We start from the raw sequence: 72,089 nt of genomic DNA on the forward strand, positions 1-72,089 counted from the left end.
GGACAGACTACTGTCCACCTGGGTCCCAAGGTCTCTTATCACACATTCGGTGTTAAGTAGACTGCTGTCTATGTAGTAGTTCATTGGTACAGAGTTTTTACCAAAGGGGATGACAATGCACTTTGTGGCATTGAGCTTGAGACCATGGCTCTGACACCAGGCATCTGTCTCAGTGAGGCCCTTCTGTAGGATTTCCAGATCATTTGGGGACTCAGCTATGGCTCCTAGTTTGCAGTCATCTGTGAACTTCATTAGCCAGAGGCCTTCTGTGTTAGCCTGTACTTCACAGAAGTAGATACCAAACAGGAGAGGTCCCAGGACTGAACCCTGTGGTACTCCACTTGTCACTGGTTTGAGGTCAAATTTGGAGTGTGCAACTTTTACAGTGTGGTTTCTGTCAGTGAGCCATTTGCAAATTATCTTGTGATGTAGGGATTTATACCTAGTTTAGTGAGTTTAGCTATAATTCCAGAATGGGGGATGGTGTTGAAAGCCTTGGCGAGGTCAAAATAGGCTGTGTGAACCACCTTACCATCATCTACAGCTTTGGTGACTGCCTCAAAGAAGTCAATCAGGTTCAGGAGGCATGATCTGCCTTTCACAAACCCGAACTGGGTGGGATACAGAGTTTGGAGGTTACCATTGTCTTTGTTTATGAGTTCCATGATGATACGTTCCATGGCCTTGCAGACCAGGCTCATCAGGCTAATAGGGCGATAGTTCCCAGGATCAGTGGTGGCTCTCCCTTTGTGGAGTGGGATAACTATTGCTGTATGCCATTCAGTGGGCACAAAGCCTGATATGAGGCTATGACTGAACATGGTGCTTAGGTGGGGAGCCAGTCCGTTCTGAAGTTCATGTAAAATGCAGCCTGGGATGTTGTCCGGTCCCATGGATGCTGTGTTTTTGGCTTTAGAGAGTGCAGCTTTTACCTGCATAGTTGTGATTACAGGGACTCTGCATTCTTCCTGTATAGATATGGGCCCTTTAGGGGGTAGTGACTCTATAATCAGGCACACTGATGTCCCACTCACCAAGCTGAACAAGGAGAAAATTACAGTCAGCTGCCTGTCGGGTGCCAGGATCCACCACATAACGCATGCACTCAAGTCACTCCACAACAAGTGCAAATATAACTCTGTTATTGTCCATGTTGGAGTGAATGACTTGAGACGTACCTCCCTGGACTACATGAAAAGAGACATGGAAGAGCTCTTGGATCATGTGGCCCAAGCAGGTATGACCCTAGCCCTGAGTAGCATCTTTCCTTCACCCAGAATGATACCACAATATAAGGACAAAATGATTGACTTCAACAATTGGCTAAGCTTCTGGTGTCATTCAAAGGGGATCCAGTATCTGTCTGCCTGGGATGACATGATCGACAGACCATGATGCTTTGCCAGAGATGGTCTGCACCTGTCGCCCTTGGGATTCAGGTTACTGGCTAAGGCTTTTGCCACCCCTATAGTGTCTTTTTAAGGCAAAGTTCAAAGGACAAAGCCACCACCGTAACAGGTACAAGCATGCAAAATCTGAAGGTAATGGTACTCAATGCTATAAGTCTAAACCTCAAAATACACTCTCTTGAGACACTTCTAAAAATGGAGAACATCTATATCTGTGCAGTAAATGAGACCTGGTTCAAGGCTCCAGAGAGCACCCCTGCAATACCAGGCTACAACTCTTACCACACTTTTCGGCCAGAAAACCAGGATCGATACACTAAAGGTGGAGGAGTGTCCATATTCACCAAGGATATTCACACCACCAGGCTAGTTGCCCAACACAATGCGTCTGAAATTCTCCAGGTGCAACTAACACTAGGTAAGACTGCAATCCAAACTGTAGCTTGCTAGAGATCCCCCACCATGCCCCAAGATTCTCACTACACCTTTCTAAACATACTGGAAAATATTAAGATACAACCAAACACCCTAATACTAAGTGATTTCAAATACCCTATCATTAACTGGGAAAACTACTCATGTACCAACACCTTTGCCCAACGGTTTTTGGAATTCATAAATTCCAAAGCCCTGGATCAACTAATCCATAGTCCCACCAGGTGCTCCAATATCCTAGACCTGGTCATTACCAACATGGGAAATCGATGCTACACACCTATGGTCACGCCCTCGTTGGTCAGGTCAGACCATAAGCTAATCACCCTTATCATCCACATCCCACTCCCACCTTGCAGTAAGGAAACCTCCATAAAAAATCTTCTCCAAAGCCAACTTCATGCTACTCAAGTCAGAAGTGACAAACTTCATGACACCCATGCAGAAGAGAACTGAAAGTTCAACTGCTGATACCTACACTAAGGCACTGTATGAGCACATCCATTCATGCATGAATCGTGCCATACCAAATAGAACCAAGATGCTCTCCTCCAAAAAAAGGAAGCCAATCTGGTGGTCCCCTGCCATAAACAAACTTTACAACAAAAGGAAGAAACTGTTGCAGAAAAGAGGAAAATCCCAGGAAGCAAAAAACTCCCTTACCAGCCTCGGTAAGAACCTGAGATCCCTCATAAAATCCTCCAAAGCTAGTTATGAAAATAAAATTGCCAAAGATTGCAAAGACAACCACAAGGCATTCTATAACTATGTCAAGAATCTAAACGGTAATGCTCAGATCTGCTCTGAGCTACAACAGAATGGCATTAAATATACTTATCCCAAGGATATTGCCAGTATCCTGGCAGATCGATTCAGTGCCAACTTCACCCCCCTCTCACCCCCTAAATGGCCTGTCTCAATACCGGAAGATTGCCAAATTCCTGTAATAACTGCCACACAGGTAAAAAACGCACTCTCCAAAGCTAAGAATACAGCATCCATTGGACCAGATGACCAACTACAAAATGAACTGGCACCTCACCTAAGTGTCTTGTTTAATCATACCCTCACCTCAGGCTTCATGCCCACTGAGTGGAGCACAGCTACAGTTATCCCACTCCACAATGGGGGATCCAACTTGGATCCCAAGAACTACTGCCCCATCAGTCTGACAAGCCTGCTCTGCAAGGCCATGGACCGTATTATCATGGAACTTATAAACAAAGACACTGGCAACCTTCAAACACTGGACCCCACCCAGTTTGGGTTTGTGAAGGGCCGACCTTGTCTCCTGAACCTGATTAACTTCTTCTAATCAGTCTCCAGAGCCGTGGACAAGGGTAAGATGGTCCACACAGCCTATCTGGACCTCACCAAGTCTTTTGACACCATCCCCCACTCTGGAATCATAGATAAACTTACTAAGTTGGGCATTAATCCCTACTTCACTCGATGGGTTGCCAACTGGCTTACTGACAGAACTCACACTGTAAAAGTAGCTGACTCCAAATCCAGCTCCAGACAAGTGACAAGTGGAGTACCTCAGGGTACAGTCCTGGGACCGCTCTTGTTTGGCATCTACTTCTCTGAAGTACAGGCCAACACTAAGGGACTCTGGCTAACAAAGTTCGCAGATGACTGCAAACTGGGAGCCATTATTGAATCCCAAAATTATGTGGATACTCTACAAAAGGGCCTTACAGAAACAGATGCTTGATGCCAAGCTCAATGCCAAGAAATGTATAATTATCCCCTTTGGGAAAAAACATGTACCCATGAATTGCCACATAGGTGGCAGTACACTAAACACCGAAAGTGTAATAAGAGACTTAGGGACACAGGTGGACAGTGGTCTCACCTTCAATAACCACATCACCACAACAGTCAGGAAATACTTCTATGTGGCACACCTCATGACTAAGGGCTTTTCATCCAGAAAAAAGGAGGTCATTGTCCCACTATACTCATCCCTCATTAGACCCATTATAGAATACAACACCCCATTTGATATATACCTCTCAAGATATCTGCAACAACTGGAAGGGCTGCAGAAATACCTCACTAAAAGAATCACAGGCCTAAAGCAGATGCCCTATGCTGACTGCCTTAAAAAACTCCTGCTATACTCTGTTGCATATCGTCTACTCAGAGGCAGTCTCTGCTTAACATATAAGGCCATGGCAAACCCAGAGCTGTTGGACATGTTACACTTAATGAAATCCCAATCCCTCGAGCCACACGCTCCAGGGATCTAAACCTTGTTGTCACAATAAACAAAACATGCTGGATGGATAGGTTCCTGACCCACAGACTCCCCAGACTCTAGAATACACTGCCCATACATGTCAAGCAGAGCACCTCTTTGGCCCTCTTCAAAAGGAACCTTGACGATTGGATGGGAGAAAGGAAATTCACTCCGGGGATCATGTCAGTCACCCTGCTAGACAGGGGTCCAGGGAAGTAAATAGTGTGGGAAGAAATAGCCAGGGGAATTGTTATGGCTAGGCTTGTATAGGCCCTAGGGCCGATAGCCTAGTACCAACCTATGAACCTATGAACCTATAAGTCTCAATTGCAAAGCCATGAAACATATTACAACTGACCTGATAAATTACAGTATCAAAAAATTCATCAGCTAGACCCACAGCAGTTTGTTTTTCTAAAGCTAGATCCTGTAAAATGAATTTAGTGAACTTCTTTGAAAGGGTAACACAGGCTGTTGACAGCACTCATGCTGTCCATATGACATACCTTGACCATGCCAAGGGATTTGTCACCATCCCCCATGCTATCATAGTTAGTAAACTAAGCAAATTAAAAACAGATTCCTATGTGGTAAGATAGCTAGCAAACTGTCTCAAAGATAAAACCCACACAATACAGGTAACTAGTGCCTCATCAGATTGAATGAAGGTAACTAGAGGTGTCCCATAGGGCTCAGTGATGGGATCCCTCCTGTTCAACATTTACTTTTCTTATTTCCAGAAAATGAATTAAGACCTCTGGCTAATAAAGTTTGTAAGAAGATTGAAAACTGGGTTTCATTGTCAAGTCCCCCTCTGATGCCCAAACACTTCATCAAGAATTTAATACCTAGTGCAATAAAATCTGTCTCAACTTAAATGCAAAAAAGTGCAATATTGTCAGATTTGGCAAATATCCTTTCTACCAGTGTACGGCGAACACAATATCCCACTGCAAAATGAGAATGTTGTTAGGGACCTTAGAACATGGGTTGATAATTTCCTCTTCTTTAATCATCATGTGATGACAGTAGTCAGGACGTCCTTCTATTTGATACAATTCATTGCCAAAGGAATATCATCCAGATCTAAAGATCTATTTGCCCCTATACTCAAGCATTGGTTAGACCAGTCAATGAGTACAATGGCCCCTTTTGGATGTGTATCACTGGATATATCAAACAACTAGAAAAACTCTAAAAGTTCTTAACTAAGAATATCACTGGCCTGAAAACTTTATACTACCAGGAAAGAGGGGAAGCACTGTCTGTTTATTCAGTATATTTTTATTTCCCTGAAAAGTTATTTCCCTGAAACACTAATTCCACCTAAAACGCGGCTTTTCAGTGCTTCTGTGGATCCCTAGTGATATCTGCATTGCTTACTATACTTATTTCCTTGTTTCGCTTGAAAGAAAGCTACTGTTTGTCATTTTTGCATTTAAGTTACCTGTAACACATTGCATTTAAGTTACCTGGCATTTGCTCACTAAAGCAATTATATAAGTCAGCACTAAAAAATTAAAAGCACTACACCCTCACAAACTCCCCTTGAGTACCTTGTTCCCCATTGGAATTCCCAATAGTATTTTAGCATGTCCAAAGGTCAGTTGTCAATCTCCTCTCCGGTCCAGCTGGTGAATCTGGGAATCTTGAGGCAATGTTACAACTACCTCATGTACACAGACAACCCTCTCCTCCTCCCAACAAATTCCAACACATGTGACAGATGCAACCATATAGCCAAACTGGAGGCTAAGCTCTCTCAAATCAGTACTGGCATAACCAGTCAGGAGGAGAAGGAAACCACACTCACTACAATTCCAGTCTCACATAGACGTACCACGACAGCAAACCAAACACATAAACACACAAAAACATATTCGGAGGCTCTAAATAAAAATCTGCCTAAGCAGCAGAGACCTCCAAAGCAGACACCCAAGCAACCGCTACCCCAAAACAAAACACGTGCAACACATAGCTCACAAAGCCAGTGTGCCAAACAGTCACAGCCCTTAAGGCTAAACAACACACCTGATACACTTGTAATAGGTGACTCTATCGTCAGGCACACTGACGTCCCGCTCACCAGGCTGAACAAGGAGAAGGTCACGGTGAGCTGCCTGTCGGGCACTAGGATCCGCCACATAACACAAACACTCAGGTCACTCCAAGGCAAGTACAAATATGACTCAGTCATTGTCCATGCTGGTGTGAATGACCTGAGACGTACCTCCCTGGACTACATGAAAAGAGACATAGAGGAGCTCTCTGAGCATGTAGCCCAGGCCGGTATGAACCTGACATTGAGTAGCATCTTACCCTCACCAAGAATGATGCCACAATACGAAGACAAGATGATCAATTTCAACAATTGGCTTAAGTATTGGTGTCATTCAAAGGGGATCCAATGCCTATCAGCCTGGGATGACATGCTCGACAAGCCACGATGCTTCGCTAGGGATGGCTTGTACCTGTCACCCCTGGGCTTTCGGATATTGGCAAAGGCTTTTGCTAGCCCCATAGTGCCTTTTTTAGGCAAGGCTCAAAAGACAAACCCACCTCCATAGGTATCACAAGGGATAAGAAACTAAGAGTAATGCTACTCAACACCAGATGTCTAAACCTCAGAATGCACGCACTCAAAACTCTCCTTAGCATGGAGAACATCGATATCTGTGCAGTAACAGAAACCTGGTTCAAGGCTCCCAAGAGCACCCCAGCACTACCAGGTTATACCTCATACCATGCTTTTCGGCCCCAAAACCTGGACCGAACCACAAAAGGAGAGGGAGTATCAATATTCGTCAAAGATACCCACACCTCCAGGTTGGTGGCACAGCACGAAGCATCACAGACTATCCATGTGCAACTAACAGTGGGTAAAACTGCCTTCCAGTTTATAGCCTGCTACAGATCACCCTCCCAAACCCAGGAACCCCACTCGGTCTTCCTGAGAACACTGGAAAATATGAAGGTCTCTCCAAACACCATTATATTGGGTCACTTCAACTACCCAAACATAGACTGGGAGCATTACTCTAGCTCCAGCACCCTAGCCCAAAGGTTCCTAGAATTTATAAACTCAAATGCTATGGAACAACTTGTTACCACTCCCACAAGAGGGGAAAACATACTGGACCTGATCATCACCAACATGGGGACTCTATGCTCCAGACCAGAAGTGTATCCCACACTGGTAAGATCAGACCATAAACTAATCTCACTGGATATTCACATCCCGACCCCACCCCCTGCCCAGAAAACCACAGTGAAAAACTTCTCTAAAGCAAATTTCACACTCCTCAAAACCGAGGTGGAATCCTTCAAAGCCCCCAGGCCTGTGGAAAATACGGCCCAGACCACAGAATCCTTTATAAACCCATTCTATGAACACCTTCAGGAATGCATGGATCATGCAATCCCAAATAAAACCAAGACCCAATCCTCCAAAGGCAGACGCCCTGTCTGGTGGACCCCAGCCATAAACAAACTATACAATAGAAGGAGGAAGCTACTACATGATAGAGCAAAATCCCAAAAAGGGAAGGCATCTCTGATCAGTATTAGCAAAAAACTATGGGCACTCATAAAATTGTCTAAGGCCAGCTTCGAGAGAAAAATTGCACAGGACACTAAGGATAATCACAAGGCTTTCTTTAGTTATGTTAGGAACCTGGGTGGGAATTCCCAGATATGCTAAGAATTAGTCCAAAATGACAAAAAATACACCGAACCCACAGACATTGCCAACATCCTAGCTGACAGGTTCAGCACAAACTCCCCCCCACCAAAAGGGCAAATATCTATCCCAGCAGAATGCTGCCCCCATGACATCTCAGATGCTCAGGTAAGAGCTGCCCTCTCCAAAGCAAAAAACACACCAGACGGTGTCCCAGGCTGCATCCTACATTAACTCCAAGAAGAGCTAAACCCAAACCTAAAACTACTGTTCAATCTCAGCCTTACTACAGGATATGTACCCAAAGAGTGGTGTACAGCAACAGTGGTCCCTCTCCACAAAGGTGGTGCTTCAACGGATCCTGGAAACTATCACCCGATAAGCCTGACTAGCTTGGTCTGCAAAGCTATGGAAAGGATCATCATGGACCTCATAAATAAAGATATTGGGGGACCTACAGACTCTGGATCCTACCCAGTCCGGCTTTGTTAAGGGCAGATCCTGCCTCTTAAACCTGGTCGATTTCATTGAAACAGTCCATTGACAAGGGGAAGGTGGTCCACACAGCCTACCTGGACCTCGCAAAAGCCTTCGATACAATACCCCACTTGGGCATTATAGATAAGGTCACCAACTTAAATATAAACCCCTATGTCACTAGATGGGTTGCAAACCTGGCTTAAGGACAGAACCCACATGGTTAGAATTGCTGGAGCCATGTCAGACTCCAAACCAGTTACAAGTGGCATCCCACAAGGCTCAGTCCTGGGACCTCTCTTGTTCGGTATATATTTCCCGGAGGTACAGGCCAACATGGAAGGACTGTGACTGACCAAGTTCACAGATGACTGAAAACTGGGCACCATAATAGACTCTCCAGCTGACACAAACATCTTCCAAAAGGGCCTCATAGAAACAGACAACTGGTGCCAGAGCCAATTGCGTCAAGCTAAATGCCAAAAAGTGTATAGTCATCCCCTTTGGCAAAAACAAAGTGCCCACAAATTACCACATAGGTGGTAATCCATTAAGTACAGAAGTAGTAATTAGGGACCTGGGGTCCCAAGTTGATAGCAATCTCTCATTTGACAACCATTTGGCCAAAGTGGTTAGAAAAACATTTTATATAGCCCACCTAATCATGAAGGGATTCACATCTAGATCAGGGGAGGTCATCGTGCCTCTTTACTCATCCCTCATCAGGCCCATAATTGAGTACAATGCCCCTTTTGGGATGTACCTTACCAGACACCTGCAGCAACTGGAAAGACCCCAAAAGTACCTCACCAAGAGGATCAAAGGGCTCAAACAGATGCCATATGCTGCCCAGTTAAAGAAACTCCAGCTCTACTCAGTGGCATACCGCCTGCTCAGAGGCGATCTGTGCCTGACGTATAAAGCCATATCCAACCCGGAATTAATGGACATGCTGCACCTCAGAAAATCTAAATCCCATCGAGCTACGTGCTCGAGAGACTTGAACCTCAGCACTGAAATAAATAGGACATGCTGGAGGGACAGATTCATAACCCAGAGGCTCCCTTCACTCTGGAATAAAATCCCAGTCCAGGTTAGGCAGAGTCCCTCATTGACTCTCTTCAAGAGGAATCTTGATGAGTGGATGGGAGATCATAGGTTTACCCCGGGTATCACTTCTGTGTCACTGTTAGACAGAGGCACAGTATACTAACCTCGAAAAAGGGTATAGCAAAATTAATTTAAAATGGGTGGCGAAAGTCAAACACACTCTGGCTAGGCTTATAAATGCCCTAGGGCAGATAGCCTGGTATGAACCTATGAACCAGTATCTTACACACCCCTGAGGAGTGATCTATGCTTTGCTTTCCATGTAATTAGGGACCCAGTGTTCTTAGATCTCTTGTACCACCTCATTTCAAATATGCCCATTAATGCCTGAGCCAGGTATCTAAATCTTTACCAGAAGATAAATAAAACATGATGGAGAGATAGGTTCATCAGACAGCACCTCCCACACCTCTGGAATAAACTCCAGCTGCAAATTAAGCAGTTTGATACACTATCTTCTTTTAAATAGAACATGGATGATTAGACAGGAACTCATAAATTCATCCCAAGCTTGACTAGCCCATCCCTCCGCAAGAGAGGGGGCTGTCTAAGGGTGGTACCGGCAAGGAATAAATGGTTGCATAACTCATTTGCCTTTTATTTCCTATGGTTCTATGATCCTATGAACAGGGCATTCTTAGAATTGGAGAAAGAATATTTCAAGGTCCAAAGAAAGCTGATTTGGGCAGTCCTGCAACGGTGCAAGGTGCTGGAAACATTGGTATGGTTAGTGCAGACTATGTAGAATGATCCAATGATACAATACAAAGAGTGATTGGCATACAGAGGGATTCCCAGTGGAAGTGGGTGTGCATCAGGGTCCTGTTCATACCAGTGAAGGACTACATTAGCAAGCAGGACACAGGGGACAGATCAACAAAGCTTGTAGAAGCAGATGATATGGCAATGAAAGCACTCTCTGAACAGGAATGTTTGCAAATAATAATAGTCTGGAATGCAAAACTGAAAGCAAATGGGATGAAACTGAATATAGCCAAGACTATGTTCATGGCAGCAGATGGGTGACTGAGAAGAAGACATTTGATAATATGGGAAAATAGTGGAAAAAGTTAACAGCTTCAGGTATCTGGAGGTGTGACTGAGGAGAAGGGAAGACTGAATGAGGAGATCAAAGCCAGAACCAGTGGGGCTACAGCCAGCTGGCACAAGATGTCAGGGATAGTGTGTGACCAAAGAATGCCAAAGAAGCTGAAAAGCAAGGTGAAGAAAACAGTGCAACCAGTGCTTCCCTTGGACACTGATGGCAAGGTAGCTGAGGAAGACTGAGGTGATGGAAATTACGTGCCTGAGAGGGGTGGTAGAATGCACACTGTGAGACAGAAGGTAACATGAAAACATCAGAGCAGAAGCCAAAGTAGCCCTAGCTATGGAGAAGGTCAAGGAGAACTGAAATATCTTCCCTAACTAAGGACAACCACAAGGCGTTCTTTAGTTACATCCATAACCTTAAAGGTAAGGCCCAGATTTGCACTGAACTCATAGTTAATGGTACTACATATACAGAACCTGTGGATATAGCAAACCTGCTTGCTGACAAGTTCAGTGAAAACTTCACTCTCCTGTCCCCACCACATACACACCAAAGCATCCCTAACACCTATCCCCCTCCTAGTATCTCTGAGGAGCAGGTTTTAAATGCTCTCTCCAAGGCCAGAAACACAGCCTCTGTGGGATCAGACAACATCCCGAGCTGTGTTCTACATGGATTAAAACAGGAATTAGCATCACTATTGAGCATGCTTTTCAATCACAGCCTAAGCACTGGCTTCATCCCAAAGGAATGGAAAACAGCTACCTTTATCCCTTTGTACAAAGGGGGTGCATCCACAGATGACAGGTACTATAGATCCATTAGCCTGACCAGCCTTGCCTGCAAGGTCATGGAACAAATCATCATCAATCTTATTAACAAATCACCCAATGCTTGACCCCACCCAGTTTGGCTTTGTCAAGAGGAGATCATGCCTATTAAACTTGGTAGACTTTTTCGAGACAGTCAACAAAGCCCTAGATGAGGGCAAATCTGTGCATACGGCCTACCTAGACTTAGCCAAGGTCTTTGACACAATCCCCCACTCAGGCATCATTGATAAACTCTCCCAGCTGGGTATCAACCCATATACTGTCAGGTGGGTTGCAAACTGGTTCACTTATAGAACTGGTAAAAATATTACTATTCTCGAAAGCTTACTTAATTACCTCTCTACCCAACTACCACAGGAGACCATTGTACTGGGTGACTTCAACATAGACTGGCTTACCTGCAATTCCCTGAACCCTACTAACCACTTAAATCTCTTTGGATTCACTCAACTTATAACCACTCCTACTAGAATCCACAAACATAACAGGAAAGAATCTACTCTTGACTGGATCCTTATTAATAACCACCCTAGCAATTATACTCCAGGAACCCTTCCCGACAATATCAGTGACCATATGCTCAATTACATAATCAGACAAAAACTTCATATCCCAACTACTCATAATCTCAAAACTTCCCGCTCAAAAAAATTCTTTAACCCAGATAGTTTCCTTAACGAATTGCAAGCATGTGACTGGTCACCACTGACCCATCTTGAACTTGATGAGGCTGTGACCTACTTCAACACTAACTTTCTTCAAATACTAGACTACCACGCACCTTACCACTCCACTAGAATAAAAAACAAATCTGCCCCATGGCTTACTAAACAAACGAAGCAAAAAATGCTCCTTAGAAACAAAATATTGGCTAAATGGAGGGCTACCAAATGCCCATCTGATCACCTCCTCTTTAAACAATTAAGAAATGCCACCAAGAAGGACACTCTTATAGACAAAAAAGACTTCTACCTTCACCTCCAACAATCCACTCAACAAACTCCACAAAAATGTTGGTCAGGGTTAAACAAACTTCTTCAGCCAGGTCACTCTACTACTCCTGCCCCATTAGGTTTCAACCATAATAATTCCAACCTGATCCCTGATGCCTTTAATAACTACTTTACAGAAGCCATTCAATCCCTAGCCAATTCTCTTCCTCCAACTACTGCCTTCCCACCTAATAACTCCAAGACTTCACCTCCTACCTTTCATATACACCCTGTTCCTACATCTCTTATCTACAAGCTACTTAAAAAACTGAAACCTTGCACCCCTTCTGCCGACCATCTCCCATCTGAATACCTACAAATTGACGAAAAAGCTATAGACTACCCCATATCTATCCTTATTAACAGAACTATCTCTGAAGGTAAAATCCCTACCATATGGAAAGTATCCCACATCATCCCTCTACATAAAGGTGGATCTTCTATAGAGCTTTCTAACTATAGACCTATTGCCTTACTCTCCCCATTAGCTAAGATAATGGAAAAATGTATTCACAAACAACTACTCAACCACCTACTACAAAATAATCTACTAGCCAACTGCCAACATGGCTTTAGACCATTCCACAGCACAACTGCCCTTCTATCCTTCACTGACTCTATAAATAAAAATCGTAACATTAACTCCTTTTCCTCTGCGCTATTTATAGACCTGTCAAAAGCCTTTGATATGGTTAACCATAACTTACTTCTACATAAACTAAAGTATCATTCTCTTGATCCACTAGCATTACAATGGTTTAGGTGTTATCTTCTAAACAGACAGCCAGCAGTACTTTGGGACAACAAACTGTCTTCATTACTTCCTGTAAATATTGGAGTCCCACAAGGCTCTATCTTAGGTCCCCTTCTTTTTTCCATATTTATCAACGACCTCCATATGAACATACCTCAAGCCACCTGCATCCAATATGCAGATGACTCAACCTTAATCTGTACTGCTAAGAACATAGCCTCCCTCCAGTCCCTAACCCAAACTGTTTTCCAAAATGTAGAAAACTGGTTTATGCAACATTGCCTCCTGCTTAATCCCAAAAAATCAAAACTACTGCTTTTTACTCCATCTCATAAATCAACCACTCCATTCTTCTCTATTACCTCCAACAATGCTACAAACATAACCCCTGATACTACGACCTGCCTACTAGGTGTTACAATTGATAACCGTCTTAACTATGATGACCATATTAACTCCACCATAAAGACTGTTAACAAAAAACTAGGAACCCTCTATAGAATTAAACCCTTCCTTATCCCCACAGCCAGGAAAACTATTGCCCAAACCCACCTCATTTCTATGCCTCGGCTATATATACAAACCTATCTAAAAATAATATCACAAAACTTTCTACCTGTTATAATAGCATAGCTAGATTTATCACAAGCTCTCCATTTCAAACTCACCATTGCCTTAACCTTAAACAACTAGGATGGCTAGAATTGCAGAACCATATACTCTGTCAACAGTTACTTATCACTCAAAAGATCCTACACCACCCCAATAACACCCCTATCCTCACTAATCTGATTACACCATATAAAAACCTAGCTACACTACGTTCTGCCAATAAACTCCTGGTCTCATCAGTTAAATCTAACAACAAAGCTGGTGACTCACTTTTCTCAAACACTATAGGTAAAAACTGGAATCAGCTCCCTCCTGAACTATCTACTCTAGCCTCAACTTCTCTATTCAAAAAGCATATTAAAGAACATCTTAAAACTCAGTGGCTTTGTCCTTGTGCTAACCCAGACTGAAACTTTTCCCCTCCTGCTCACACCCCTTCCCCTCTCCCCTAACCTATACCTCCAAATCTACTGATTTCTCTTTTTTTCTCATAGTAATAGGATAAATGTAAGGACCTGACTCTGTTTGCCCATACTCAGCTTGTGCTTAGTGTACTTGTTATTTTTTACTTAGTTTAATCTTTTAACATAATGTCTTTAGTCAATTGTACCTCTGTACTGTTATTATACATGTCTTTGTTATATATTGTTAATTTTGTTATTGTTCATGCTTGGAGCTTTTCTCCCAGGGCCTCTACTGAAAATGGACATTTATCCAGTTAGACTAGCCCAGTCAACAAATGTAAAATAAAATAAATAAATAAATAAAAATCATACAGTCAAAATAGGGGACTCCACCTCCTCCAGCAGACCTGTAACCAGTGGTGTTCCACAGGGATCGGTTCTGGGACCCCCTACTCTTTGGAATATACTTCTCCAAAGTACAAAAACTGTGTCTGTCTAAGTTTGCTGATGACTGCAAACTAGGAGTGATCATTGAAACCCCTAGCAATGTCAACATCTTGCAAGAAGGTCTTTCACAGACTAATGAGTGGTGCCAAAGTCATGGTCTTACACAATGCACAAAATGCAGTATCATCCCCTTCTGCAAGGGTGATGTTTCTTCCAACAATCACATCAATAGCAATAACCTAAGCACACAGTCAGTGGTGAGATATCTGGGCACAAAGGTTGACACCAACCTTAACTTCGATCACCATGTCTCCACAGTGGTAAGAAGTGCATTTTATATTGCTCATCTCATAAGTAAGGGCATTGCTTCCAGAAAAAAAGTGGTTATAACCCCCCTGTACTCTTCCTTTATGAGGCCAGTAATAGAGTACAATGCTCCCTTTGGTATGTTCCTTTCCAAACACCTGCAGCAATTGGAGAAACCACAAAGGTTCCTTACAAAGAACATTCAGGGTCTTCAAGACCTGTCTTATATGAATAGACTGAAATCATTGTCACTTTACTCTTTGTCATACAGACTGCTTAGAGGCAACCTGTGCCTTGCATATAAAGCAATCTTTGACCCAGCCTTAATGGAAATGCTGCACAATCACAAGTCAAATGGCACAAGGGTCACTCACTCTATGGACTTTAACCTGGTATGTGATATCAACAGAACTTGCTGGAGAGACAGATTTGTCTCACAGAGGTTGCCCCACCTTTGGAACAAGCTTCCTATTCATATTAAACAAACCCCTTCTTGGCCTTTTTAAGCGCAATTTGGATGATTGGATGGGTAACTGGGAATTCATTCCGGGGTTCCACCTGTGACCCTCTTGGACAGGAGCAATTAGGTGCTGATTTTAGTGTCTGCTTGAACCAGGCACCCTTGGGAACACTGGTTAAACTTGGCTAGGCTTGTAAGGGCCCTCAGGCCATTAGCCTAGTAACCTTTTATGATCCTATGATCCTGTGAAAATGGTGGCTTGGTTATAGGTGCAGAAAAGTTAAAGACAATTTGGTAAAGAAAGATTACTGTTCCTGAGAGATTCAATACAGAGTGCTGACATATTAAATGGCAACCAATAAGGGACTCTCCAAATATGGAACTTTATAAGGAAAAACAATCTGATATGGCTGACAGCCCCTAACGCTGTGAAGTAAGCCTCAGGTGGCTAAATGACCAAATGAATAAAAACAAGCTTGGACAAATAGAAAACTTTATTGAGCCACTTAAGTGAAAGATAAGTTATTTCATCTTATACACTATTATAAAGAGCTGTAGACTTCATCGTATCAATATTAATACCAGATTTACCTCTGGCTTTATAAGAAAAAAATCTAATACCTGTGTCAGTGATTGAAGCTTTATACAGAATACTCTGGAATAGGAATTCCTTGATGCTCTTTGGGCCTGAATACAGGGATTTTATACCCCTATACCTTTATATCTATATACCTTTTTGCTACTTGTCACTGGCAGAGAACCATTTGCAAGCTGCACAGTTGCAGGCAATACAGTTAAAGATGCCCTGCTCTTTTTCAAGAAAATAAGTCATTATATAGAATTCAGTTCAGTGCTAAATCATTTAGATTTTTTCTAATGTCATTATGTTTCTAGTTGGGTTTTTGCCAGGTACGGTGATTTCCTTCAAAATCCCACACATGCTCGTAGCTGACTTTGTGAGCCTGTAAATTGTCCATAGATGCAGTGCGTGTGTGTGTGTGCGTGTGTGTGCGCGTGCATGTGTGTGTGTGTGTGTGCGTGTGTGTGTGTGTGTGTGTGTGTGTGTATCCTGCAAATGACTGGTATCCGATCCAAAAGGGGTTCTCTGCCTTTTACCCAGTGGGTACTGGGAGAGGCTCCAACGTCTTATGACCCTAAATAGGATAAAGTGTATATTACAGAATTAATGAACAATTACTCCAGAATTTAGCAGCGTGGATGGCCATGGATTGCTATTTAATTTTAGGCATGCTGCCCATTTTAAGTGTTGTCTTGTATGCATGCACATGCAATACATTGTTTTTACCCCCTGGAGTCCTATGAAGAGTACAAGAAAGACCTTGGTCTGTTATCACTGATTTTACTTTACAGCTGACATCTCTTATAAGAAAGTTAGCTGACATGCCTTGACCACTGCAGTGATAAGAGTTCCAGCACTCCTACTGACGGCCTCATGAATAGTGTGCTCTGCAGTTATTGAAAGACCAAAACACTCTAGCAAGCCTATTAGCCGAAATTGCTATTGCTTTAATCCCAATACCCATTATGAAGGTGTGTGTGTGTCTGTGTGTGTGTGTGTGTTTTACTTTAAATAAATAACAAGCATTTGTTGATTACAAATATTGACTGCAATGGAGATTTCTTGCAACAATATAATAGGGAGAGAGCAGCCTGAAGTAATATAATGTGTACACAACAGATATAAACAAGGCTCAGTTAATATGGTAAGACAAAGACTGTTGTATTAGGAAGCAAAAAAAGCAAATATCAATACATGGAGAAACAAGTACAACTGGAGTTTCTATACCTACTGAGCTGGACAAATTATTATCCCTTAGAATTACATTTAAATCATTGCTTGAGCAGTATATTGGTATGTCAGTAGTATCTCTCTTTCTCTCTTTCCCTTTTTCCTCCCACATTCATATTGTATAGTACCATATATGGTATAAACACTTACCAATAGTACCCTCTATGGTATAAAAACTTAGCATGTTCCTCATCTTTGATGCTTGAGCTATCGCTGGTATCCATCATCCACAGCCTGTATATTGTCAGTGTGCACGTTTTTGAATATTAATCGGGAGTCGTTGTTTAATGCCCTATATCCCAGGCATAGTTTTCCTCTAATAAATCTGTAACTAATGGAATATAACCCAAATATTCTAATTACTGATCATAAGACATATTATTACATTCTATGAATTTTTATCTACATTTTCTTTAAACACTTTCTAAATTCAGTAAATCTTCTTTAGAATAATTGCAAATCAATTAACTGTATTTGATAATCAGTCTAAACTATGAAATCCTTTATTTTATTTATTTGCATGTGCATAGCATGATACTCACAAAGGGCAGGAGCTGACCCTTTTTGTCAGAGTCTCGGGGAGAAAAGCTCTACAAAATTTTGAGTGAGAAATTCTAAATTCATTGAGAGATACAACATAGTTCACTAGAGAAATGCATATCTTTATATAACAGAGTTATAGTAAAAGAAAAATAAATACACACCTTTACATAACAGAGATACAGTAGAAGAAAATATAGATGATCGCATGGGAGTATTTACATACAGTTTTTTAGCTGGTTACATACAGAGAAGATTCACATACTTTGCAGTGAAAAAGTTAGGGATCACTTGACAAGGATTATTATGAAGTGCATGGAGCATGCTGATTACTCTTCAATATTTGGAAAAACACAAATCAGTTAAACACTAGAGTGGCGCAAGACCTGATCTTAACAAGTTTAACACCACCTGCTACAGATCTTAAGGTTGGGTCTTGGGATAGGCAGTAAATTCTGCCATTACAAATGAAAGCAAAAGAATAAAAGATTTGTTTCTGCCTGCTGTCTGTCAGTAACATGTCCCTGACTTCCTGTTCTAAACTTAGAAAGATACCAGAATAACAGGATTTGCACTTGCCAGGTTTTAGAAAGTTACCAGAATAACAGAATGTGCATTCATCTGATTTTTCTGAAGGGTACAAAGTCTGAAACCTAAATGTATGCCACTATTTAGTGTCTTCAATCCACAGTAATTTGCCCCAAAACCCCAGACTTTATGAGGAACACACCCAACATATAAGGCAAAAATCTAGACATTCTGTGAATATCTGGACGGTTGAGAGATAAAGAAGGTAAGTGTAAACATAAGGGACTGCATTAGACTACCTTTCTGAAAGCGCTCGCTAAGTGTTTTACGGCTTTGAAAGCCAGTAGAAAACTCAGGGTTTTTTTTGTTTTGTTTTGTTTTTACTGTAACATGTAGAACAAAGAATACATAAAGCTCCACACACTACAAAGAATTATGTGCGGTTCACTGATGCTAACCTAATATTATATGTTCTCAAAATGGAGGGATGCCAAGATTCACCTCTCAAGCTTCACTCAAGAGGTGAATTTCTTGGCATCCATGTCTGGAACACATAATAACACAGCATTAGCAAACTGCTCATCTTCTTCTGGCTTTTCCCAGTTAGGGGTCACCACAGCAGAGCGCCGGTCTGCTAATGATTGGCAGTAGATTTTTACGGTGCCAAGGTGCCAGCCTGACACCCAACCTTTAATGAAGGTACGCCCATTCACACATGTCTTTCGAACGCCACTCGACCGTGGAGAGGACATGCAGACTCCACACAGAAGGTGCTCCAGCCAACAATCGAACGGGAGAACCTCTTGCTGTGAGGCGACAACACTAGCGCTGCACCACCGCAGAATACATAACTCTCTATATTATACTTCATTTGTACATCTTGAGATTGATTTGTAACATTTATATACTGAGTAAGCTAAATGTATCTTTTAATGTTTAGTAAGGTTTCTTAGATGTCAAAGATTTTAGAGGTTAACTTGTGTTTTGTTTTTGGACTAGGGTTTCCAGGCTTTGTCTCCCTGTGACATAAGCTGTTTGGTTTCTCTTTTGAGCCATGGTGCTGTATTTGGCTTCATTCTTTTAGTTTTCATTAGGACTATTTGTTCAGTATGCTAAGAAATACACAGCTGAATTTGGGCACAGTATCAGCTAGGGAGATTGTCTTCAGCCTATTCCAACTGCAATGTGATATATTATTTTATTAAATAGGGATAGGTTACATACCCTTATATTATTTGTTCCTTGATATAGGTGTTTTGTCTGATTGCATAGGTTGGAATGTGGTCACTTAGTGTGCCTGATAAGCATTCAGATCTACTTATTTTTGAGGACTTGGTAGTGAGTATTCATTCTAGTGTGGTTTGCCTGTCAATGCTTTTATTGATTCTGAGAGTTGATGAGATACGTGAAGCTGTGTAAGTTTATGGAGCTGGAGGGAGAAACAAAGTTTACTAATTGACAGTCAATGTTGATGTCTCCTAGTATAAGAGTTTCTTGGGGAATATTTTGTGCTATCCAGGAGAGGATGCCTTCTGTTACAGTAATGTTGCCACCTAGTGATATACTGTAATACAAACACTTAATTTAAGATGGGAAATGATCATTTCTGCTCATCTGAAGTATGGTATGCTATGAGAGTATTCACTTAGCTCTAAAGTATTGTTTATAGGAAATGGCTACTCCACCTGCTTTTTTGCTTTTTTATTTCTACTCTATGGACATTATATCCCAAGTTAAGTATTTCCTCATCTTTTCTGTTTGGTTTGAGCCATGTTTCAGTTATGACAATTATGTCTAAGGCATGAAGGGTTAGGTACACATGGAGGTCAGCTATTTTATTGAATATACTTTGTAGATTTATGTTATGTAAGAGTAAGGTGTTTTCCTTATTGGTGTGTGATAGTGGATAGAATGCAATTTGGTAAAGGAGTGGGTGTGTGTTGGCTGGTTGTTGTGTGGGACCTGGGTTGGTATGGATATCAACACTGCTAGAGTGCAAGTATATTGTTGTTGGTACATGCAGGGACACTTATATGTCTTCATGATGGGGGGGGGGGTTGTAGTGAGGTATTTGTAGTTAAAGATGTCAGTGGGTGCATTTGAGTAGGATGCAGACATACTGGAGGGATGAGATGATTATTGCTGTGCTTCACAGTACTGGGATTTGTAAGAGACTGGTTGTTTCGCTGTTGTGAAGTATGACATTGCTGGGTATAGAACACTTAAATGTGCAGAGTGAGTATGTGATACATAGACATTGTAGATAACAGGAGGATGTATATGAAGTAGGTAAGTTGGACTAAATAAGCTGTGTAATAGCACAGTCAAATGTTTTATTTTTATTTATTTATTTTATTTCAGTTTGTTAACCGGGAAAGTCCATTGGGCCAAGGTAGCCCATTTTCAATGGAGGCCCGAGAAGATAAGCTCCAGACAGAAAGACAATATACAATGTATTAGTACAGCATACAAGACCAGCAATTTAACATTCAATATACAGCAAGACAAAATTATACACATATTGAAATATATGAGTTGAGTCAATCACTTACTAGATATTTACAAAAACAATAAATTCATGTTCATTTAATACAATATATGTTTTTAGGCAAAGGAATTTTAGAGAAAGGAATTGAAGCTGTGGCAGAGATTGTGAGTAGGATAGAATAGGGATAGGTATCAGGAATCAGGTAGGATGGGTACAGGAGCACTCCCAGAAGGAGGAGAGGTGAGAGTCGAGTAGGGTTTTAAAGGCGGGTAGGTTCTGTGTAGTTCTAATGTCAGGGGGAAGTGAGTTCCATAATATAGCAAGGGAAAATGATAGTAGAAGTTGCCCTGGTGTGTGCTAAGGCTTGTAAAGTTCTAAGATGTTCTGATTTGTGGATCTAAGTGTTCTGTGTGGCAGGTGAAGTTTTAGGGAAGAGGAGAGTGATGAACAGTTAGAAGGTTTAAAAAACAGCTTGTGTGCTGTAGTTAGTTGAATGAAATTTAGGTAGCCTGGGAGTTCCAACCAATTTAGAGCATGGGGGGAGTTACAATGATGAGTAGGGGATTTGGATCCTGTGGCAAACTTGGAAATGTTATTATAGCATTAGGAAAGTTTAGATTTTAGGGATGATTGGAGATTAGAGAGTAGTGGATCTCCATACAAAAGGGAGGGTAGGAGATAGGTGGTAGATAGGGGTTGTCTAGAAGACAGAGAAAGGTAGCGTCTGTGTCAATAAAGCATTCCAAGTTTTTGATGAGTCTTTTTAATATTGGTTCATAGGTGGATGTCAAACTTTAGCTGGTCATCGATAAGGATGCCCAGAAGTTTTGTATGGGGAACTATTTCAATGGATGTTTTGTTTATGATAAGTATAGAGAAGGATGCTTTGTCAATAGCAGTATGTCTAGAAGGGGTAAAGATCATTATTTTGGATTTGTAGACATTTAGGGCTAGATGATTGTCAAGCATTCAGGACTCAGTGGAGGAGAAGGCCTCTTGAGTAAGGTTTATTAATAAGGGAAGAGTTTTGGCAGAGCAGATGATAGTGGAATCATCTGCGTATTGTACCAGTTTAGCATTGGGGATCTTTTGATGGAAATCATTGATGAAAATGTTAAATAGTAAAGGACCCAATATAGAGCCTTGAGGTACTCCTGTTGGAGTGTGAAGGAAAGAGGAAGTACAGTAGTTCCATTTTACAGCTTGTTCCCTGGCTGAAAGATAGCTGGTGAACCATTTGATAGAAGAGGAGGAGAGATTAAGATAGGAGAGTTTAGAAAGCAGAAGCTCATGAGACAGAGTGTCGAAAGCTTTGGATAAGTCGAGGAGGAGGGTAGAAACTATGTTCCCAGAGTCACGAGCAGAGTTGATGATTTCGAGGAAGAAAAGAAGGGCAGTGGTGGTGCAATGTCCTGGTCTAAACCAATGTTCGGTAGGAGTTAATAGTTGATTGTCCAGTAGGTATGGTAATAGTTGGAGGTGAATACATTTTTCGAGTATCTTAGAGATAGGGGATAGGATAGCAGTAGGGCGAAAGTTGGAGATTGAACAGTTTGTACCTCCTTTATGGAGGGGGATGATGAAAGCTTTTTTCCAGAGGTGTGGTACATAAGACTCCTGAGTGGAGTGATTGATTAGGATGCTGATTGGAAGGGCTATGCCATCAGCAGCTAGTTGGAGAAAGTTGGATGGAATGTCAGCTGGGGCATTAGAGCAAGCTTTTAACTTTTGTAGGAGCTTTTTTATAGTGTGGATAGGAATGGATTTTAGAGTAAATGGGGAGGACACAGGGTTCTTGGGTGTTGAATTTTCAGTTTCAGTTAAGTTGGGGGGATATTGGAGGTGAGTTTGCCTATGGAGTCAATGAAAAAGTAGTTGAATTAGGTAGCTAGGTGGAGGTCAGATGCGTCTGGGTCAGGGCAAGGGTTCTCTTTTTTTGCCTGGGGATAGTATCGTTGCTATACTATTCCAAATTTTTTTGGGGTTAGTTTTATGATTATTTTGAAGTTTAAGGTAGTAGGATTTGTGGTCAGTGGCTATTTGTTTTTTTACTTGATTTCACAGTTGCTTGTATTCAGCAAGGGAGTTGGGAGTTTTGCATTTTTTATAGTATTTCCAGATTTTATCTCGGCGATGCATAAGTAGTTTTTGGGTCTTTAGTTAGCCAGGGGGCTGTTTTGGATCTAAGTCTTTTGGTTCTACAGGGGGCAAAGTGGTTAAGTATATCAGTGAAAAGTCTATTGGAAAGTGAGTCAGCGGCATCTAAAGAGAGGCACTTTAGAGGATTCCAGTCTATCTGTTTTAAGGCATTAGAGAAAAGTAAGGGGTTAAGTTATGCATGTTGTGGGTGGTAATGTGTTTGTGCTGAAGGAGTAGGGTGGAAGGGGAATGGCATATGTAGGCAGGGAGATGGTCAATAAGGGGGTCAGGGAGAGTACCACTATCAGAAATTCGGTCTGGGTGGGAGACTAATACCCAGTCGAGGATGCTACCTGTGGTATTATCTTTATTTGGTATAGTAGGGGTTTTGGTTAGCTGAGTGAATTGATATAGGTTGGTGCTTTGAGAAGGGGTAGATGAGTCAATGGAAGACCAGTTAATGTTGACATCGCCTAGGATTATTGTCTCATTGCTTATGTTGGAGGTGAACCAGGCAAGAATATCTTCTAGTATAGGGATATTGTTATTAAGTGGAATGTACAGGGAGGCAATGCATAACATTTTATTGTTTACTTTGAGAAGGGCGGGGGTTAGCTCGGCAGTGTCAAATGAGGGTATGGGCTTAGTATATGGCGTTACTGTTAAGGAGGAGGAGAAGAGTAAGTCTACTCCTCCACCTTTCTTTTGGGGTCTGTCACTTCTTATAAGTTTATAGTTAGGGGGCATAATTTTGGTATCTTTTATGTGTGGTTTTAGCCAGATTTCTGTGATAGAGAGAATATCTGGTTTGTTATGAGAGATCCAGGCATGAAAGGCAGGTATTTTATTACAAAGGCTCCTAGCATTAAGTGTGGCAATGAGAAAAGATTTGTGAGGCAGGGGAGAGCTATGTGAATTTGGTTTGGAAGTGGAGTTGTGTGAAGGCCCTGGGTTAGGGTGTATGTCTCCAGAACGGAGGAGGAGGGTGAACATTTTTGAGTAGAGTATGGATAAGTATCTATGTTTTAATGGGTCATAGATGTAGATGTTGGAACCTAATGAGGGGAGCTTGGTGGGTGTGGGAAGTGGATTACTAGGAGTAAGGAAGAGCTTCCTTTGAAATAGAAAAGATTCAATATGTTTGTAGAGGTGGGCGGAGGCTTGGGTTGTAGAGGAATAGTCTTTTTTAATGTAAATTGCAGTTGTGTGAAAGAGAGGAGAGTGCTGCAACTGTGGGAGACTTATAAGGTAGAGTAGGCAGAAGATGATTAGGCTTTGAAATAAGGGTAGTAGAGCATAGGCAGCTTTTGTTTGCATGGTGGGAGATAGAATGGCTAGTTAAGTCAGAAGGATATGTAGGAAGAGAGATGGTTAATAAGTATGAGAGGTGAGGATTACAATGGATTGTGTGAGGATGCATAGACAGGGATGTAGCAGGGTGGAGGGTGAGTCAAGCAGTGGGCGGTGGGTTGGTGTAGGACAATAGGCCTAGGCTAGTGATAGGGTGTAGAGGGAGGAAGGTAGGGACTTAGTCTGATAGGTGGAGTTTATGTGGGAGTGGTTAGAGAGCTATAAATGTAGATGTGCTGGGGGCATGTGGGAATTGGGAGCAGGGTAGGGGAGCGGAGTGAGCCCGCAGGGCAAACAGAACAGGAAGAGCTGAGAGAGGCGGAAGCCAACAGGAACAATCAGTGGAACTGGGAGTTTAGCAGTAAGGAAATAAGAGAACACAGGTAAGAGATGGCTGGAGTACAATGTTTATTGGGATAAAAGTGGACTGTAACAAAAATCAAAAGAGTGAGCTACAGAACGAATGCTAAGCAGTAAGTATAGTGAGGAAAGCCTAGAGCACAGGATGTTATATTTGGAGAAGGAAGGTTTTACACTATCACCTAGTGGCAGACCTAGGTAATTGCAGCTGAAAGATGGAAGCGGGAGAATATGAAGAATGGGGGCAGGCTGTTAGCAACACATGGAGAGGCACAACACTAGGCAGACTACATAAGCAGAGAAAAGACACCAAAGTTGAAACACAAACACTGATTTAACGTTGGGTAGGAGCAGGATTCTTATCCTCCTTATTTAGGAACCCTTTTTTTGTGTGTTTTTGTTGTCATGGGTAGAAAAGTTCCAGGTGGTGAGAGGAAGGAACACTTGTAAGATGGGAGGGCAGGACGTAGTAAGCTGAAATGGAGAAAAAAAAAACTGTTTAGTAATGTAAGAAGACAGAGGGGAGGCAAAAACAATACTTAAAGAACAAGCTAGGAAAACAGGAGAGTTAGAGGGAGAGGTTGGAGGCTAGGATAGGCATGAGCATGAGAAAGTGTAGGTGGGGTGAATGGAATGCAAGTACATGAGGAGGGGAGAGTGAAAGCAGCAGGAGATAAAGGTGAGCATGCAGAGTGATAGCTGAGAGGAGTAGGTTTAGGCTGCTGATATACTGTGATATCCCAGGTTGTACAGATAAAGTACCATAGAAGTGTCCCAGGTTAACTCAAAATCACATAGAGCACACTTAGTACAGATACCAATGATACATATAAAAGCAGCAGATGTACATATAGGCATCACAATTTGCTAAACATTTCAAACAATGTAGAGGCAACAACATTAGGTACAGTATGCAGCAGCTTCTAATGTGATAAGAAAAGAAGTGGTTAAAGTAAATGATAGGTGCAGTAGATGTAATCAGAAATGCAGGTAAGGTGACTGGAAGTGGAATAAGACTTTAAGGTAGTCAGAGCAGGAAGGTGGGTGTAGTGGTTGAGAAAGTTTATGCTGTTATATAGATACCTGTTGTGTATAGCAGTTATTAGGAAAACTCTGTGTTGTACTGGTAATTTTAGATTTGGTTTGTCATAAGTGTGATAGCTGGGGGGGGGGGGGGGTTGTATTTGATAGAGAAAGTTGATTGACCAGTGGGTCATTCTGGACAAGTGTGGGTGTGTGAAGAGAGGAAAAGAAAGGTTGCTGGGATCCAGATTAGACTATGTTATTTTGTGAGTGTAGTTCTGTTAAATAATTGGTTGTTAGCATGTGATGAGGAATTTATGGGTATAGCTATGTACATATATATGTGATGATATGAGAGCGGGTGGAAATGGGGCGAGGGAAGAGAGCCAAGTCACAGCACAACAGAGCACAGTGGGGGTCTCACCAATCATACTCACTCAGACATGCTGCTTTTTTGTTTGCAAGTAGAGGCTTAGGTTTCAGCCAGTTAATACTGTTATAGTTAAACCAAAAAAAAACAGTAGGTTAATAACTATCAGAGTCCAGTAGTAAATGGAAATGCTTAAGGAGAGGGGGAGATGTGCTAGTGTAAGGAAAGGCTGATTAATGGGTACCCAAATGATTACTGATTAAGAATGATTAGGGGATGAAATCATAAGGTCAAAGAGAGTAAGAGGCAGACTTGTTGCTAAAAGGGGAGAGAGTCAAAATTTGTTAGGAGTAACTATTATAATAAGGGGTATAATAGTATAATACTAAAACTGGGTTGTAGGTAAGGTAAGAGGAAAAAGGAAAAAAAAAGATTTCTGCAGCAGTATACACTATTCACCATTAGCACTTTAAGGAGGTTAAGACAGCCAGTAAAGTTAGCCAGTGTACATCACAAAGGCATTATTTTCATCCCAGTCCTAGCTTACACAAAAATCAAGCAATCCTTAGTAGAATGGACCTCTAAGTTACAAAGGTGACACTTAGTATGCAGGCTGATGGTTTTCTATCTGCTTAGCTAATAATCTTGATTATAATAGGGGACTTTTGGCAGGAATTTTCCTTAGACTCATATTAAAATAAATAAATGGAGGAAATTCAGTGTCTGATAGGGTGCATGCTTTATAGATATTAACATACATGTTCAGGAGTACAATATCTAACCAAATAGTAATAAGCAAAAGTGATGAATGGATGGATGGATGGATGGATGCAGGTATATGTAACAGAAATAATTGCCGATTATCACTAAAAATATCAACAGCTTACTCAAATGGTATGAAACATATCAAAGAAACAACTTACAGCTATTCTGGTTTAATACCTAACAGTGTCAGTTTTGAGATGCTGATACTCAATCTCCTTACACTTCAGGTTTCAACTAGTGGCTTCAAAATCAGTTTGTGTTTCAAGTAAGAATCTATCATTTAGAATGCTGGTATCTGTTATTCGAAAAATGGTGCCAAAAACAATTAGCATTTTAGCCAAGGCACTAAATTCCCCATTGCTATAACTGAAATTTGAAAAAAAAAAAGGCTGCAAAAACTGGTTAATGTTTTAACTAAGGGACCCATAATGTAGGCCACTGTAGCCAAATTACTGCCACCAATTTGCTCAGCTGTTTTAGCAGTAAAGCTGGACTTAATAAAGTCTCCAAAAATACATCTTCATACTATAATCAATTACAATTGTGGGAATTATTTGGTATAGAAGGGCTTTGACCCTGCTATAACTTAATGAACAGTCATCACTCATGGGGTTTACCCAAAACTGCTCTATAACATTTAATCAAAATGCAGTGGTAATTCTAAGCAACACAGGAGCAGTGAACAAGTGTTAGTATTATGTGAATCTTGACACTGGATTGTGCCACTGTGTGTATTTCATTCAATATGTGAAGTGATGCACGTATTTCAGCCAGTAGTCATACTTACAACAGCCTAAGGCAGACTATGGATCTTTATTTACTGGTTCATGTCTTTTACAAGATAAGCTGCAGAAAAGTAGTTCCTTAGATGGCTTAGCCATATTGATAATGTAAGGACCTTAGGAAAAATGTGCATTCACAATTAGCTTAGCTTAGAAAATGGCAGGCAACACATACTATCCCTCATATCTAATACCAATAATAGTCCATGAGACATAATGGTTGTTGTTGTTGTGTCTTTTGACTTTTCCCTGTTAGGGGTCGCCACAGCGGAACTCCGGTCCACTAATGATTGGCAGTTGATTTTTACGTGCTGAGTTGCCAGCCCTAACGCACAACCTTCAATGAAGGCATGCCCATTCACGCATGTCTCCATGCAGAAGACGCTCTAGCTGAGAGTCGAACCGGTCAGCGTCTTACTGTGAGGTGACAATGCTACCGCAGCACCACCACCGCGGATCCATGAGACATAATGGTGAAAAATGTATAGTACATAGCTAATACTTTCATAATTGCACTTTCTGAAGATGGAAAACATTCAATTTGAAAACAAGCATTGGTCACCCTACCACAAGAGACGCATCATAAACAGTTTTATTTATTTGCATTTGTTAACTAGGGTAGGGTACTGATCTCCATGGACCCTTACCAGGCTCAGCCTGGGAGTGCTCTCTACTTAAGTGACTTGCTCAGAGTCACACAGTTAGGAAATGGAGGCTGAGGTAATCAAACCATGAACCACTGGGCTACAGGAAACAGCTCAGAAACAGCTCCTTAATTTTCTAAGCCAACTGCTAGACAAACATCAATTCCAAAACATCAAGTCACAGCATCATTCTAATAAAAAAAAAAAATAGGTGGAACGATACCCAAAGTTCAACTAATAAAAATGAGATAAGGTATCTTTGCAGTCCACCACCACAGAGAACACCGACCACCACTTGAAATGATAAAACCCTGCTTTATTAAAATGAATGAGTGCTTTCATCCATGTTAATGTGGACTTCCTCAGAATTCTGTTTCTTTAAAATAACATTTTAGTATTTATTGCTTAATTGTTTTTAATTGAGTATTATGTTGACTATACAAGTTCTTCCTTTTTGTATTTAGATTGATTCTGAGGAAGTCCGCATTAACATGGATGAAAGCACTCAATCATTTTAATAAAGCAGGGTTTTATCTTTTCAAGTGGTGTTCGGTGTACTCTGTGGTGGTGGACTGCAAAGATAACTTACAGCATCATTCTAAGGTAGTGTCAGTTCAGCACCTTATGCTTTACAAGCAGTGTTACACTGTATATGACAGAGTGTTAAAAATTATCTGCTCAAAAGAGGAACATTTTCCCACTGCAGTTGGATCAACCCAAAAGGAATGAGGAAAATGTGAAGGTGGAATAGCAATGAAGTGGAGCACAGAAAAGTAAATTTCAGTTAGTTGAAGAAGGAATGATACAGAGAAGGGTACAGGCAGAGTAGCTGAGGGAATCAGTGAAATAAGGAGTGGATCTTGGAGATAGAAAGATTCCTGAAAGAAGAGTCACGTTACAAGTGTAAAGGGCAGTGCCTACAGGTGGCGCTATTCTCAATCACACACCAAGAAAACAATCAGGCACTCTGATTTTCTTGTATGCAGGTAGAGAATGGAGCGTCAGCCAGCCCTCAGTGCTTTTCAGACCCAAAAACAGTAGGTTAATAACTATCAGAGTACAACAGTAAGTGGAAATGTTTAAGTTAGTGAATGAGAAATGTGAGTGTAAAGAGACGGCTGTTTTAGGCTAGCTAAACAAATATCTGAATAATTACTAAGAATACTCCTTTAACTGTTATGTGTTTCAAAGGATTTTATTGATCTCAGCAAGACACAGCCAGTCTCAGAATGCAAACCTACTGAGGATTATTAGCAATGAAAACTACCGAAATGGTATTGTCTAGCCAGTACTATGCAGATGAATTCCTCTCTGAAAGAATGGAAGACGTAAGAAGGATAACATATAATGGTCTGTGGTAGGGAAATATGGTAATTATGAATCTGAAAGTTGCTGAGGGATTTCTGGGTACTGAAGTTTTTATTTATTATTTATTTATTTTTTCATTTGACATTTGTTTACCAGGAAGGTCTGACTGGGTCAATAAAGAATGAATTTTCAGCTAAGGCCCAGGGATAAAAGTTCCACTTACATACAGACAAGTACAATATTTACGCAGAATAACATAAGTTACATAAGTTACAAATACATACAGAGATGTGAACAATAAAACTTAATACAGATAGCAACAAATTACCAGAGTTACAGGTAAACAGGTACATTGATATGAGGCAGATGGTAAATATTCAAGTAATTCATATAAATATGCAAGTAGATGATACAGAGTGAATGAAATACATATGAAGAGAGTGAACGAGAGGTGCAGTCAGTAAGATCTGGAGAAGAGATTAGCCTGAATCAGAGCAAGTGCACAGCCAGGAGTTGAACCTGTGTTGTTTCAGTACAGATTTCAGGGCAGGTAGGTTAATTGTTGTTCTCACAGTGAGTGGAAGAGAGTTCCATGCTTTTGCAACATAATGGGAGTAGAGGCTTTGTCCAGCTGTCTTTGAGGGTTTGGATATCAAGAGAAGGTCTTTATCTGCAGACCTAAGTGTTCTGCTTAGGATATAAGGGGTAATTATGTTATTTAGTAGTGGGCGTGCTTGGGTACTGTAGACCATGTTGTGGAGTGTTAGAATTTGGGTATATAGTAAGTAGTTGGGGAATTCTAGCCAGTTTAGTTTTTTTAGTGACAAACAGTGATGGGTTCTAGTTTTTCAGCTGGTGGCAAACGTGGCCACTTTATTATGTTTATTTAGTTATTTATTTATTTATTTATTTGTTTACCGGGAAAGTCCACTAGGCCTGAGAAGAGCCCATGTTTGGTGGAGGCTCAGGGAGAAAAGCTCCACATATAGTTACATAGACATATAGTTACAGACAGATAAAGTATTAACACATTGTATACAGTATATAATGCAGTAGTATTGCATACTTAAAACATAATTATACAAAAAATGTTAGACTACATAGAATCATTTGAAGAATTGAAGTACAGTTATTTTTACTTAGGTGCATGTGAAAGTGAAAAAGTGTATGAGAGTAAGTGAGATGTAAGTAGAGAGATAGTTAAGCTTAGTACAGAGAAAAAGAGAGACTGAGGCAAAAGGGTTAAAGTGGGGATATAGCACTGTTCCATTTTAGATCTAGAGGAGCTCTGTAAGTTGGTAAGTTTTGGAGCACCTTAAAGCAGGGAAGGTAGTAGGAAAGTTTTGGCAAGGGTGGTTTTGGAGGAAGAGGTTAGTGTGTGTATGTTTCTGTTTTTTTTTTTTTTTTTTTATAATTTATTTAACATTTCTTTACCAGGAAAGTCCAACTTGGAACAAAGTCAACTTTCAGCAGTGGCCCGGGGAGAAAAGTTCCAGACAAATGTCTTTGTAACGTGGGAGGAAACCAGAGAACCTGGAGGGAACCCACACAAATGCAGGGAGGACATGCAGACTCTGCACAGAAGGCACTCCAGCCAAGAATCGAACCAGAGAACCTCATGCTGTGAGGCAACAGTGCTACCACTACACCACTGCGTTGTCATTTTCTTTATGTTTTGTTGAATGTGATGATCAAATTAAAGGTGATCTATGACCACATGCAGTAACTTGGAGTTGTGGACAATTTCAGTGGTGGTGTTGTTAGCAGAGAGAATTTTGAAGTTGTTTAGATTAGTAGTACAGTTCTTTGACTGAAAGGATAACAGTTTACTTTTTTTGGATTGAGGAGTAGCTGGCAATTGGAAAGCCAGGATTCAAAAGCAGGGAAACCTTGTTGTGTATGAGAGAGAAGCTGGGGTTGTGTGTGACAGGTACAGATTATTGTGGAATCATCAGCATACTGGATGAGTATTCCACTAGTAGTTGCTTTATGTAGGTCATTGGTAAAAATATTAAAAAGTAGGGATCCTAGGATTTACTAGAGAGGAGAAGATAACATTTGACCATTTTACAGATTGTTTTCAATTATATAAGTAACCGTGAAACCAGTTTAGTGTAGGATGGGTAATTCCTAGGTTACAGAGCTTGTTCAAGAGTAAAGAGTGAGAGACAGTATTGAATGCCTTTGAGAGGTCAAGAAATAGTGCAGATATAGCAATCTTGGTGTCTAGCACTGTTTACAAAGTTGGTGAAGGTTAGGAGGACTGTAGTTATGCTCTGGCCAGGGCAAAATCCATGTTGTGTGTTTGTAAGGAGGTTGTTATGCTGTAAGAAATTCATGAGTTGAAGATGGATACATTTTTCCATTATCTTAGAGATGGGGAACGTATGGCTATTTGCCAAAAGGGGATGATATAGGACTTTTTCCAGATACTAGGTACTTTGGACTCTGATATGGATCGATTGATCAGGATGCTAACTGGGTATGCTATGGAGCAGCTGCTATTTTTAGGTATGCAGGTTAGAGGTTGTCAGTGGAAGTACATCGCAGGGTTTGAGTTTGTGCAGTAATCTTGTAGGTACTGGTTGAAGAGCAAAAGTGGGATGATTCCCAGAAGGTTGTTCTTTGCAATGGGGGTAAGGAGGGTGAGAAGGGTCTGGGTCAGGTGAATGGGGAGAATTAGGGGGTAGATAAAGAGGAAGAATGGGGAGTATTGGAGGTTTTAGTGATAAGATCAGTTACTGATTTTATGAAGTAGATGTTAAACTCACCATCAATTTGAGAAGGAGGCACATTTAGTGCAACCATGAATTCTTTTTTTGTTCCTGGGTAGAGAAGAGTTGTGATGGTGGCCCAGAATTTTTTTGGAGGGGGTTAGATTTGTGCTTCTGCTGCAGTTGACTACTGTATAGCTGTTTGTCTTTGGTAACTAGTTTTTAGCTTGTTTTCATAGCTTTTTCTTTATTATTTTGTTTCCATAGAGCCCAGGCTGCATCTCTTTTTCATTAGGTTTTTGCATTCCTTAGTTAGCTAGGGCATAGGATTGTTTTTGATTCTTTTGGTTTGAACTGGAGCAAGGGTATCTAGTAGTTTTAGGAAGCAGTTATTAAAGTATTGTAACTGCATCATCTAGTGACAGTACCTTTAGTGGAAACCAGTTTATTTTGTATAGTAGGTCAATAATCCTGTCATTAGAGAAGTTAGAGAGGTTACAGACCGATTTTAGGGTGTGAGTTTTTAGATGGTGTGTGTTTACATGAATGGCGAAAGCAGGTAGGTGGTCCCTAAGTGTGTTTGGATATGTACCAGTATAGGTAAAGTAGGAAAGGTGTGATACCAGGATCCAGTCTAAGGTGGAGTATTGAGTGTATTCTTTGTTGTACCTAGTGGGATCAGAGATTAGTTGAGGAAAAACATACAGGTTTATGCTGTTATTGGGTAGTTGAGATGTGGTATTTTGCCAGTCTATGTTGCTGTCTCCTAAAATGATAGTTTTATGTTGAAATGTTTGGGTGGTCCAGAAGTGTGTGTCTTCCAGAATAGGGGTATTACCTAGGAGATGTAGGTTCATAGGTGTGTACTAGGCTAATGGTTCTGGAGCCTTTACAAGCCTAGCCCATAGGATTAACCTGGCATCGTGCCACCCAACTTTAGTTCCCAGTGCCTCTGTCGAGTAGAGTCACTGGAGTGATCCCCAGGGTGCATTTCCCATCCACTCATCAAGATTTCCCTTGAAGAGGGCCAGTGAGGTGCTTTGTTTAACATGTATGGGAAGTCTATTCCATAGCATGGGTAGTCTCTGGGTTATGAACCTGTCCCTCCAGCATGTTCTGTTGATTGTGGTAATGAGAACAATTATGCAGATTCTCTTTGTGTTGTTAAGGTTTAGGAAGGCTATCAGAAGTCCTGCTGGTGAAAAAGTAGGGGTATCATTCATGTATGGTGTGACATTAAGATTGTCAGACGAGAGTAATGCTAAACCTCCACCTTTCCTTAGGGTTCTATCAGACCTGAGCAAACTGTATTGAGAAGTAGGAGCTCAGAGTCTGGTATGTTAGGCTTTAGTCAGGTTTCAGTGAGGACCAGTACGTTAGGCTTGCACTGACCTATCCAGGCATGCAGGGGAGATATTTTGTTACCTATGCTTCTGATATCAAGGGTCATAAAGTTTAATTTTTTATGGGTAAATTTGTAAGGATGATTAGTGGCCAGGATTATTGTGGATGTCACCACATTGTGATAGTAGAGAGATTAGATAGGAGTATATTTTGTTCAGTTTTTTAGACAGGGTGGTTGTAAGAGGTATGAGATTGGGTTTGGTCTATGTAGAGTCCAGGAGTTTAAAGATTAAGTAATAGGGTAAGTTGTATGGAAACTGATGAGGGGAGATATTCTGGAATATATCATGGTGTGTTTGGTAACTGGAAGCGTATGTATCAGTGGGGGTAATTATATTTGGGCTAACCTGAAGGAAGAAATGTTATGTGTGTAAGTGTTATTAATATGGAGGATGTTTTGGTTAAGAGTATTATTGTGGGGTAATGGTACTGTTTGGGAGCTAGTACGGAGTAAGCTACTTACTGCTTGGTGAAAATGGGTTGGAGTAGGTAGGAGTTTATAGTATGGGGGTGGGGACTGAGTTGTAAGGGTGACTGTGGTAGTGGTAATTGGTTTAACTAGGAGACAGGAGGGAGGTTATGAGTGGTAGAGGGAATGTAAGTATAAGTGTAGGAGTAGTGGGGGTGGGTGAGATTTGGGGGCAGGTTAGTTGAGCAGAGTGAGCCCGAGCACATTGAGGGTAAATGGAGTGGGTTGGACCAATAGCAGACTGTAAAAAACAATCAGTGAAGCCGTGAGTAGTGACAATGAGTGGCTACTGGTTAAGCTAGAATTGGGTAAAACCAATCTTGATAGTTAGGGTAAATGACTGTAAAAGTGTAATAAACTAAGTAAGGGGAAGCCAGTAATAACCAGAAAAGGTAAAATCATAGATAAAAAGGTGGGAAAGAATTCTAACTTTGAGGGAAGTGGCAAGCTAGACAAGTAGGAGGATGGAAGGGCAGCAGGATTATAGGGTCGGTGCAGCCATACAGTTACAGGATAAGTGCAGGATAAAGTGAAAAGTATGAACATACAATTACAACTGCAGTACTGTAGCAGACTGTATTTGGCTTATATGCAGAGGCTTGTTTCACTTCTGACTGGGTTGAGGTGTGTTCCATACTGATGGTTTAGCTGCTGATACAGCTTTGTCTGTTAACTAGTCACTGCTACAGTTCCTTTCTTAGAATATTCTCAAATGGCCAGTAAAAACATATTACTGTAGCTGTAGCATACCACCTGGTCCCATAAGCTTCCCTCCTGTGCTGGCATTCAAAGTGGTGGAGCCTGTTTATCATCACATATTGTTTCAAGCAAGCATACTGTTAGCTGCATGCTGTGGGCCTGTGTTAGTTAACGGGTGACCCAGTGTTCTACAATTCCATTGTCACTTTTCTTGTATCTCTTAGCATCACCAGTAGTAGTAGAAGAAATGTACGAAATCCTGTCATGCTCACTGTATGATAAGTGATCACCAGTCCTGCTATAATTACAGTTTCTCTAATGAAATATCATGGGGAGTGATGGTGAGTAGCAAAGAGACCTACAACAAGAAGGCTCTAAAACTGTATTATAAATAAATAAATGGTGGTATCTTACAGGCTACTGAAAGGTGACCTTTGCCTTGCTAATAGAGTTTCAACAGACCCTACTCTGTCAGACCTATTACACATTTGCAAGTCCAATGGTTTCACAAACATTTACTCAAAAGATATCAATTTGTTTTGCAAAATAAATAGAACATGTTGGAGGGATATGTTTGTGCCACAGAGAATACTGCTTTTATGGAATACTCATCCACTCCACTTAAAGCAAAGTACTTCTCTTAATTTATTCAAATGTAATTTGGATGAATGGATGGTTGACCACAAATTCACCCCATGGTTTAGCACCCCTGTCCCTCATAGATAGACGAAATGTAACTATCCCAACATGTCCTTATTCAGACCAACTCTGGGTTATTTGTATGCAAAATATAAAGGTTAAATACTACCATGGGAAAGTAAGGCTAGACATCATAAGATCCTCATGGATCAATAGCCTTGTAAGCACCTATGAACTTCTTTAGTATAAAAACTCTGTGAATCCGAGAAGTAAGGCAGATCCCAGTAGTATCCCTGTCTTTAGTATCAGGGAGATCACAAGATATGAATTTTATTAGTATTGTACTTTAAGTAAAAGAAATCATGTACTTTCTTCATGTGTCTGTGTCCATCTTGTAAAATGTGAATACACAATGCCCACTATACCAAAGTGTGATATCCAGTATAAAGAATGCTGTTCATTAGCCAAGGCATACATGTGTAACCTGAAACAGAGAAAAATGTTCTCTATTTAAAACTGGAAAATAAAGAAAAATATTCACTGACCTTTCATGATGTACTCCATCATGACGTTCACACTGGAGACCCTAAATGTTCATTAGAATCTTGAGCTTCAAAACTATCTTCATCCCCAAACAAAAAAACACATATTACCTGTTTAGGTGGTATTATAAGGGGGAAAACAATTCTGGACTAAGGTTAGCTACACTATAGGTTGAACTGTCCTCTAAGGCTTTAACATTCATAGGTAAATATACATTTTTTTTGTAGAAGCTCGAAGAATTCTAACTAGAATACTTTCATTTTAACTAGAAGCATCCTGCCCCCCCCCCCCCCCCCAGATGTTTCTTGAATGGAATAAGAGAGTCTGCAGTAAACTGTACCCTGTTCAAGCCACTTTAAAATATCCACATGGAGCTGCTGCACCTTTCAAATATCTGATTTACGTGACTTAAATAACGTAATAATAGTTCCATTTTCTGGGACAATGTAGACTGGTCTCATCAGTCTACTCTGTCCTCTGTTACATTTTGTAATGCAGTGTTAGGCACTCTCACCACTTTAATAGTGTCTTAACTATTCGAAAGCAAACGCATCGCTGCTCTCTGTACTCCCCATCTTCGTCTGCTAGAAATTCCCTCCCTCTCCTTTTCTTTTCACCAAGCGCACTCGATGTCTTACCTTTTGTTTTTTTTGACAATACTTATGACATATCTGTATAATAAAGTATTGCAAAATGCCATAACAAAAACATAAAGTGTAAAATATTATAAATCTGATTAATGGGCGTATTTTTTGTCCTAAACATACAATAATCAACCAAAACATCCTAGCCCCCACCCCGCCCCCACCCCACACACACATGCACACAAAGTTTACATTGTCAATAAATAAATGCTAAAGCATTTCATTTATTTGACACACATTTTGCAGAGCTGAATGTCAGCATTAAACTACAAGAGCATGCAGCTGTGAGATCTGAAAGAGATTACCAGGGGCTATTATTTCACATTCCTTAACTTCATGTACATTTTAACTTTGTGAATACATGCAATAATATACATGACCTTCATCTAGGAATCTGACATTGTTTATAAACAAGTATATTTTTGTTCAGAAATAAAAACTGAAGAGCAGTGTAATAATTTTGAATTATATTGCCTTTTTAGACTTCAGGCTGCAAGGTTCAAGTAATGACATCCTTTACTTCCTTTCTTTTTTTTCTATTGTTATCCAATATTTCTGAACATAAAGATGGGATCCTGAATATTTTTCAGCAATTAATGGATAGATAATGAAAAAAAGTAAACAAAGAGGATGTTATTAAAACAACAAAATTCACTTTCTCTTGCTCCCCCTTTCACAAATGACTTCTTGATAAATGGGTCCCATTATCCTTTTTACACTTCTCAACCTCTTAACACAAGAAATCTGGACAAAGCCTAAAATATTGGGGGGGGGGGACAAATGCCCAAAATAGGGACAGATTTTAAGTATTGCTCTTATAAACTTAGAAATGTGCTAGAATAACAGGATTTATGTTATTATTTTTTTAAGGAAATTAAGTAGGAAATTTAAAATGCATACCACCATTTAGTGACGTCAGTCTTCAGTGATATTCCAAAAACACACATTTTATGAGGAACAGACCAAATAATGTGAGGCAAAAACAAAGACATTATTCAAAAATCCTTGGAAGCACATCATGCAAGACACACACACAACGAAAAATATAAAACCTCATGTTCCAGTCTGAAAGTGTAAAAGGGATTAATTCCAGGATGCACGGCTTTAAGTTCCTAAACTCATGGAAGAATGAGCAGTCACTCTGGCTTCTTCAGCAGTTGTCATGTAAACTTGACAGAATGTAACAATTCAGAATATGAACTATCAAGAAAATAAAAACATGGAGGCATCTGTAAAATTATAATAATACAGACCATTTACAGCAGCAAAGAAGTGTATTTTTTTCCTAAAACATTCCAGAGCAGATAATGGAGTTTGAAATATAAGCAAGTAAATAAAAGCTTTAATGTTTTCATTTTTTGAGACTAACTCTCTTGCTTCTCCCAACTTTATTACACAATTACTTGTAGTGATGTTCATCTGTATCAGCTTCCCCCAGAAAGAAAAGTGAAAGAGATTTTAAATACCCATTTTCTGCAGTTTTCACAGCTTTCATTCTGGAAAGGCAGTAATTGGCTTTCACTCCCACTCTCGAAGTGTGTTAATTACCGCCTAGGGAGAATGTTGTGATAACAATTTTCAATTCCCCCATGAGAAGGGAAAAAAACATATTTTATCAGATCACACAGCAACAGCATGAAACATTGCCACGGTTGCTTTGTCAGATGCTGCAGATTTCAGTTTCATATAAACATTTTTATAACTTTTCAGTAAGGATAAACAAACTACCTATTATGTATTCTATGATTTTAAAGGCATAAATTGTACGTTTTGTATCCCAGAATAAGGAGTTTTTAACAGGTGCAATTTTCACCTAAAATCAATATTCAAAACCTCGGGATAATTTTCTATAGTATGTTCTTTTAAACATTGACTGTGGTTCCTCAGATAATGGCTGGTAATTCTAGCCTGCTGATCTGTTCAACACATTTGACCTTATTTATTTATTTATGTATTTATATATGTATGTATGTTTTACTAACCAGGTTAGTCCAACTGGAATTCCAATCTGGTGATCTGCTCAACCTATTTGATCTTATTTATTTACTTACATTTTACTGACCAGGTTAATCCTACTGGGTTACTGGCCTCTTTCAGGGGAGACTTGAGTACTACTGGGGAAATTTGGCCAAGGCAAAAGATATGTGCTGTGGCCTCTTTCAAATTTACTTGAGCTACTACCAGTTCAGGCAGATGGGAATCCCATTTTAACATCTCATCCAAAGGGTAGCACTCAAGAATGTTGCACTGCAATGTCAGCAATCCAATCACCTGAAGCAGGAATAGAAACCACAGCCTTCAAGTTTTCCAGCACCAAAGGCAATTATATACCACTGACATTGCTATACATGGATAAGGCAGGTCTATATCATGACCTCGAAACCGCATAATGCCAAACACTTATTCATTAACACATATATGTCAAATCCCAGTTAACCAAACAGCCAGATCACCAGGTTTTATCCTAGGGAAAAAAACAGTTGGCTGTCGCTGTGGATTTGCCCTTTTCCCCACTGTAGTGCAATCTCAGAGTTAGTATATTTAGTTGGGGGGGTGTGGGGGGTACAATGGCGAAGCCCCCCACTTTGTAATGTTTGTACTAGTGTGTTGTATTCAGGTGATCTGGCTGTTCGGTTATCTGGGAGTTCAACATATATTTGTCAATGAAAAGGTGTTCGGCGTTATGCGGTTTTGAGATCTTGATATAGACCTGGATAAGCCAATGCACCACTGTATGCATGTTCATTTCCCTTTTTTGTAAATTTATTAAAATGCCATCCATCAAGAAAATAAATGTCTCCGTCTGTAAGTTCTGACTGCAGTCAGTGTCCAGTTTTATCATAATGATGACCACTATATGAGCAGCCATGCTGAGATATTTGGTTCCAAGAAGGCATTGTTCTTGTTCAGAGATTACAGCTTTTTCCAAATAGCATTTAAAATGTCTTACGTGTTATTAACAGACACAATCTACCCAAGTAGTCATTCTACCAGAAAACATTTCTGCCTGTCAGTGTGAAGCTATTGCTGAGTTTCTTTACAGCTGAATCTGACTTCACTTAAAGGGAAACGCAATAACTCCTATAAAGGAAATTATTTGAAGTCATATTTGTTCTTCCTAATTTAGTCTGATGTGAGTTCATTCTTACTAGCTGCTCTAAGAGTATGGATTTGTGGAGTACACATATTGCAACCTGTAGGTTTGACCCAGTTGTCACTAAGTTAAAAACTGTATTGGTTTAATTTCTTCAAATCCTTAGGTTTTTACATACCTTGATGGGAATGGAGCCCATTCCTAAGACAGGGCATAATTAAAGTTGAATGAAATCAGTTTTGCTTCACTCTTTAACTTTTGATACGAGTGCTCTTCTCAGCACTCACAATGTACCCAGAATCGCCTTGTTTTGCATTTCATAAGGGGTTACTTTTATCAGTAATGTATTTAGATACATTTGAAGATTCTTTTTTAGCAACCCACTTGCTCTTACAACTGGAACTATCTGTATATCCCTATTCCACATTGCTCTAATTTCTGTCTCCAAGTCCTGATATTTTACAAATTTATGTCTTTCAGTTCATATGACACTGTAGTCACTGTGTGTAGCAGTTTCAGTAATTAAAACTATATCTGTATTGTTCTCTCTTAATACAATATCTGGTCTGTTTACTTCTACTTTCTTAGCTGCTGGTATAGAATGATCCCATGTAATTATTCCATAATTTTTGTGGTTCATGTTTTCAATGTCTCTCAGCTGCCTCTGTTATAATGTTTACAAAGTTTCCAGTGTAACAACCTTGAAACATTATGTCTTTCAGTATACAAATCTTCAGCCATGAGTGTATCGCACCCTGCAGCATGATGTGTAACTGTCCTAGTTCTGAACCACAAAACCTACATTTGTCTCTTATCGCCTGCCTTTTCTATGGATTTTATGAACTATCTGGTATGTAATCCATTTTCTTGGGTTACCAATATTAACCTTTCATCTTTTGGCTTAATTTCACCCCATCTAAGCCGTTTGCACAACAAGTCTTGGTCAACCTGCGGCTGTTCCAGCAGCTCTCTGTACTTCTTGCTATAATTGTGACCTTTCCATTTGTCTTTTCTTTTTTCCTGATCCTGACTTCATATTATTTCTTTTGCTTTTTTGCACTTTCTGTTGCTACCTGATTTTAAGCACTCGTTGATGGATTTCCATGCCTGCTTTTTTTCTAATGACTTCTGATAACCTTAGTAAGGAGGTCATCTTGGACTTACTTTGTTCACGTTTTAGAACTATTAATATGTTTGGATCTAATGATGTCAATAAATACATATGCAATCCCACAATCACCGACCAATATGTGTAGTTGATATCAAGCAGACTCATGCCTTCTTCAGACCAAATGATATATAATCTCAGCAAACACTGGTTCTTGTATGTCATTTGATAGTCATGGAGAAATGTTCTTGTTTTCCTAACAAACGTATCCAGTTCTTTTTGTGGCCAGTCAATCATCCCAAAGCTTTACGTTAAAGCAGGAAGTATAAGTTGATTTATAGCTTGAACTTTATTTCCAGATGTCAAAGCTGTTTTCAGCATTAATTTTATTCTTCTAAAATATTCCTTCCTGAGCTTAGTTTTCATGCTGTATCATTGCCCCTTCATCTATCCCAAGATATTTGTACACTCTTTCTTATTCCAACTCTTTTATATCACATTCCTCTCCAAGTTTTATATTTTCTCGAGTCTTCAGTTTTCCTTAAGTCATCTACAAAAAGTAGATGAGATATCTGTTCACTTGATGCCATTCTTGGAGTCAGACTGAATCCATGACTTAGGTTGTTTTGTAAACAGGTTACCGGATTAAGAGCAAGATATGATATTCACACCCTGGATAGCGATTTGCCCTTTTTGCTGTTCATCTGAAAAGTGGTTTACCATTTCTTCATAGTAAGTGTAATAAAATGTATCAATATATAACTGATCTTGTACAGCTGTAAGCATTCTGAAAGGAGGAATACTATCAAATGCTTTTTTTTAATCTATTCATGCCGTACTATTAATACTGTTTCAGTGTGTAGGGTCCATACCTCTCAACCTCTTACAGCAAGAAATCTGGACAAAGCCATAAATAAAAGTGGGGAAAAAGGCCCAAAATAGGGACAAGTTTTAAATATTGCTCTTAGAAACTTAGAAAGTTGATAAAGTAACAGGTTTTGTATTAGCATGAATTTTCTGAAGGGTATGAAGTCTGAAATTCAAATGTTTGTCATTGTTTTCTAACTTTAATATTTAATGATTTGCCACTAATTTGCAAGAAAACCACAGTTTTATGAAAAATGGACCAAAAATATGAATTAAAAATGTAGACATTCTGCAAAAATCTGTACCGTTGAGAGGTATGGTTAGGTCCAATTATTCACAAAACTGAGAGCTCCTCTTTACTAATAGGTAGACTTTGGAGTGTCTTAAAATTAATCCTGTTTTCAAGAAATGTTTGTCTTTTCCCAGTTAGGGGTCGCCACAGCGGAACTCCGGTCCACTAATGATTGGCAGTCAATTTTTATGGTGCCGAGTTGCCAGTCCAATGCCCAACCTTCAGCAAAGGCACGCCCATTCACACATGTCTTTTGGAGGCTACTCGACTGCAGGGAAGACATGCAGACTCCACACAGAAGGCACTCTAGCCGAGAATCGAACAGGAGAACCTCTTGCTGTGAGGTAACAATGCTACCGCTGTACCACCGTGGATACGTAAGCAGTCTGGTAAACCATCAGCCCATCACTAACCTTCCTTTGTATTTTTTTTTATATTTTGTGGGGGGTAGTACATCTTTCGGGCAGTATGGTTCAGTTCATACATAACCCCTCATGATCAGTTTGATCTATTCCAAACAGTCTTCAAGAAAGACAGCACTGAGACTACTTTAGTACACTTGTTAATGAAACTCTTACTAGCAAGACTTCAGTACTTTTATAGTGTCTCTTCTTCATCTCTTGGCTGTTTGAAACACTGGATAATTTTGTTCTCTTAAAGTGCCAGGAACCTTTCTTTGCTCTGGCTTCCAAAGTCTTCACCTAATTAATTATCTTTTGGGGTATACTGAAATGGTTGTATATGAGGTTAATTCCTCCAGGAACCATCCACTGATTTATGAGATACCACAAGGTTCTATTCTTTTTCCACTGCTGCCCATAGTGTACATGCTTCCACTATGATAAAAATACTAGTGTGTCAAGTTGTACATTGCTTTTCAACAGAAATGTGTACCTGGCCAAGGAGCTGTAGCTATGGCAGTTGAGACATCTGGCAATCATCAGAGTTGCATACCCCTCAGCCTTCAATTGAGAGCCAAATAAAAAGGTCCTCCTTGATAAAAAAGTCCTTCTGTAAATGTAGCAAATAGTATGTATTAGCACTATAAACACTAAAAATGACTAAATGAGCTAAGTGGCTGCAATATCAGTGGTGGTTCCTTAAATGAATCCTGTTGAGAGAGGGTGGCCTAATGGTTAAGGTGTTTGCCTTACAAACACAAGGTGCAGGGTTTGAGTCTCATAAGGGATAATTGGCTTAGCTTAAAATGGCTCACAAGGGCAGCTAGCTTAGTACTAGCCTATAATGTACATGTGCCACATAGGCAACTTTCTGAGGTGCTGGCAATGTCCCCTTCATCCCATCCTAGCTATGATACTATCTGGCCTTTTCACATTGAATGTTGATAAAAAGTAGATCACTATGGCTCAGTATGAAGAAAATAATCGATCCACTATTTATTTCTATTGTGTTATTGCACTTTTGTACTCAACAAATGTTGCTCTCACTACATTTCTTTTCTGGTATAATTTATCACATCCATTTTCTTCATTTCACCAAATCCCTTAGTTTTCAGCTTAACTGTGATCCAACTTTTTGACAGTTTTTCAATCCTTACCACAGCCTCATTTGTTACGTCCTTGCTCTTAGCCAAAGTAACCAAATTATCAGTATATGCAGATAGGTATTAAATTCCTTTCTCTGTTTTCCATCATACTTCCTTCATTAAAAACATACTTACTTGTATTACTGCATTCATCTCCAGTACAACGAAACACATACTCAATGGACAGCGTTGGTTTATTCCTCTCTTAATACTTATTTTCATTCCCATCCATCCATTTACCCTAACCTTAACCTTTGCCCAAGATTATCTCATACCAAGTTTCTGTTGCTTTCACATTTTTTCTATTCAATATGCCTCTAAAATATTTTAAATTGCCTCATGTCTCACCCTGTCAAATGATTTTGCTATATCACGTTATTAATCTCACTTCCTTATTGTCTTTCAAAATCATTCCTACCACTTCCTTAACTATTATTAACATTTCTTTCATCTGTCTTCCTTTTATAGTTATTATTTTTTTATTTATCTGAATTTGATTTCTGGGATACTCCAAAAAGGAATAAACGCTTTTTCAGGGGAGGCCAAGGAGAAACACTTCAAAATAAACAGGACACTATAAACGTTACAAAAATGATAATGCAGAGACACAAAAAAATGGACAAAAGTCATGAGCATAGAAGCATAAAGATCATCAACAGTTTTAGAGCAGCAGTTCCAGCAATACTGTAACATTTAATTAAGACATCATATATAATACTGCACTGCCATTTAGCTATATGAGATATATATATATATATATAAATAAACTAGAGTATATTCTTAAACTATAGCAATGACAAAGCAATGAACTAGTGTATATTCCAAAAAAGTACAGTTCTGTAAGCTGAACTTACCATATCAGTAGATGCTCAAATGATCACTATTGCAGTACCCTTAGCTATATGGGTACCTTCCACATGCCCAAACTGTCAAGCAGCTCAAACTGAGCTGACTAAAAGGTACGTTATGGCACAAAGCCCTTCAGAGCTTTCCTACCAGCAGAGCGAGAGAGATGCTGAGTCCTGAAAAAACAAGGTTAGAAATAACAAAAAAATAAATGCCCATGCCCTGGCTTAAAGACATGCAAAAAACAAGGGGGGTGGAGGGAGGGACTGGCTACTGCAGCAGTGATCATTTGAACATCTAATGTAATAGTAAGTTCAACTTACACAACTGTACTGTGTATATCAGTCACTGCTGCAGTAGCCTTAGCTACAGGGGCAGATTACCATAGCTAACTATATTTGGGAGGTGGAAGGAGAAGGATCCAGGAGACCCTGGAGAATGGTCCTAGCAAAGCATGATCTAGACATAGAGAAGGAATACAGCTTATAGTACTTTGTAAAAGTATGTACACGAGACCAAGCAGTAGCTTTTAGAATACTTCTAGAATTGAACCCTTTCCAAAAAGCCATAGAAGAAGCCAAGGTCCTGGTACAGTGGACGCTGACCCTGCCTGGAACTGATTTGTCCAGGGTGAGTATAACAAAAGGTAATAGCATTTGACAGCCATTTGGAAATAGTCTGTTTTGACACAGGTTGCCCCTTCTTCTTACCTTCACAGGAAATGAACAACTGATCCAATGATCTGAAAGATTTAGTTCTGTCAGGATAGTGCCTGAGTTGTCTGTGGATGTCTCAGGTATGTCTGTGGATGTCCCAGGTATGTCGTACCCTTTTTCACTCATTTTTTGGTTCAGGAAAGAAAACAAGGAGATGTATAGTCTGATTTAAAGGGTACCACTTTAGGCATAAAGAATGATTAGTTCTCCAAGAAACCCTGTCCTTGTGGAAAATGAGGTAGGGTTGACTCACCATAAGAGCTTGCAACTCAGATACCCTTCTTGCAGTGGTCAGAGTGATCAATAAAACTGTTTCCATGTTAATAACCTCAAGTTAGCCAGATTAGCTGGTTCACATGGAGTAAGTGTTAGTTACTCTAACACAGAATTAAGATCACAAGGAGGGGCCACCGGTTTACTTGGAAGCTTCTTTTGTAAATCCCCTTTCAAGTACATTTTGACATGAGACTGCCTTGAAAGAGGAGGATCCATGCGCAAATATGCTGAAATAGCTGATAAATGAACCTTGATAAAGAAATAAGAAAGGCCATAAGAAAACTCACACACATAATTTAAAACCAGTGAACAGTTAGCCTTGAATGGGTGCTAGTTACATTGTTGGCACCAACTAGAAACCCTTTTTCATTTGCTAAAGTATGATTTCTTTCTTGCCTCCATTAGTACCTGCTGCATATCCTCAGAAAACTGGTGCCTAAAAGGAATTAAGATCCTATCATCCAGGCAGTCAACTGAAGATGATTGATATTGGGGTATATCAAGCACCACTGTTCTTGAGTGAGTAGATCCAGTCTGTGAAAAAATAATTAAGAAGTTAACTTTAAAAGGCATACACACCTAAATGTCCACATCTATAAAAAATGCATTTATAAATACAATAATATACCTAAATATAGAAATTTATATAAAAAATACTTAAAAATTACATGAAAAATAATGACCTTAGAGACCAACTTACTACGGAGGTACATGTGAAGAGAATTATTGGTTACTTTATCCCTATTCTTAATAGGGGACATGGGTGGACGACTAGTAATTTGGATGAACAAATTGGTAGGAATCACACCATAATGGAAGGGCATGTTCGTTATGAAACTAGTTTTATTACTTCATTTTCATCGCCTGCCCATCAAATTATGAGAATTCTTATTAAGAATTGGGCTGTAATAATAGAAGACCGTATTATTAGAACAAAAATAGGGCATACACTAAGAATAGTTTTTAGGAGAGGTCAAACTATTAAATAAATATTGGAACATCCACCTGCTTTAGCTACATACAACTCGGGAATGAAAAAATGTGGAGCCTGCCTCCAATGTGAATTTATTATGGTAGGTAATACAGTTAAAGTTTGTGGGAACTTATATAGGTTAAGAGATAAATTTAACTGCTCCACTAAAGGTGTTATATATTTAGCCCAGTGCCAGGCTTGTTTATTGTTTTATATTGGTAAAACCGAGAGACAATTTAAACAACGTGTTTATGAATACCATATTGGTAAACAAAATATTAATAATGCATTAGCAAAACATGTAGTTGAATGCCCAGGACACTTCTTCCATTATACTATAGTTGAACAAGTTAAGAAAAACAACATAAGGGGAGGATCATGGACATTAGAATTGGAACTAAAGGAATTGTTATGACAATTGAAAAAAATGCCTTTTCATTCCCAGGTTTGAATGACTATTGTTCCCTGGGGGTGCCTTTTAATGTTGAAAGCCCTTGAGAGATGATTTTTGTCCTGCTATTTTTATGTATTTTTTATGTAATTGTTAAGTAATTTTTATATAAATTTCCATATTTAGGTATATTGTTGTATTTACATATGCATTTTTTATAGATGTGGACATTTAGGGGTGTATGCCTTTTAAAGTTAACTTCTTAATTATTTTAGAATACTAATGTCACACATTAATTTGTATTTAAGTGGTTTAATGTGATTATTCGTTGTCTGAAGAAGTTCAGGAATTTGCTCTGAACTAAAGCGCTTACGGATAATAAACTTGTGCTTGTTGGTTTGTACTGTGGGTCCTTTTCATCTTCTTTTTGGATTTTTTTAGGCAATGTCACAAAAACAAAATTCATGGCATAAAAATACCCTCTAAAAACAACATCAAGGTTATGCTGCTAAATGCTAGGAGTCTAAACCAGAAACTGAACTCAGTGGAAGCACTTCTCACCTTGAAAGATGCTGACATTTTTGCACTCACTGAGACCTGGTTTAAGGCTGCGGACAGCACCCCAGTTATATGAGGTTACATTTCCTTCCACCTGTTCAGACCACAAACTGAAGGCATGAAAACTAAGGGAGGTGGTGTTCAATATTCATTAAAGATAAATACACCTCTAGATTGGTTAAACAGCATGAGTCCCTTGAATTACTTGAGGTGCAATTGACTGTAGATAAGACCCCTCTTCAGGTTATTACCAGACGTAGGACCCCCTCCATGAATCAGGACATCCAGTCAGCCTACTTAGATCTACTTGAGTCAATCAAGATACAACCAAACACCCTGGTTTTGGGTGACTTTAATTACCCATCCATAGACTGGGTAAATTATATATGTTCTAACTCACTTGCCCAAAGGTTCCTGGACTTCATTAACTCCAATGCCCTGAACCAGCATGACTCACCCTCAAGGGGCTCAAACATCCTGGACCTGGTGCTCACCAACATGGGAGACCACTGCACTAACCCCAGTGTGTGGCCATCCCTGGTGAGATTTGACCACAAATCAGTCTTGCTAGAAGTAACCATAACACAAGACCACCCCCCCCCCCTCCAGCAACAACTAGACTAAAAAAACCTCTCCAAGGCAATTACAACCTTTTACATGACAGCATAAATAGCTTGATAACCCTTCCCCCCATTGATGGAACAGGCACCTATGCTGAGTTATACTCCAATGCTTTATACAATCACCTATACAATTGTATTGCCTTTCCCGTACCTGATAGAAATAAAGCAAGATCTTCAAGGAAAAACAAACCTGCCTGGTGGACAACTGCCATTAATAGACTATACAATAGGAGAAAGAAATTGCTGTCTAAGAGCAGGAAGGAAAAGTCTCAAAGCTGGAAACACCCCCTCCTCAACTTCAGCAAGCAAATAAGATTCTTAGTGAAGTCCTCCAAAGCTAACTACGAGTCCAAATTAGCTTCCCTAACTAAGGATAACCACAAGGCATTCTTTATTTACATCCATAACCTCAAAGGTAAGGCCCAGATTTGCACTGAACTCATAGTTAATGGCACTTCATATATAAAATCTGTGTATATTAAACCTGTTGGCTGACATGTTCAGTGAAAACTTCACTCCCATGTCCCTGTTACATATACCCCAAAGCATCCCAAACATCTGTCCCCCCACCTAGTATCTCTAAGGAGCAGGTCTTAAATGCCCTCTCCAAGCCCAAAACCAAAGCCTGTATGAGACCAGACAATATCCCGGGCTGTGTTCTACATGGGTTAAAACAGGAATTAGCACCACCACTGAGCAAGCATTTCAATCACAGCCTAAGCACTGGCTTCATCCCAGTGGAATGCAAAACAGCTACCATCATCCCTTTGCACAAAGGGAGTGCATCCACGTACCCCTGGAACTACAGACCCATTAGCCTGACCAGCCTTATCTGCAAGGCCATGGAACAAATCATCATGGACCTTATTAACAAAGATATATACAGGTAATCTCCAAATGCTCAACCCACCCAGTTTGGCTTTATCAAGGGGGAATCATGTCTGTTAAACTTGGTGGACTTCTTCAAGACAGTCACTAAAGCCCTAGACAAGGGCAAATCTGTGCATACGGCCTACCTAGACTTAGCCAAGTCCTTTGACACAATCCCACAATCAGGCATCATTAATAAATTCACCCAGCTGGATATCAACCCATACAATGTCAGGTGGTTTGCAAACTGGCTCACTGATAGAACTCAATTAGACAATCAAAATAGAGGACTCCACCTCCTCCAGCAGACTCTTAACCAGTGGTGTTCCACGGGGATCAGTTCTGGGATGCCTACTGTTCAGAAACTACTTCTCCAAAGTGCAAGCTAAAAGTAAAGGACTGTGGCTGACAAAGTGTGCTGATGACTGTAAACTGGGAGAGATCACTGAAACCCCTAGTGATGTCAACATCCTGCAAGGTCTTACACAGACTAATGACTGGTGTCAAAGTCATGGTTTTAAACTTAATGCAAGAAAATGCATTATCATCCCCTTCAGCAAGGGTTATGTTCCTGCAAACTACCACATCAACAGTAATACCCTAAGCACACAGTCAGTGGTGAGAGATCTGGGCACGCAGGTTGACAACCTTAACTTTGATCACCATGTCTCCACAGTGGTAAGAATGGTATTTTATATATTGTTTTACTCCATTAAAAAGGGTGAACTTTCTTATTTTATTCCCTTTAAAAATATCTTTGACTAAATATTCGTATCATTGTCTTCTCTCTGTTTTGTCATACAATTCTATTTTATTTTTCTTATTCTGTTCATACTTTGTTCTATCTCTTTTTTTATATATTTTCATAACTTCTTCATATTCCCACTTATTTCTTTTGTATTCTCCTTTCCACTTTTAAAACACTTTTTATATTTTTACTTATATGCCATCCATCATAACGCCTAATTTTCATAAATTCTCATTGTCGTATGTTCTTCCCATAGTTTTTTCTGATCTTCTTCATGTCATCCTTCTTACTAACCTCACCGGTTATTATTTGTATTCTTTTTCTCTTCTTTATTATTCTGTCAGCTCCTCTTCTAGCCCATACTACTCTGTGATCCAAAAGTTCAGCCATTTTAATACCATTTCTTCTTTCATATATTTTGAATATATCACATAGAGCAGGATTCACGAAACCTCTGTGTAAGAGTTAATATGTCTTACACGGAGGCTGCAGTCTAACGGTATGACGTCAGCATGCCATGCATATTCATAAGGGCATGCTGAATCATAATGCCCTAGGCTGACACGGTCCGTGTAGGAAAGTAGGGGGCGTGTCCGAACGCAGAGTTCTGCAAAGGGACACACCCCTAGAAGAGTCAGAGTCCTGAAAGTAAACTCCTATGAGCGAGTCTGCAGAAATGTCAAGGAACACAACACCACACATGCCCCCACAGACTATAAACCCAACTGTAATGTAAAACGGAAAAATAACAGTTTAATTTTTTTTTTTTAATTTCCAAAATGTTTGCCCGTAGTTGCGCTCATTTGCGCAGGTATGCCCTCTGCTCAGCCACAGTTAGCAGACAGTGAAAAGCATATAAGATCTAAATATGCAAATCAAGCCAAGTAGCAATAGCGTAGCGTTGGAGACGTTGGCAAAAGAGGAGGTAGTCACGGTTCGAGCCCCCACAACATCATTCTCTATTTTTAGTTAAATAAGCATAAAACAATCCCCTGACATATATATATATATATATATATATATATATATATATATATATATATATATATATAAAACACTATAATTTAAGTAAAATGTAATGAAATGGGCCATGTATTTTTGAAGAAATCCGACACATTAAAATATAAAAAAGAGATTATGTGCCCATAGCTGAGCAAGGCTTCAAGAAGCCTAATATGAGTGCCCATAGGTGAGCAGTGCTGTAACAAGCTTAATATGACTGCCCTCAGGTGAGCAGCGGTTTAACAGGTGTAATATGAGTGCCCAGATTTGAGCAGCACTTTAACATGCTTAAAATGAGTGCCTGTAGTTGAGCAACGCTTCACACAGCGTAATATGAGTGCTCATAGCCAAATAACGTGTTACCCAGCGTAAGCCGTTTGCGTGGAGCTGCGCACCGCACCAACCAGTTCACCAGTGGGCAACATTGAGCAAGCTGTATCAAAGCCGCCTTTACACAGACACACCTCCTAGCCTGTTTAGGCAGTAGTAAAATAAAAAAACAATGCCCAGGCTCGAACCCAGGATAATGTGCACCATAGTCAAAGTACTGAACCACTAAGCCATGACAGTTGTACTGCGAATTGCAGTATTAGCATATATATAGGAATGAATGGAAATAGAAGCATGACAAAGCAGGTTTTTTTAGGCTAATAAATATCCAAAATGGCTAATCACAGATAAGTGCGGGAAAACGGGCATATATAAGCCCCATAGGCGGAAATACACAGCATAACTGATTGTGGTACCCATTTGCAGTCAGGATTGGCAGGTGCAGGAGAAGGAAGTCACTTTAGAGCACAGAGGTGGGGTGTTGAGGAGTCAAAATATATGATTTGGCTCCTAGTCCATGATCATGAGGCACAACTCATGCAGGGCCAGATTCACTGGGTGCATACAAGGCAGAGGCATGGAACCGGTTGGCACATGATCTCACCAATGCCACAGGCATTCCAAGGACTGGCGAACAGGTCCGTCACCACCATGCGGACCTGAAGAAACGTAAGCAGGACCAACTGAACCGTTGGATCCAGGAGGCCCGGCAAATGCCCAACGCCCCACTACTGAGTAAGTATCCATGTAATTAAAAATGAATACTGGAGAGCCAAGAGAAGCACCAACAATCACGACCATATAAATCCAAATAGTTTATTGTAACCAGACCAAAACAAACAGCAGCAGCAATTCATTAACGCTTTTCCACTCTAAAATACGCGTTTTCGTCCCTTGTAATAGGACTTCCTCTGAGGAAGTCCTATTACAAGGGACGAAAACGCGTATTTTGGAGTGGAAAAGCATTAATGAATTGCTGCTGCTGTTTGTTTTGGTCTGGTTACAATAAACTATTTGGATTTATATAGTCGTGATTGTTGGTGCTTCTCTTGGCTCTCCAGTATTCGTTTTTGAGGATTATTGGTCTTTTCGAATGCTGCACATTGTCTTCATCCATGTAATTAAGTATGTAAGAAATTATCCTAGCCTATAGTATGGCGATGTATGTTCCAATATTACATCATTTATATTACAGCTGCAGGTGTCCGTTCCATGAATCAGCGAGCCTATGCTGATAGGCTGGTGAGGTTGCGCCACCAGGCAGGTTAGTAATTATTTTGCTGGAATTGTTACAAAATATAAGTGAGACAGCTTGTGAAAGAGTTCAGTGTTGTTACATATTAATACAGTTCAAATAAGCCTAGAAGAAAGATTCTGCTAGTATTGTAAGATTAGATAAGTGATGCCGCTTGTAATCCAGAAATAAACATTAAACAAGTCTCAAATAGAGAGTCTCCACCTGTATTGTAATATCAGATAACTGCTTCAGCCTGAAAATGAGTGGTAATCAATCAACAAAGGATAGACATGTGTCAAATACATCCCTTTTAAAATCTGCCATATGAAATAAGTGAGTCAGTTGGAAAGGATTTTTGTAACCCAGTAAGAAATGTTAATAACGCCTAGAATTAAGTACCATCCTGAAATGTAAAAATAAAACAAGTGAGAGTGTGAGAAAGAGGGTATGAATCTAACAAGAAAGCTGTAATAAGTCTGGAATAAAGTTATACTGCAGTCAGTACATAATGAAACGAATGAGACAGCCACAACCAAAGAGTGAAATGCGTTTAATAAAGTACTGAACCTGGAATGTGTCTGTCCCACAATTTGGATATTTTGCTGTACCCTTGCAATATGGAGATAGTATGATTGTATGAAATACTGAACATCCACAGTTGTCTAGAGCCATATACATCAAATATAGCAGGATGCTGTACCTGAACACAGCCAGATATGAACATGTATGAATAAAAATGGAATGTACATTGATGTAGCAGTAACATTCCCATCACCAACATTCCTAAGGTTACATATAGGAAACTGTACTAATACATGTAGGGGATATATACTAGGAATGCACAGCATATGTATAGGTAGTTTAAGTTGTTAATGTAATATTTTGTCACCCTAACCTATTTTCACAAATGATGCCATTCCACACCAAACTGGGTGTGTGTCTACACAATTAATTCCCATGGACATTTGTCCTGTTGGTTCATACATATCTGCATGTACGTTGATGCATGTGCCCTGTTCACATATCCAAACCTGATGGCCTGCTGCCATCAATCAACCCTGCATGCTGTTGGAATGTGTACTGTTGTTCTAAATATGCATGTGTTATGCTTGCTGTTCAATGTTCAGAATTCATGGGTGTTTGGTTAATGGGAATACTGATGCATGCTGTTACAACTAATTTTGAATGGTGTTGTTTGTTATTAACCCAAAATGTCATAAAATACTGCTAAACATAGGACAACAGGGAAGGCGGGTTCCAGCAGACCCACCTCTCCCACCTCAGCTGGCGAGTGCACCTGGCACCAGTGCCCAGGCCGGAACCTCCTCCGGTGGCTCTGTGCCACCTTTGGGTGGAAGTGCTGCAGGGGATGGGACTCATCCCCCCTCTGCAAGCGTGGCTGGAGGAGAACGTCCACTCACCCTCCATAGTGTCCGGTCTGTGGTGCGTAGCGACATCAGGCGTTCTGTGCTTGATCCCATAAGCCAGCTTGAGGCGAGGGTGGCGCAACTCACGGGTGTGCCTGCCTGTCCTATACTGCCCCCAGCACAGCCCCATCCTGGGCAGTGAAGGCGCAGTGGTAACTGCCCATGGGTGGGGATCTCAGTTCCACTGTTCCCATCTGTGGGCTCATGGGCTCGCGATATCCAAACATCCATCCCCGTCAATTGTGTTTTCCCCCACATGTCATACTCCGCCCCTATATGCTTCTTGTTTGTCTTGTCTGTTAACCTCCCCAACCTACCTCCCCAAATATACCTACTTCCTGTACCTCACATTCCACTCTCACCTGAAAAAAAAATAAAAAAAGGGCACTCTGTTCCCACAAAAAAATTACGCCCCATACATAGCTGCCCATCTTGCAGACATGTCTGCTGGACATGTCAACTGATAGTTAAAATTAGCTGTACAATATATTTTGTTGTCCTCACCCCTCTCTCAGGGGTGGAAGGTTTCAAATTTCATACCACATTACACACATATGCACAGCTGTTGCTGATAAAGAAATGGGCAGCTATGGGCCTTCCCTACATCATTCCTGCAAATCCTGAGCTTGTTTTCCTACTGTCCTACCCTCTTTGTGTCCCCTTTTTCACCACTTTCCTATCTCCCCATTTTCTTTTCTTTAAAAGAAATTAGCGTGGGTGTTAGCGAGAGTAAGCACTATTAAGCAGTAGTCAGCGGGTGTGTGTTTCTGTGTGCTTAGCTAAGCGAGTGTGCACATAGCTAAGTGACTGTGCGCATGCATGAGCATCGCACAAACCAGCGCAAACCTGCTTACAACTGCTTAAAAGTGCCTTAGTCACTCTGTATGACAAGGCCTGTAGTCTGCTCATCAGCAAAATAAAATACTCCTGTCAGTCTCGAACCCCGGTCCTTGGAAACACTAGTCTGCATGAATTACCACTGAGCCACATCAGATATACAAGAACATGGTGCTGAAAGAAATATATCATGAAATACAAGGAGTGAATGTAAAGGGAATATAGGAAGGCCATTACACAAAGCTTGTTCCCTGTATGTTTAGTGGCAATTCGTGTGGAATTGCATTACATGAGTGTGATAAGAGAAACAGCCATGCTAGTAGGTAATAATGTTACAGTAGCACCTTACAAACCACAGATGGTATCAGAGCAGGATAAACACCACCATATTTGAATAGGTATGAGGCCAGACATCCCAACTGTGACTGATTTACAGGGATGTCCTTGATTTGTCAAAAAATGTTACCTGTGCCCCACTGACTCCCTGTGAAATGTACTAACAGTAGGCAGAAAGGTGGGGAATCCCACGGAATGTTCACCATCAATAAGTTAAAGTAGACACTACTTGCATGTCAGAAATGGTGTAGTAATACATATGCTCAAAACACACACAGTCTCCACAGTCACAACTGCAAAATATCTGAAATATATCACGGGTGTATCCCACTGATATGTACCTTTCCCTGAGGCTGCTCAAATATATACCTGAGAGTATCTGAGGCCTGCAAGTGTCAGAAACACACCGGCATATCAGCCTGTCTGCTGTTACACACTCTGCAAATAGCTGTAGAATTACTTCCACAAGCACACCCTTATGTAGGAGTACAACACAGAAATATCAAAGGATGTAGCCATCTAACAAACTAAGGACAGTATAGCAGTTTACAAGTACTGCATGCGCCTGATATTCATAACTATTAGTACAAAATACAAGGCCCTACTACTGCTCAGGAGCAAAATAAGATACCCTTGTAAGTGTCAAACCCCAGACCTTGGCCTCACCAGACTGCATGCAGTGCCACCAAACCACAGCAAACATATACGAATTTACTGCTGAAAGAAATATAACATGCATTACAAGGAGTGAATGTAAATGGAAAATAGGAAAGCCATAGCAACACATTCCAGTAAAGAGAAATATCAGGCCTTCAAGGAGTGAATGTAAAGAGAAAATAGTGAAGCCATAGCAACACATTGCAAGAGCTACAGTTGTATACCAGTTAATCCACAAGTCCCACAGGAAAGTACATACTCCCATGTAAACAGTGTTAGCAGTAGCAGGTGTGAGTTAACATACACACTGAGAAGAATGAACTGGAAGAAGCAACAGTCAGGTTTCAGTACAACATGCATTTCAGTGGCTACAACACAGCCTTAGATATGAGAGACATACCAACCTTCTGACTGACACAACAGTGTCCACAGCAAACCAGCATGGTCCCCACCTTGCAAAACTGAAAGGCCTATACCTACCTAACCTAACATTTTATAGCAGTGTCCTGAAATCACAGTGAGAACTGCAATTACCACACAGCAGGCTGCATGCAATTAGTAAATACTGGCCACCAATTGGTGCAGAGGCCAGCACATGCACATGTGCAGATACCTACAAAAGCAGCCTGTACTGCCAGTCCACACATGCAATACTTTCATTGCAGCGACTGGAGGGAGAGAGAGAGAGAGAGAGAGAGAGAGAGAGAGATAGACAGACAGACAGAGACAGAGACCCAAAAAAAAAAAAGCAAGGCAGCAAGCAAGCAAGCCAGCAAGCAAGCCAGCCAGCCATTCAGGCAGCCCACCAGCCAGCCAATCAGGCAGTAGAGACAAAGGTAATGTAAACTACATAATCTAATAATCTACATACTGTGAACCCTCCATATGTGTCAGCAGTCTGTATCTATATGTATATGAAGATGTGCATAGGGCAAGGGACATACTGCAACCGTTAGTGAAGGCTGGACATACATATGTAGTTGAAGGTTGCTATGTGCACATATCAATGTAGGTTGTAGTGTGTGGCATTGAAAATAGCATGCAGTGCAGGTATATGTCATGTGGTGGTGAACTTCTGTGGGACTGAGCCAGTGAGGCCTGCTACAGCTATACGGCCTGAGGACAGCATAATGCATTCTGCACAACACTGTGCAATATCATTACAGAATGGTATGTCTCACAACTGTTACAGTAGTGACATCTTCACCATGAAAGGTGGGCATTCTATGTGCCAAGATGTGCATGTAGTTGTACAGCAATGGATGTTTATAAGTGTGTGTGTATGTATGTATGTATGTATATATATATATATATATATATATATATATATATATATATATATATATATATACAGAGAGAGGTATGTATAGATAGACAGACATATATAGATAGAATATGTATATACATATAGATGTAATAGACACATACATATATAGATATATATAGATACATACACATATACAGATAGATATGAATGTCTATAGATATGTATGTATATGAATATATCTATCTATCTATATACATATATATATATATATATAGAGAGAGAGAGAGTGAGAGAGGGACATGGGGGCAGATGAATTGCAACAGCTGTCTGGTGACCAAGGCATGGAATGAACACCAGTGTGGATACAGGAGTACCATACCCCATTCCAAAACACTTTAACCACTAACTACCACTTAGGTGGTTGCCTGCCTACTACTGGAGGTGTCAGAAGCGAACATGGGAAACAAGCCTACAATAGCCTCCCCTTTGATATCCACAAATATGCCATACCCTGGACTAAACCACCCAGCATTAACAAACAAGGCTCCTCATTAGTAGATGTCAGACATACCCCTGATGAATGTTATGGAGATAGGTAATATGCCGTGTGAGTCACCACTGTGCAACTGTTTGACAGGAGCAAGTACAATCACATTACATGTGTCCCAAGGGGCAGGGTAGCATAAGGCTATGCTGCCGTAGGCTCAGGGCCAATAGCATAGTACCTACCTATGACACAATGCACACACACATGTACTCAGTGCAATACCAACTATGTGAGGTGGAATGAGTGTGACACTGACTGTGTGCAAGGTCTGTAATGGTGTGATTGCTCAGTGTGACTTTGTGTCTGTCATGGTAGTCCGTGTCCTTGGTGTGAGGCCAGAGAAAGATGTGTCAGTTATTGGGATAATAACATACTAGATTGCCATATGTTGTGCAGTAGTTCCCTGTGTACGACTGCGGTGTAGGTAGGGGTATGGCAGCAAAGACTAGGGTGGATTACCAGTGAAACTGTAGATGTGCATTGCATGGGATGACAATATTCTCCATCCAGTAGCTTGATACATACCCCCAGTGTGAGGTTGTGCAGTGTACCTCAAACAGTGTGCTGAGTGCTGGTGTATACTAGTTTGTTGTATGGAGTGTGGCAGGCACTGTCACACAGTTGTAGGCTGAGCACTGATATGTGGTAATGTACAGAAAGATGCTATATATGGCAGTTCAGTGATATCAGTACAGTAGAGTATTACGTGTGCCATATGACTTGCTCACATATTTATCTTTTCCTTCCAGGGCGATGGTGCATCACCGCAACCTGTGTTATTCAGCTGCAGAGGATGAGGAGATACACCAGAGCCTGGTGCGGGATTTCAATACACTGTTTTCTAGGACTAGCCAGAACCAGCAGGAGAGGGCTGCACTGTGGCAAGACCTTGTCCGTCGGGTAAATGACATAGGCATGCATAAACGGACATATGAGCAGGTACGCCATCACTGCAGTGATTTAATTAGAAATGTCTGTCAGCGTGCGTCTCATATCCAAAGACAACAGCTTGCCACAGGTGGTGGGGTACCTATCCACCCCCCCTCACCAGAGTGGAGGAGCTACTCCTAAGTGTTGTGGCTCCAGGCCAGCAACAACATCCACAGACATGTGTCATGATGGAGGCCGGAGCCACCCAGCATGTGGACATGGAGTGTGCAGGTAACATGCCATATCTGTAGTTGACTGTTCTCTGCACTGGAAGTTCATGCATGTGTGAGATGTGTACTGTGTGTGTAGCTGTTATCCTGCCTATTCTTGTGCAAGATTGATATTCTGAATATCATCACTACACCTGTGAAAGCCAACTGTTGTACTACTGTACTGTAGCATACTCACAGTATCAATGGCACAGTTGTAGCCAATGACAATAACTCTCTTATTTGTGCAGGTCCCTCTGGAGTAACAGCAATGCTGCCAATCCATGCTGGTGAGTGTGTAATAACAATACTATTAATAGTAATAATAATATTAATACTAATAATACCCTCAAACAGTATTGTGTATGTGTTGGATTGCAGGTGTGTGTGTGTTTGTATCTGCTGTACTGAGGAGTGTGCATGTGTGCCTTTGTGCATGTGTGCCTGTATGCATGTGTGCATGTGTGCCCATGTGCATGTGGCACCTGTGTGCCTGTGTGCCCATGTGCATGTGTGGTAACATTGTGTACACATTATAAACTGTGTTTCCTGTCTTCCTCTCACAGGTTCTGGTGTTGCTCTGTTGGCGTGCAGCAGGGAATCTGAAGCCACTGCTGGTGATAGTGATAATGATGATGCATGTGTAATGGCACAGGGAGTTGTGACAGGGTCTGTTGTTGGTCAGCCAATCAACAGTACACAGCAGTCAACCTCATCAATGCACACAGTCATCCTGCCGATACATCCATTGTCACCAATGCCCTTAGCTGAGGGACAGCATACAGTGGGCATTGACCAGGGTAATGTGGTATCAGTGGCACATGCATCCCCTCACAGTAGGCATGGCTGGAGTCCTGACATGGTACCACACAGGCAGATGTCCAGGGGTTCTCATGGGAGCATCCGTGGTCGTACTGCCCCTGTCAGATGTGCCCACAGAGGTCTTTCAACCTCAGCTATGTTCCGGGCTGTAATGCAGGCACAGGCACGTATGGAAAGGTACACCAGACAGGGTCTGAGGGAGCTTAGAGCACATCGCATTGCTATGAATGACACTATGCATGATGTTGCGGCTGCCATCCGTACGGTCGGCGAGATCATTGATAGATGTTGGGGGGACACATTAGATCTGTTCCACAACTTCATGTCCATGAGCCAGGGCAATGCAAGACAGTTGAGGCGTTGACGTGGATGTATGCCATCAACATCAGCAGCTGGCAGTTGTCGCGGATGACAACAAACCTGCAGCCGCTCCCACAGTGCCAGTACCAGCCCCAGCAATGCTGGGTCTGTGCTGTCATCAGACCGTCCTAGAAGACCATGTGCACATGGCTCTTGGACAGTCCCAGCAGGGACATGTGTCCAGTCAGCAACCCACTGCTTCTGATGACAGTACCCAGTCTGGCTTAGTACCTGATACTGTCCGTAGCACCTCTGCCAGGCACAGGTACCATGTCTGTGGCCAGAGACAGTGATCTGTATGACCTGGCAGGTACAGCCTGTGTCTGTCCACAAACACCCATATATGGCAGCCATGTGGTGGAACTGTGTGCATGCATACAAACATGCATAATGCTAACACCTAGGGCTAACACATACACACACACACCGCATCAACATTGCCCCATGTTGTACTGCTGTCCCTCACTAACACACACACACACATACATGTCGATTGGATGTGTCAGTGGCAGACTCTGGCAAACCAAGTACACACCCTGTGCATATGATGAAACTGTGCCACCTCCTGCAATCTGTAACATTGATGCAAGAACAGGATAGCATGGTGCTGATGCACAGGGTGACTACATAGCACTGTAGTAATATTATCATGTTGTTAACAGTACAGTGTAATGATATCATTGTGGGTATATCCCAGCATGCCTGATGTATTAACACTATGATTGTCATTGTAGTTTTTTATACACCAGTGTTAATTCCAAAGGTGTAATGTCTGCACATGTGCCACATGGCAGTTGTGTGTACCTGTGCCTGCATGTGTTGTGGACTAGACAGTACATGTGCGATGTTTGCAGCACACAGTTGCAGGTGTACATTTGTGAACAAGGTGGAGTTGCATTCTCTGCATGTTGATGCGTAGTGCACACATGGCAAGGGTGACATGCACCATGTGACACAGTAGTCATACATTGTAGTTCATATTGGTGGCCACTTTGTGTTGTACTACACATATGTCTCACCTGGGGTCACATGTATGTATGACATGGTTTGACAGTATGCAGTGGGTCATACGGTTTATCAATGTCAATGGGTTGCATTCTGGTGGAAAGGCTCAAAACACAAACCCACCTACATAGGTATCACAAGGGATAAGAAACTATAAGTAATGATACTCAATGCCAGAGATCTAAACTGCAAGATGCATGCAGTCCAAACTCTACTCAGCATGGAGAATGTTGATATCTGTGCAGTAACAGAAACCTGGTTCAAGGCTCCCAAGAGCACCCTAGCACTACCAGGTTACACCGCATACCATGCTTTACAGCCCCAAAACATGGAACTAACTATGAAAGGGAGTGAGTATTAATAATTGTCAGGGATACCCACACCCCCAGGTTGGTGCCACAGCATGAAGCGTCACAGACTATCCATGTGCAATTAGCAGTGAGTAAAACTGCCTTCCAGTTCATAGCCTGCTACAGACCACCCTCCTAAACCCAGGAACCCCACCTGGCCTACTTAAGAACACATGAATATATGAAGGTCTCTCCAAACAACATTATATTGGGCAACTTCATCTACCCACACATAGACTGGGAGCATTACTGTAGCTCCAACACCCTAGGCCAAAGGTTCCTAGAATTCATAAACTCAAATGCTATGGAACAACTTGTTACCACTCCCACAAGAGGGGAAAACATACTGCACCTGATCATCACCAACATGGGGACTCTATGCTCCAGACCAGAAGTGTATCCCTCACTGGTAAGATCAGACCATAGAGTAATCTCACTGTATATTCACATACCAACCCCAGCCCCTGCCCAGAAAACCACAGTGAAAAAGTTGTCTAAAGCATATTCTACACACCTCAAAACCGAGACAGAGGTGGAATCCTTCAAAGCCCCCGGGCCTGTGGAAAATACAGCCCACACTGCTGAATCCTTTATAAACACATTCTATGAACACCTTCAGGAATGCACAGATCATGCAATTCCAAATATAACCAAGACCCAATCCTCTAAAGACAGGAGTCCTTTCTGGTGGACCCCAGCCACATAACAGAAAACAATAGAAGGAGGTAGCTACTACATGATCGAGCAATATCCCACAAAGAGAAGGCAGCTTTGATCAGTATTTGGAACAAAATACGGGCACTCATAAAATCGTCTAAGGCCAGCTTCAAGAGAATAATTGCACAAGACACTAAGGATAATGACAAGGCTTTCTTTAGTTATGTTAGGAATCTGGGTGGGAATTCCCAGATATGCTCAGAAGTAGTCCTAAATGACAAAGAATACACGTAAGCCACATACATTGCCAACATCATTGCTGACAGGTTCAGCACAAACGTCTCACTTCTGTGTCACTGTTACGCAAAGGCAGAGTATACTAACCTGGAAAAAGGCCATAGCAAAATTAATTTAAAATCGGTGGCGAAAGCCAAACACAGTCTGGCTAGGCTTATAACTGCCCTAGAGCAGATAGCCTAGTATGAACCTATTAACCTATTACATGATGTATCCGCAACTGATACACAGATGTAGGAAACCCAGTGGCAGTGATATCCCTGCAGTACTACACTCTACCATGTAGCCATTCTTACTGAGCCCCACACATCCCTGGGAATAATACTGTTTGCCATATAGCAGTCTCACGTACATGCCAACACACTAGGGATATGTTCATCCACGACTGGAAATGCATACAGTGGCCTGCAATGCATTCTGCACATGACACACATGACCACCACAAGGGTATCATACAGACAGATACCTGTAGTTCCAAGCCATGCTCTATTACTGTAACACAACTGTAACTTTGTCATCAGCATGTACTTAACATAGTATTCCAAAAGTACCATGTAGGTGGCAGCACCCATCATGTAGAACGGGTAATGGTGTGTACATATGGACAAGTGTTTTCTTGTCTATCCTGTGATATTCACATTTCCAAAGGTATTGTGCAGTCCCTTGGTGTATCGCCTAAGCAAGCAGGTGTTTTTATGCATATCAGCAACAGTTGCCATACAACTACACTGGATGTCCATTACTCACAGACTTTGCCGTGTCATAACATGTGACATATACTCCAGACATGAACCCTCACCCACATTAATATATCACAGTTGGCCTAGGACACAGATCACTGCAGTAGCCTGCATTGTCATCAACATACATGTATGGCGTACGGTCTGGGAATCTGCAGCACATGCTGGCAAAGGTAACAACTGTATACATATGAGGCAGGCTTCACACATAAGAACTATTGCAGGTCACAGGTACATATCTGTATGTGGCACACACATACCTGATGTGTGCATTGCAATTACTGTTATAATTATATGTCATACAATAATAAAAGCAAAACCCACCACACATTGACAAACTCTGTGACAAACACACACATGGCTTTTGTAGGATACAAACCCCTACCTAACTATGTTATGACACTTGAGAGAGACACATTAGCACAGCACGCTATTCGCATTACTGGGTGGTTTCTCTTCTCCTGCTGTACTTATATGGTGCTGACATCATCAGTCTTTACAAAGAGGAATGTACATCATGTAGTGTGTTATTCCAGTTGTCAAAAGGGACATTTCTTTCAAAGAGAGTTGCACACATGCACACCCCCTGCCACCCCAACACACACTGAGCATTTGCAGGATTCAAACCCCTACCTATGTTATGACACTTGAGAGAGACGCATTAGCACAGCGCGCTGTTCGCATTACAGGGTGCTTTCTCTTCTCCTGCTGTACTTATAGGGTGCTGACATCATCAGCCTTTACAAAGAGGAATGTACATCATGTAGTGTGTTATCCCAGTTGTCAAAAGGGACATTTCCTTCAAAGAGAATTGCATACATGCACACCCCCTCCAAACACACACACTGAGCATTTGCAGGATTCAAACCCCTACCTAACTATGTTATGACACTTGAGAGAGACGCATTAGCACAGCGCGCTTTTCACATTACTGGGTGGCTTTTCTTCTCCTGCAGTATTTATAGGGTGCTGACATCAGTTTTTACAAAGAGGTATGTACATCTATTACTATCCCTCAGTATGGCGGATAACAATATATATATGCATTAACAGATGCCTAGTTCAGGGTCACATATGCACATCAGCACTGCCTGGTTATGTTTTATACCATGCTTCATGAACACAGGACTTGTAACACACAAATCAACCAGGGGGTGTATCCATATACATCACAGATACACACACCTCTGGGTTGTTACCACTGCACTAAGCATGACAGGCCATATATATATATATATATACAACTACCATTGTGCAAAAAGTACAGTTTTGTACCTACCATAAATGTAGATGTTCGAAGATCCACATTGCTGCAGTCATAACTTGTGGGTAGTCCGCTGTCCTCGGACGGCCCGAATACCAAAGTGTTAGGCTGGCGTCGGTCATGGTGGCTCGGATCTGACATCAGTACGCCGTGATACTAAAGCGCATGACCGACGTCATATCCTCAGTCTTTTCTTGCCCCAGATGTCAGAAGGCCCTAAAAAGAAAGGCCATAGCCAAAAAACATCCAACCAACCCTATACAAACAGTATTTACAACCCAAATCACACAACCACCCCAAACTACAGTGGGGAAGGAGGGAGGGTAAATTGGACTGCAGCAATGTAGATCTTCGAACATCTACATTTATGGTAGGTACAAAACTGTACTATGTTCTTCATCTCACATTGCTGCAGTCATAACTTGTGGGTAGAATCCCAAAGCAAAGGTAAAGGGAGGTTGGTAAAATCAGAAAGCATTGGGAGCTGCTAACAAGCCTTGTAAAACTGCAGTAGCAAACCCAGCCCTAGACTTGGAGTAAAGAGGGAGATGATAATGTTTAGAAAAAGTGTGCACTGAACTCCGAGTAGCTGCTTCCAGAATATCTTTAGTAGCTACACCCCTTAAAAAAGCAGTAGAAGTGGCAGTAGCCCTAGTGGAATGAGGTCTGATTCCAGCCGGAACCTCCTTACCATGATGAGAATAACAAAAAGCAATACAATGGCCAATCCACTTCGAAATAGTTTGCTTAGAAACAGGTTTCCCCTGAGAACCCAAAGCAAAAGAAATAAACAACTGTTGAGACTGTCTGAATCCTTTAGTTCTGCTCAAATAATAATGCAACTGCCTGTGAATATCCAAAGAGTGCAAAATTTTCTCCTCTTTATTTTGGGGATCAGCATAAAAGGTAGGCAAATGAATAGATTGGTTCAAGGCCACATTAGAAACAACCTTAGGCATAAAAGTAGGGTTAGTACGCAGGGATACCCTATCCTTATGAAAAATCAGGAAGGGCTCAACTGCCATTAGAGCCTGTAATTCAGATACCCTTCTAGCAGACGAAATGGCCAACAAAAAAGCAGTCTTCCAAGACAAAAACCAACTCAGATGTAGCTGCAGGTTCAAAGGAGGTAAAGTGAGTTTTTCCAACACAAAATTGAGATCCCAGGAAGGAGTAGGAGCTCTATGTGGGGGTCTTATGTTCTTTGCCCCTCTAAGAAATTGCTTAAACAAAGGATGAGAAAATAATGGTGGATCACAGTCATAGTGAGCAGAAATGGCTGCAGCATGAACTTTAACAGAAGAGAAAGACAAACCTTTGTCTAGTAATTCTGTCAGATACTGAAGAGAAATACTCAAATTAGGCACTGAAACATCAAAGCTTTTTGCTTTGCTCCAAAGAAAAAATCTCCTCCATTTATCAGCATAAACCTTCCTTGTACTAGGCCGTCTGGCCTCCAAAATAACATTCAAAACTTGTTGAGGAAGCTGCGCCCCTCCTGGGTCTAGAACAGAATATGCCAGGCTGTCAGATGCAGGGACTGTATCCTGAGATTGAGTAAGTGATTGGGTGCCTGGGACAAAAGGTGTGGAACTAGTGGCAGAGGCCAAGGAGGCTCCTGTACTAAACTCCTCAGCAGAGGGTACCAGTGCTGACGTGGCCAATCTGGAGCTATTAGAATCATGGAAGGCTTGTCTTGTCTGGTCTTCAAGAGCACCTTGGGAAGGAGAGGCAGAGGAGGAAAGGCATAGACGTGAAGATTGCTCCAACTGAATGATAAAGCATCCACTTTCCAAGCCTTTGGATGAAACAGCTTTGTGCAAAACTTTGGCAGCTGGAAATTTAGTGGAGAAGCGAACAGATCTATGTCTGGAGTCCCCCAAATCACTGTCAGTTGTCGAAATACCTGAGGATCCAATTTCCACTCGTGGGGATCCACCATCTGTCTGCTCAAAACATCCGCTAAGGAGTTCTGTGCTCCTGGCAGAAACCTTGCCTGAAGAGTAAGGTGCAAACTGAGAGCAGTCTCCCATAAAATCATAGCTTGTCTGCAAAGAGGGTACGAATGAGTTCCCCCTTGCTTGTTGATGTACCACATAACAGTTGTGTTGTCTGTTTGAATCAACACCTGTCCTGGGTGAAGTAGATCCTTGAAAGCCATCAATGCAAATTGGACTGCTAACATCTCCTTCATGTTGATATGCAAATGTTGAAGTCTGGCAGGCCACGTGTCTTGAACCCATTTTCCATTGAGGTGTGCTCCCCAAGCCTTGTCTGAGGCATCTGTCGTTAAGATCTGACTCGCCTCTGGTCGGGTCATAGAGAGTCCCTTGTTTAGGTGACATTCCTGAGCCCACCACAAAAATTCCTTTTGAATGCAAGGTATTATCTGAATGACAGTGTCCAAATCGTGGCAGTGTTGCGTCCATACACTTTTGAGATACCATTGTAACTTCCTCATATGCAGTTTGGCATTGGGAAGCACCAGAATACAAGATGCCATTAACCCCAAGGCTTGAAGGACTGTCCTTGCAGTCAGCCTGGACCGTAGAGACAATTGGTGAAAGTAAAGGAAAAGATTTCTTTGCTTGTCCGGGGTCAAAAATGCCATCTGAGAGGCTGTATTCAGTCTCACACCCAGAAAGCACATGTCCTGAGAGGGTACTAGACTGGACTTTATTTCGTTCACAGAATACCCTAGGCACCTTAGCACTGCCATAACATACTGTAGATGGTGAAGTAACTTGTCTTTGTCTTGAGCCAGAATCAGGCAATCGTCCAAATAAGGATACATTTGTATTCCTCTTAACCTTAAGAAGGCTATCACCGGAGCCAGGACCTTTGTGAACACCCTGGGCGCAGTAGATAAGCCAAAGGGCAATGCAGAGAACTGATAATGTAAAGCCCCAGCCCGAAAACGCAGGAATCTCCTGCAACTGGGCCTGATAGGAATATGAAGATAAGCCTCTTTGAGATCCAGAGTTACCATCCAGTGATCTTTGCCTAGCAGAGGCAGAAGTTGTTGCAAAGTCAACATTTTGAATTTTGGAATGTCCAGGTATGTGTTGAGAATAGACAAACCCAGAATTGGCCTCCAAGTGTTTCCTTTCTTTGGTACAAGAAACAGACGAGAATAAAATCCTAGGCCCACTTCTGACGGAGGTACCTGCTGGATAGCCCCCATGTGTAGAAGTAAAGAAATCTGCTTGTGAGCCTCCACCTTTTGCTGAGGAGGAACGTCTGGCATGCCTTTGAAAGGGGGCAATGTGTGGAAATAAAACTTGTAGCCTCGGTTTATAATGTCCAACACCCATTTGTCCTGGGTGACTAAAATCCAATTTTGTCTGAAAAGAGCCAACTTTCCTCCCAGAGGAGCTGCCAGACAAGAAGGATCGGGCAGCTGAAGATGCAGGTCATTGGGTCTGCTTATGAAAGGACTGACCCCTGCCCTCACTTGTAGCCTGTGCAGGGGAACTCCATGTCCTAGGCCTGAAAGAACCCTGTGTCTGCACTCTACCCCTACCACGTCTAGATCTGCCCCTAGACTGTAAATCAGAAGAAGGGTAAGCCCATCCCTTAGTAGGCCAATTTCTGCTAAACTTAGGGGGCTGCACCTGTAAAAAATCCTTAACGGTCTGCATAGACTTAGCTTTGTCTTCCATTTTCTTCAGGACTGACTCCACAGGAGAACCAAACAAAACCTCAGACTGAAGGGGAGCATCCAAAATCCGAGCTTTAACATGCTCTGATAAGTTCTGATCTTTAAGCCAGGCATGCCTACGAATAACTGACCCAGTGGCAGCCACCCTGGAAGAAGCCTGTAAAGCATCAAAACCACACTGCAAGGAATGCCTACCCACCTGATCAGAGGTATGAACCAAATCCTGTAATTCCTTACACTCTATGCCCTCTGCTAAAGCATCTACCTTAGATTTTAACTGAGTAAGGAGAAAATTCTGGTACTTCAGCATATGAAACTGACAATTCAAAGCCCTCATTGCAAGAGTGGAAGAGGTATACACTTTTTTACCCCACCTGTCCAAGGCTCTAGAATCCTTATCTATAGGAACTGGGTTTTTTACAACAGAAGCCCTGACACCCTTAGGTCCCTGGCTAATAGTTTCTGGGTCAGCCCTTGGGCTCTTATACAAATATTTATGCGCCTCTGGAACTCTGTAATACCTGTCTGGCTTAACCGGGGCAGGAGGCAAAGAGTCTGGATTAAGGGAAGCTTCAGAGAAAACATCCTGAACAACATCCAAAACAGGAGGTATAGCCAAGGGCCTATGCTGTGGTAAAAACAAGAATTCCCTAAGCCTCTTACGGGAATCTGAGAAATCCTGACCTTCCCATTTAAAATGCTCCCTCATGGAATGCAGGGTTTCTGAAAAAGAGAAATCCTCCGGAGGGGAAGCAGAAGGAGTAGAATCCTCTGCATCAGAATCAGAATAAGGGGGGAAATCCTGAACGTCTTCAGCCGAAGACTCTGAGTAATCCGAAGAATGTTCCAATACTTCCACCTCTGGCTCCACCCTAGGCCTCTTATCTGGAGGGGGCATAGAACCTCTGATTAAGGTAATCAAATCTTCTGCCATTTTAAGCATATGTTTTTTAGGTACAGAACCTGCAGAACTAGGACTGACACCAGAGGCAGACAAACCAGGCCTGACCTTGACCTTAGAAACAGAGGGAGAAGGCCTAACCACCTTATGTAAAGAAGGGAGTACAACAACCTGAGAGGCCCCCTCAGCCTGACCCAACTCCTGAGAGGCCACATCTTGCAAAACTAAAGGCTCCCCTTGAGACTCAACTGAAACCTCGGTTGGATCTACAGATTCCACCGTAGTTTCTAAAGAACTGGCATCCGGAACGGACGACTCATCTTGCTTGGACTTAAGCGATTTATCCTTACGCTTCTTAGCGGTAGTGGGCGCCGGAGGATCCGACGGCATATTGTAATTACACCACTTACCGAAGACAAGCCTAGCACAATCCAACCTACGTTTAATGGTGCGCTTATTAAATCTAGCACAAAAGCGACACCCGACCACGTCGTGCTCAGGCCCCAAGCAAGGAATACAGAGAGTGGTAATCCCTATGAGGTATTTGTTTCCCACAAGAAATACAATTATTCACTTTTTCTGACATCCGGATTTAACTGAGGCAAGAAAAAACAAAAATATTCCCCAACGGGGTACTTAGCCCAACTAGGTTTTCGGTCTGAAACTCAGAATTCGAAAATTTCAGAACACCGAACGGCACTTGCAAACGCTGCTTCTGCTTCAGACCACGCGGCAAAAAAGACTGAGGATATGACGTCGGTCATGCGCTTTAGTATCACGGCGTACTGACGTCAGATCTGAGCGACCATGACCGACGCCAGCCTAACACTTTGGTATTCGGGCCGACCAAGGACAGCGGACTACCCACAAGTTATGACTGCAGCAATGTGAGATGAAGAACATCTGCCTTTTGGTTTGGTGTGTAGTTCAGATCACCCCCCCCCCCCCACCCCATATCCAGGAACCACACTTGGCTTCCCTAGGAACAGTGTAGGATATGAAAGTGTTCACATACGACATTACAGTGGTTAGCGTCAGGTACAGGAATATTGACTGGGGGAACTACTCAGACCTCAACAACATCACCCTACAGCCACTACAATTTGTGAATCCATGTGCTATGGCAGAACCAGTCACCACAGCCACAAGGGGGAATACATATTGGACCTGATCATCACCAACATGGGGACTCTATGTTCCACACCAGAGGTAGACCACCATTGTTAAGATATGACCATAACCAACTTTCCCTGGACGTCCATATCCCATCCCCACCCCCAGGCAAGGAAATCCCTGCTAACAAAGTATTTCTCAAAAGCAGACTTTGCACTTGTGAAGACTGGGGTGGAATACTTCAAAGGCCCCATGCTGGAGGATTATACAGCCCAATCTGCAGAATCCTTTACAAATGCATTCTACGAGCACCTGCAGGTTTTCATTGATCATGCTGTCCCAAATAAAACCAAGACTCCTCCACAACAGGAGACCTGTCTGGTTTACACCAGCCATATATAAGCTGTACAACAGAAGGAGGGAGCGAATACATAACAGATTAATATCCCACAGAGGGAGGACATCTCTGAACAGTATTGGCAAGACCCTTCAATCCCTCAAAATCATCACTTGCAAGTTTTGACAGTGAAATTGCCCAGACACTACAGATAAGGCTCCCCTCAGTCTGGAATTGAATCCCAATTAATGTTACACATAGCCCCTCGCCAACCCTCTTCCAGCAAACTCCAGACGCATGGATGTGACATTGCAAATTCAACCCCTGGGATCTCCACTGTGTCCCTGCTTGATGGAGGCACAGCAAACTAGCCTTAAATGGTGCCTTCTGTGACCTACTTTACAGAGGCACAGTAGGCTACTGTACTGGGGAGGCAGACACCAAATACACTCTGGCTAGGCTTATGTATTCCCTAGGGCAAACAGCCTAGTATCGACCTCTGCACCCATATGTTTATGTTTGGGATGCACAATATTTGTTGCTGATAAACTGTTTGCAGGTTTTTCTATGAACAACTTGTGTATCTGTGGAAGATGTTTGATCATGGCAGGGTTCCAGTATATTACTTATGTCTCTGTTGTCATTTAACTGTGTGCACTGGGCAGATTGCTGTATTGTGGGAGGTTCCTGGCTTAACACATACAAATGCCAGATATGTGTGGCCGACTGCTATACTGAGACATGGCCTAAGTGTGTGAGCATGCCCAGTTCAGGCTTTCCATGGTTTGTTGCCTGACATATGTCTCATTTATCAAAGTGCGTGAGCATGCCCAGTGTGACCTTTCCATATGTTGAGATCTGAGGTCCACTACATTTGTGGTTGTGTGTGAACCTGAACAATATTTGACATTTATAGTGTGTGTGTTGGAAGTCATGTTGTGTTCTTACTACCCAACTGCTTTGTGTCTGAACCCAACAGGTATTATGCTGTGCCTGCAGGGTTTCCATGGGACAGTTTGCATACATTTGTCAACATTCTTTCATACTGACCAAACACTGTCATAGTGTAGTGGTTCAGTCCTTTCACTCTGGTGCACAGTATCCTGGGTTTGAGTCCCATCACTGTTTTAAATATTCATACTGAGCACACCAGACTAAGGTATCACCATGTTGCATTTTATTCAGCTATGGCCTACTTAAACCAGGCTTGTCCAATATTACTAGTGTATTCCGCAACTTGGGTGGACATTGACAAACACTAGGCTATGTGCCCTAGGGCATTTCTAATCCTAGTCAGAGTGTGTTTGGCCTTCAACACACATTTTAACTGGAGTTTGCCATGACATTTTTCAAGGTTAGTACACTGTGCCTCTGTCTAACTGTGACATAAAAGTGATACCCAGGGTAAACCTACAATCTCCCATCCACTCATCAAGATTCCTCTTGAAGAGAGTCAGTGAGGGACTCTCTGGCTAACCTGGACTGTGAATTTACTCAGGAGTGGAGGGAGCTTCTGGGTTATGGATCAATCACTACAGCATGTCCTAATTATTTCAGTGCTGAGGTTCAGGTCTCTCATGTGCATAGCTCAATGGGATTCAGATTTTACAAGGTGCAACATGTGCATTGATTCCAGGTTGGACATGGCTTTATACATCAGGCACAGATCGCCTCTGGGCAGGCAGTTTGCCACTGTGTGGAGCTGCAGTTTGTTTAATCAGGCAGATTTGGGGTCTTTCCAGTTGCTGGAGGTGTCTGCTAAGGTACATCCCACAAGGGGCATTGTACTCAATTGTGAGCCTGATGAAGGATGACTGAAGAGGCACGATGACCTCCCCTGATCTAGATGTGAATACCTTCATGATTAGGTGGGTATATGAAATGTTTTTTATAACCACTGTGGCCACATGGCTGTCAAATGCAAGATTTCTATCAACTTGTGTCCCCAGGTCTCTCATTACTTCTTCTGTACTTAATGGGTTACCACCTATGTGGTAATTGGTGGGCACTTACTGTTTTTCCAAAGGTGATGACTATACACTTTTTTGTGTTTAGCTTGATGACATGGCTGTGGCACCAGTTGTCTGTTTACATGAGGCCCTTTTGTAGGATGCTTGTGTTAGCTGGAGGGTCAGATATGGCGCCCAGTTTTTAGTCATCTGCAAACTCGTTCAGACACATTCCTTCCATGTTGGCCTGTACCTCCGAGAAATATATACCAAACAAGGGGGGGTCCCAGGACCGAGCCTTGTGGGATGCCAGTTGTAGCTGGTTTGGACTCTGACATGGCTCCAGCATTTCTGACCATGTCAGTTCTGTCCTTGAGCCAGTTTGCAACCCATCTAGTGAAATAGGGGTTTATATTTCAGCTGGTGAGCTTATCTATAATGACCAAGTGGGGTATTGTATGGAAGGCTTTTGCAAGGTCCAGGTAGGCTGTGTGGACCACCTTCCCCTCATCA

Source organism: Protopterus annectens, chromosome 2.part2 (assembly GCF_019279795.1).
Source record: "Protopterus annectens isolate FY-2018-M chromosome 2.part2, PAN1.0, whole genome shotgun sequence".
Lineage (NCBI taxonomy): Eukaryota > Metazoa > Chordata > Ceratodontiformes > Protopteridae > Protopterus > Protopterus annectens.